A 71,746-nucleotide genomic window follows, 5' to 3' on the forward strand; every position below is an offset into this window, starting at 1 on the left:
GTGACATTTCCAAATGTATGTATGAAGTAAAACATATTTGAAAAACAGACTATTTCCTAGCATCATGATAATCCAACCCTGTGTCAATCACCGGGATGATTAGAGTTGGAAGGAGGTGCAGATACTCCTTATGTGCCATTGTATGTGAAGTAGTCTATGGGACTGTGAGCGGGGTAGAACACCGGGAAATCCTGTATGCCTCAAGTGAGTGACGAGATCTTTAAATCACGGATCATTCCGTGGGCGGAACGGGAGCCGGCCACGTCATCTTCTTTGACACCGACCAACCAACGACCAAGCCGTCCTCTTCAACAGCAGGCGTCTATCCCATGGGCTGCGGCGCGCGGTGTCCTGCAGACGAGCGGCACCCGCGTGTAAGCTGGCCCGTGAGGCTCCACGGCACGCGGTCGCTGCGTGGCCGCCCGGGGTGGTCCCAGCAGGCGACCAGCAATTGCTGGGCGTGGCCCCGTGCCCAGGCCAGCGGCATTGGCATTTCACGGGGTGGGGCTACGCGCAGGGTCCTTCCTTCCTCCCACCCCCATGTCGAGCACGACGCCGACACCAACGCCGACGGGCACGACGACGACGACCGACACGACGAGCTCGAGCGCGACGTCCAGCGCGCCGTCCAGCGGGTGCACGACGCGCGGCGGGCCCGGATGCCGCATCCCCACGCCTGGCTCGTTGTATTGTGTGTCCCCTCCCCGCCCTCTTGCGTGGTGAGCTGACGGCGACAGTGCTGGTGTTCATCAGCGTGCTGTTCGCGCTGGTGGCGCTCGCATGCGGCTGCATCGCGCGCGGCTTCTGGCGCCGCCGCCGTCTGCGCCGGCTCGGGCTGCTCCCGCCCCCGCGCAGATGGGGCACCGGCGTCCGTGTCGGCCTGCGCGCGGATGCGGCCGACGCGCCGAGGCCGGAGATGTACGACTTTTATGTGGATAGAGAGAGGTTGGCGGAGAAGGCTGGTGTGGAGGGCGTGTGGGGCGTCATTTCGGTGCGTCCGTGGTCTTATTTTCCATTTCCCCGGCTGACAATCGCCGCCTCTGTAGCCGTTCTCGCTCACCTTCGTCTCCCCACCCTCCGCCTCGATTCCTCCAACAATGCCATCGACGCCCCCTGCCGCACACTCCGGCGCAGTCTCCAGCCTCCCCATAGCGCTTCTCGCGCAGCGCCTGGCCCGCCTACGGCCACCCGCTCCAACAGCTAGCACGAGCAAGAGCACCCCGGCCGGCGAGCCGCCGCCGCCCGCCTCGCCAGCCCTCGCCCGGGTCGCCTGCGTCATCGCGATGCCCGTGCCGCCCGAAAACCGGAGTGTGGATAATGAGCAGGAGGATGACGACGACGACGAGGAACGTCCGATGCCGCTCGTGGAACTCGGCACAGCGGATGTCGAGCTCCTCGGGTGGGACGTGCGTGATCGCGATACTGAAATGACGGCGCAAGCGCGCGGGGCGAACGCTGTGGACGGAGTGTGATATTGTTCTCTTTATGAAATGAAGGATTGCATAGACGATTTCCTCAGCAGGACGACATTGCACAATATCCAATTTCAGCACCTTTTACTTACCCAAGCGGCCAAGCCCGACTTCCTCGAAAAAAAGCTCATGTTCACTCCAAACCTAACCTATGCATGGGAGTCAAGTAAATTAAAACCCACAGAAAGCATACTCAATATCTCCTGGGACCTGAACAGCATGATATATATTCATAGATAAGTATCTGAAACTATGATCACATTTTTTTTTCCTTTATGGCAGTACAGTCAGAGACAGGTACAGAGAACTTTGGTTATCTAGGGCCACAAGGGCCCATGGGAGGGAGAATCACATCAGCCTACCCGGGAAATGTACATATACACGAAGTGACTCGCACCAGTGTGCCCCCATTTTAACTTCTTGTAAAAAACAAGATTTCGCACCACTATTGTCAAATTGAGTAGTGCTGGCCAGAATTATATTATGCTTGATTAAAGAATATATTCAGAATATTATGAATATATTATGCACTTTGTGGATCACTTGAATATGATTATGTTTGAATATATTATATTATATTATATTATGACTATACTATATTATAGTCGCAGAATATTCAACTATAGTAAGGTAGATGATTACAGCTATTTTCTCAGTCTACGTACTCAGTCATAGTACTAATCTTAGTCTGAGTTAGCCCTACTTCTGATAAATGTCACATATTATCTATTATGTCAGCGTCGGGCTCGGGCCGTATCGGGGCGTCGGGGGGTCCGACGTCGAAAGGGTCTGAGGAGCACGAGAGATGGGTATTCGCCCGGAGAATAGACGATATTAGCCTAGCGACTACATCTTGTAAGTACGACTTTTATACGCTACGGTATTAGGGATGGATCGGATGGGCGCCAGGTCCCAGGGCGGATCGGATGGGCGCTGCGTAGGGTTGTAGGGGTGAACGGAAGGGGTTGGAAGAATGAGGGGGCGTCCAGGAGGACGACGGTATACGGGCCCGTGCGGCCTTACGGCCCGGACGGCCCGACCCGAACCGTGACATCACCCCCTCCGTTGTGGGCGGCGTCTTGACGCCCTATGGGTCCGCGTCCCCTGGTCTTGCTTTCGGATTTTCCATCGGCCGTTTACGAGTTCTTCGCGGGGCGCGAACGGGTTGAGAGTATAGAAGTCCTCGAGTGCCTCTTCTGCGCCTTCCAGTTTGTCCCGCAATTCCCACGTCCACTCTTCCCGAGGGTAGCCTTTCCATTGAATTAGGTACCTTAGGCGGTGTCGTCCTTGCTTGCGTACGAGCGAAATGGCCTCGACTTCGTAGTGAGGCTCGCCGTCCCGCATTTCTGCCGGGGGTGGTGGGGCGGCCCGTTGATGATCCGCTACGGGGGGGTTCCAGGGTCGTAATAGCGCCGTGTGGAATACGGGGCTTACGCGCCAAGTTGGGGGTAGCACCAGTTCATAGGATGTTTTACCCACTTTGCGCTTAACTTCGAACGGCCCGAACCTCTTGTCGTCTAGTTTTTTTGAGGGTCGATCGCTGGTCAAATTCGTCCCCTGGAGGTAAACTTTGTCCCCTTCGGCGTAATTCGGGTCCGGAGAGTGCTTTCGGTCGTAGTATTTCTTCATCGTTTCCTGGGCTTCTTTCATAGCTTCCGGCCGCATCGGCCCGGGCTTCCTTCATTCGTTCGGCAAACACCGTAGCGGCCTCGGTCGGGCAGCTCATATGGCTGCATCTATGCAAAAGATGTGGGTGGCATCCTAGGGGGGTAATGCAAAAGATGAGGGCAACTACTTGAAAATTAAATTAAATAACACTGTTTTCTTGTTTGTGGCTGCTATATCAAGGTATCAGTGATGGGATCAATGACATATAGGTATGTTGATCAATGTGGAACGATTTTTGATTGCCATCAGAGCTTTTGATGACTGCATCTTGCTACATCAACCTTACTTAATCGATTATTAATTTTTTGGTCCCTGGGCTTATAAGTCCCAAATATAATATTACGAATATTCGGCCCAAAGAAAAGGTGATTTATCTTCCTATATGCATTTTTATATTAGTCATATCTCTTGATTCCAGTGAGAAATTCATGAAATACATCTGTCACAACATCTTTTGCATTACCCCCTTGGGATGGTACCCACATCTTTTGCATAGATGCAGCTATATGTACTGGGTCGGGACCTCTTGCGGGGCCTCGGACCCCTTTCTCGGGTGGAATCCCAGCGTGAGGAAGAAGGGCGAGAATCCCGTTGAAGAGTTAACCTTGTCATTAAACGCGAATTCTGCTAGGGAAAGCCAGTCGGACCAGTCGCTCTGCTGGAAGTTGCAGAATGTTCGAAGGTATTGCTCGACCTCCATATTCGCACGCTCTGTTTGCACCTGTGTAGCCCAATACCCACTGTGTACTATCTAGTCCACCCCAGCGGGGTGTCGCAGATAAGCCATGCTGCTCTCAGCATTGCCATAGAACTGAATAAACCTTGGAAAGGGAACTGAATAAATCTGAGCAGTTCTTAGGTTTTCACCATTTCTCACACCAAGTCCACATGACTGGCTATTATCACCTCACTCATAGTATGAATAATGTTCAATAGTGATTATATATCCAAGTATAGGAGTCAGTTCTGTGTAATCATGGACTACTCAAAAAGGAAATTGTATACCAGGTCCTAATAGTAAGTGAAATTCAGACACCTGTACAGCCCAGATCAGCTCCATATATACTGTTAGGTTACAAGGATGACACAGTTCCCAAACAGGAAATTTTCACAGTCTAACAGTGGAATCATAAGAGAGTGTCACACTTGGTCACAAAATCAAAGTTGTGTATTGTAACTATATAAACACCTTTCATTAAGTAACCTATAGTGGTGGCTCAATAAATGTGTTAGCACTGACCCATCACAAGCTCGTATTTAACTGATGGGCTCCTATCTCAATAGTTGCTCGACCTAAATACATGAATCAAGTGCTAGCAGGAAGGGTATCAAAGGCAAGTATTGATTATGAAGTATTTTGATCATCATCATATGATATGATTACTATATTGATCATTCAGTAATAAAAAAGAGAATATCTAGTACTTTAACAATGTAAGGTGACAGACTTGTAAGTTTAGCTACTCTAACAAAAACCCCTGATGTATACCCTCATCACTCCCAGTGACTATGGCAGTGATAATACAATACATTCACTCATCAGTAGAATTTGATCTCCATCACCTCTGAAAGATGGGCACAGATTTCCAGCTAGCCTTGGTAGATACAGTTGAAATAGAGTTCATTTGAAAGGTATACTATCCTACTATCCTTGAGCCACATCAGTTATATTTTTTGTCACCATTGCCCTGATCTATTTACTGCCAAGCATGCCTGAATACTAAATTGAGCAGTATTTTGGTGATATCCTAAGACTACATGCATGGAATCTCATGATCTAAGTTGATATGATATCATAGGATAGCCTAGCACACCCTTACTCATTTTCCACCATGGGACAAATGCTGGGGCCAGTCAATTAATAGAGACCTTAGATGCTATATAACCCAGGATAGAGATATGCTAGAGGGGTACAGGCACCAGTTTCTAGAGGGTGGACCATACTCCTACTAGTGAATAGACTCAGATTTCCCAGACTTGCAAAGGTCATGCTATGATGAACTCATCATTATTGGGATAGATAACACTGATAATGGTACTGTGAGAGATCCAGAATAGCTATGAGGCTGATTCAAGTGCTGGACAGGTTCATTTGAAGGTCTATACCATCTTATATCCAAGTCTTGCATCATACTTGAAATTAATTTCTGACCAGTTGTAATAGCGAAGACACTCTCTTTTGCTCTATGGGTACCTACCCTCTCTTCAGCTACCTTCTGTAATACATGCCAGAACCATGATGGATTATAGTATGGGGTCCTACTAGACATCCAAATATCCTCATACATGCATCTCAATGTCCAGTACTCAGTCTATAGACCCTACCATTCATGTAAACCAGTTCTGTACTCAACTCATCTTGGAATATTCACCCCAATTCATCCTCCAAGAATATATAGAGATCAATCAGAGTATGTAGGTAGATGTATACACCTCATTTGCCAAGTTTCACATATTTGATCTATAATCAACTGGCAGATCATAGCTGTATTGCCAATATGATATGCAGTACTATTCATCATTATAATAGGGAATAACAAGATTTCATATGTATATAATGTGGTGTGGGAAATTTAATCTCATAGGGGGACCCCTCCGTATGCTTCCTACTCTTATTGTGTTGGGGATCCCGCACTTCTGAGTAAGTTATTGGGAGATCAGTGTGATAGGATATATATTATATATACAGGTAGACACGATACCTAAAATTATGGGGGCTCCCATATCTATGATATACATCTATTAGACCAGATTGCAACTTAGATTATGCTTATCCATGAAGTTCCCAGTAAGATATCAAGTGATCATTGAGTTTAATCAAATTTGAAATATAACAACTACCAAAGAGTGGTATAATGTCATAGTCTCAACATATATAAGCATGATCACATCAGAGCATATCAACACTACGTTATTACCTACCTACCAGTACAAAAATCAACTCACTTGATGCAGGATTGGTGGAGATATTGCAGTGTCAATGTAGGTGATGAATCATCATAGCATAATATAGCTATGCAAATAACATTTTATTGTCCTGAATATTGATCTTATCATTTAGGTACCCTTGGTAGTGCTTTAATCACCTATATAAGTTATCCACTTGGTTTGAATTATTCATTACTATTCATTATTATTCATATCAGAATACACTTATATGATAGCTATACATATACTAATAAGCTAAACTATATACAATGCTACTAGGAAATACCCAGTCTATTCAACATTATTCATACTATGAGTGAGGTGATAATAGCCAGTCATGTGGACTTGGTGTGAGAAATGGTGAAAACCTAAGAACTGCTCAGATTTATTCAGTTCCCTTTCCAAGGTTTATTCAGTTCTATGGCAATGCTGAGAGCAGCATGGCTTATCTGCGACACCCCGCTGGGGTGGACTAGATAGTACACAGTGGGTATTGGGCTACACAGGTGTCTGTTTGCCCGTCCGTCTGTGGGTGATACGCCGATGAAGATCGAATCTTGATTCCCAAAACACCGTAGCGGCCTCGGTCGGGACCTCTTGCGGGGCCTCGGACCCCTTTCTCGGGTGGAATCCCAGCGTGAGGAAGAAGGGCGAGAATCCCGTTGAAGAGTTAACCTTGTCATTAAACGCGAATTCTGCTAGGGAAAGCCAGTCGGACCAGTCGCTCTGCTGGAAGTTGCAGAATGTTCGGAGGTATTGCTCGACCTCCATATTCGCACGCTCTGTTTGCCCGTCCGTCTGTGGGTGATACGCCGATGAAGATCGAATCTTGATTCCCAGCAATTTGCTCAAGTCGCTCATGAAATGCCTGATGAACTGCTGACCCCGGTCGCTAGTTACTTCCTCTGGGAATCCGTAATCTTTCCAGACGTGATCGCGGTATAGTCGGCGACTCCTTCCCCGGAGATGTTTCCCGTGCATATAGAGTACGCGTATCCCTTTACCCAGTCGATCGACGATTACGAGAATGGCGTTGTACCCGGAGGATTCGGGTAGTTGAACGATCAGATCGATTGATATGCGCTGCCAGACTCGAGTCGGCACGCTATTCGGGACCAGGGTTCCTACGGGGCGTCTCGGGAATATCTTCGTTCGTTGGCACAACGGGCAGGCCCGTACGTATGCCTGGCAATCGGCTTGAATAGACGGCCACCAGTAGTTGCGGGTCGTCAGCTCGAGGGTTCGATGCCACCCCGGGTGTCCCACGATAGGGATGTCATGGTGTTGCCGTAGCACCCGATGCCTCAGTCCCATAGCCGGGGTACGTATACCAGTCCGTTCGAGTCTTGAAGCCGTCATGCTGTTCCCAGCCTTCCGGTTCTCCGTCTTCCCAGAGTTTGAGGACCTTTTCCTCGGTGGCCGATTCGGCCCGCCGGATCGAGTCCATCAGCCCGTCGCCCTCCGTATGCTCTAGTGTCAGCATAGCGCGGATCGCGTGTTCCTTGAATAGCCCCGCCGGGAGTAGGACGATGTCCTGGTTATCTTCCTTTCCGTTGTCGTACCCGTTTCGTCGGGATAGCGCGTCGGCCCGCCCGTTTGTTTTCCCCGGTTTATGTAACAAGGAGAAGTGATACTCGCTCAGTTCGAGAGACCATCGTGCCTGCCGCCGGTTCAGTTTCTTAGCCGTCATGAAGTACTCCAGATTCTTGTGGTCAGTCCAGATTTCGAATGGCTTATCTCCCCCGTTCTGAAGATAATGTCGCCACTCGGTAAGGGCCCGCATGATAGCGAGCATCTCTTTGTCGTGGATGTCGTAGTTGCGCTCGGTGTCGTTCATGGCCCGGGAGAGAAATGTGATCGGGACCCACTTCCCCTCCTGCTCTTGCGAAAGGACGGCCCCGGTGGCGAAATCGGAAGAGTCCGCTTCGACCCGCCACGCCCCGTGATCCGTAGGGAAGTGTAGTACTGGTTCATCAGTGACCCGGTCTATCAAGGTCTGAAAGGCCTCCTCTTCTTCCGGTCCCCATTTCCATGGGCTGTCTTTTCGGGTTAGCCGGGTCAGTGGCTTGGCGTACGCGCCGAAGTCTTTGATGAATCGTCGGTAGAAGTTGAGGAACCCCAGGAAGCTTTGAACCTCTCGCAGGTTACGAGGTTGGGGCCATTCGCGCACGCCAGCGACCTTGATCGGGTCCATGCGAAGTTGCCCATTCCCGACGATCACACCGAGGTATTCAACTTTGTTCCGCTCGAAGTCGCACTTGTCCGGTTTCAGGTACAATTGGTTGTCCTTCAGGATCTGTAGGACCTCTTTCACCGTTGTGCGATGTTCGGAGAGGTCGCTAGAGTATATGAGGATGTCGTCCAGGTACACGATCACGCGACCCTGGGAAATCAGGTTGGAAAACAATTCGTTCATCATGGATTGGAACGTGGCCGGGGAGTTGGTGAGGCCGAAAAACATCACGAGTGGTTCGAATAGGCCCCGATTGGTAATGAACGCGGCTTTCTTCTCGTCGCCTTCTTTTATGCGGATGTTGTTGTATCCCCAACGTACGTCGAGCTTGGTGAACCACCGGGCGTTACGTAACTTATGCATGATGTCCGATATGAGTGGTATCGGGTATCGGTTTTTGATGGTGATCTCGTTTAACTTCCGGTAGTCCTGTACGGGCCGTAATTTCCCGTCCTTCTTCTTGACGAAGAAGAACGGGGATGCGTACAGGGATTTCGAGGGCCGAATCCGCCCGGTTGCCAAATGTTCCTTGATGAATGCGTCAAGCTCCTTCTGTTCCTCTCCTGATAGGGGAATGCAGCGCCCTTTGACGGGTTCGGCGTCTGGGTGTAGTTCAATGGCATGGTCCCACTTCCTCCGTTCCGGGAGTTTGTCGAAGTCCTGTTTTTCGAAAACCTCTTTGAATTCCTCAAGGTAGTGCGCGGGTACGCTCTCCTCGGTGGTTCGGGGCTTCTCGGCAGCGTGGGCGGCGGCGGCCAGTTTGGTGGCCACGCTCTGCATGGCCCGGATGTGGGCGGGCGCGTTCGAACCTTCGTCGTAGATCCGCGTGACGAAGAGGCGATCCCCTTTGCCCAGGGGTTCGTTGTCCTCTTCGTCCCATTGTTCCAGCAATCGGGCCTGCTTGCACTCGGGCGGGCATCGGGTGAAGGCGATCGCCCCTTCACGCCAGTCGATCACGGGGTTGTGCTTCTTGAGCCAGTGATGCCCGATGATCACGTCACTGTTCCCGGTGTCCGTGATGGCGAATGTCAGAAGTTCGGAGTGATCCTGAATGGTGACTCGTAATCGGGTAACATGGGTGATTGCCCCGTCGGCGTTGATCGTCCCGTCAGCGTTGTACACTGGGACTGGATGCGGCAGGGCTTCGAGTTCCAGTTGCGAGTCCTCCGCGAACCGTTTGTGCATGAACTCGGAGGTGGCGCCACTGTCGAGGAGGGCGTCAACCGAGTACCCCGGAGGTCGTTGACCCCTTGAAGGGTGACGGCTACCCGCGTAGCCGTGGTGCCCTCACTTTTCCGAAAGGGGGAGCATCTTGCAGTTGTCGCAAGGCTTCGGCTACGTCGGGGCGTACCCCGTTCGTATGAACTCTTCTAGTTCGGGCCCGTTCTCGGCTCGTCGGGCCGGATGTATCCACTGTTGTAGTTTTCGCACGAGCCTTCTCGGGCTGGTCTCGATTTGCGCGACAAGCCTCTCGGCGCTGGCCGCGGGCCAACTTTTCCAAGCGGGCCTTGGAGTGTCTCGTATGGTTTTATGCGGGTTTTTTCTGCGGGGCGGAAACGGTGGGTTGCGGGGTTCGTTGTTCGGGGTTGGTTTCTATGTCTGGTCCCACGTATCTCTGGATTGGCAACACGGAATATCGATTATGCGGGTTGTAACTAGAGACACTTGTGGTATACGTCGGCGAGGGCGTAGGCTTCACTCGCGACGATCGCCAAAATCCGCTTTATCCGCCTTATCTTTGACGAACTCGGAGAAGATAGCCCGGATCTGGTTTGCCGATGCCGCCCGGTTCGGGCACATCCGACTGATGTGTCCTTCCTGGCCGCAGTTGTAGCAGCGAGTGCTGCGGGCCGTAGCGGGGGCCTGGGCCCGGTCGATCTCCATAGGCGCGGGCCCCGTCGAGGGTCCGGCGACCGTGGTTGCCCCGTTTCCTCGGGGTGCGGCCACGGTCGGTCCCGGCGGCGCTGATTGCTGCGTTTCGGGCCCACCCGTTGAACGGGTTGCGGTTGCTGAGCCCGCTCTTGGCGGGGGCGGGTGCCGTCGGGGGCGTTTTGGCCCGAGGGTGGTTAACCTTGTGGCTTTTGTCGAAAATGCGGTAGCGGCGGAGTGCGCCGTCTTGCTTGATGGCCTCTGCCTTCCAGGCCTCGTAGGTGTCGGGGAGCGTGTCCTTTCGGTAGACCCGTTCGTAACGCCCGGAGCATACAGTTCTTGGCGACGCGAATAAGGTTGACGTCGTCGTAGTGCGCGACTTTGTTGAGAGAGTCGAGGACCGTGAAATAACTAGTTGCGTCCATGTCTTTGGTCTGGACGAAGGTTTCCATCTTCTGCTGCGCGATTTCGGCGTGAGCTTCCCCGCGGAAGGCCGCGATGAAGGCTTTCTCGAAGCCTTCGTACGTAGTATAAGCTGCGGCGGTACGGAGCTTCATGGCTTGGGAGACGTTTTCCTTCCACGTGACCGCGTTCCCGCCTTTGATATAGGAGAGTGCGTGACGAAATCTTTCGCACCTCGTCGTTATAAACATTCGGGTTGGCTTGAAGGCCAACCAACAATCGGCCAGGAAGGCGTCTACTTCGCTGGCGTCGCCCGTGAACTCCTTAGGGGGAGAGACGGTTACTCGTGTGTTTCCCCCGTGGGGCCGATGAGCCAAGTCCTCTCTGGCTTGGCGGAGCAGATCGTAGCTCTGCATGACTCCCTGCTGTACAGCTGCGTATTCCCCGTTTACTCGGGACAGCTCGGCCTCGAGGACCACTTGTCGATTCGTCAGGGCGGTGTTTTCTGCCTTGAGTTGCTCCATCTCCTGACTCGTTCGGAACAGATGGGCGAACAGGAACTCCTGTTGTTCATTATGGCCCAGGGCCATGAATCGGGCACGTTCGTCCCCCTGGCTTGCGGGGGGTGCCCATCGTACTGTCGTGCTCGGTAGACATTTGTCGCGCTTCTTGCGTTCGTAGGGGAGGCTAATATTCTGTCAGCGTCGGGCTCGGGCCGTATCGGGGCGTCGGGGGGTCCGACGTCGAAAGGGTCTGAGGAGCACGAGAGATGGGTATTCGCCCGGAGAATAGACGATATTAGCCTAGCGACTACATCTTGTAAGTACAACTTTTATACGCTACGGTATTAGGGATGGATCGGATGGGCGCCAGGTCCCAGGGCGGATCGGATGGGCGCTGCGTAGGGTCGTAGGGGTGAACGGAAGGGGTTGGAAGAATAAGGGGGCGTCCAGGAGGACGACGGTATACGGGCCCGTGCGGCCTTACGGCCCGGACGGCCCGACCCGAACCGTGACATATTATATATGGTGATTCATACATTACCCTTAGTAGGAACAAATGTCAGGAGTGATCACTTTGGGTTGACCTATTAAACATAGTGTAGGACCTCTGATCAAGTGTCTACTGGCTAACCTAAGACTAGTGACAATGCCCCTGATTGTATTTTGAGAGTCCTATGTAACCCAGGGAGGCCCAAAAGGAAGTTGCACTGACAATCCAGCATGTATTTTATATTTTTGATTCCTTTTTCTAGCAGCCAATATGTCAAACATATCAAGAGATATGCATACTAGATTATAGTTGAATATATTCATAACATATTCATATTTCACAGCTGAATATGATTATATTATACTACAAATATATTATTGGGTTGGAGCTCTGAATATGATATGATTATAATATATTATGCCCATAAAATAATATAATTATATTTGGCCAGCACTAAAATTGAGTGTGAATGAGCTCATGAATACTATGGGACAGGTATGCTATCTAAATGATTCCTCTCATTTTCAGGCTAGGCAATGAAGAAATGAGGCTGAAATGCACCAGAGGAGATTTTGTAGCAGGCCGGAGCGTGTCTCCGCCGCCGCCCCAGTATAATCCTCTGATAGTTGTCTTACTTGTGATTCTCTGCGCATTTGCCGCTGATATGTGCATGATTTGTACTCCAATGACATCATTCCTTTTCCGTAGTATATAAGTCCTGTAGTAATTTAGTGTTGGGGGAGAATCCACTCTTTTACGCCTGTTCTATTTGCGCCCGCCTGTTCTATTTGCGCCCCTTGATCCGTGTGGCTGAACCCGGCCCGGCTTCCGTCACAGATTTCAATCATTGACTCCTTGCCAAATGGGAAGGCGTGACAATTCAGATTGCCCACACTACTAGTAACTAGCCCCGCTTCTGGAGGTATTGTCCCGCTCTTAGCTGAATGGAACCCACCCTGGACCTCCTGGACCAGTGGCAGCAGCACCACCAAAAGTGCTCACCGCTGTGGGCCAGCTGGACATTCCAGGCAGTCTCAACATAAACCAACATCTGGGTCCAGATGGGGTCCACCTGAGCATCATCCAGGTGGAAAATTCCAGTTGGAATTTAAATGGAATATTTGGCTATGACAAGTGGAGTTTGGTTATTTTTGTTGGTTGGTTTAGGTAGAGAGCTCATTTGCTGTCCACCCTCCGCACGCATTACCAGTCACAGCCCGCTGGCCTCCGGCCCGATCTGATCCGGTCGCTCTGGCAACCTTGTCCTCGGTATGTCTTTCACCTTGTTACTTACATCCCCATATTTCCTCTTGTTTGTTACTTTCCATATGCACTCCGTACATTATACCTACTTATGGTCTTTATTTTTTACATATGCTTAGTATTTAAACAGCTAAAGTAGCTACAGTACTTTAGCTACAGTACTTTAGCTTGATTTTAAACATTACTTGCACTCCTCCTCTGAACAACTTTGTTAACTCCTCTCCTCTTCTCCTGTCCTTTAACCGGACTTCTCTCTGCTTGTAGTCCTTGACCCCTCTGACTCTGCTCCAGTCCGGTTGGTCTTGTGTTCATTAATATCAGGCAGCTACTGGCTTGTTAGCTGTAGTAGAAACCCCCCTCTGTTCTGCACAGCACTTGACATCAGAGCAAGGCTATGCAACAGGATATAGACATTTGACAGTGATAAGCGGGGATGTCATCAGGGTGATAATCGGATCAAAAAAGATAGGCATGTGGTAGGAATCAACAGAGTGTGAGACAGAGACTATAATAAATCAGGTCTTATACTAAAAGGCCCCAATTTTGCTAGATCAATGACAAGTAAGAGCGTGATTGTCTGCTCATCTATTGACAGGGGAAACAGAGGTCACATTCTGAGCTTGAACTATATAGCAGAGACAGAGAAAAAATAGTTTATTTGGTGATAGGATATATGTTGTCTGCTGAGATTCAAGCAAAAAAGACCACATGGTATTTTGTGTAAATGTCTGATATATCACTAGATATACAGTCTTGGCACCAGCACCTAGGAGAATAGAAATGGTTGTAGAGTCTACTATGTCAGAAAACAAGGCAGCAAGGAGTGGAGTCTTATACTTTCCAGCAATAAGGTCTACATTGGCACCATAGTTTACCAGCAGCTGGACAATCTTAGCATATCCCTCATGTGCTGCAGCATAAATGACAGTACCATAGGTACCTGAAACCAAATTTACCTGGGCACCTGATTCAAGTAGGAAGTGAACAATTTCCAAATGCCCATGATATGCAGCTGCACAGAGAGGAGAACCATTAGCACCTGCAACCAGGTCAACCTGGGCACCAGAGCGGAGCAGCATCTGAACAACTTCTAGATTCCCACGACATGCAGTGATATGGAGAGCAGTTCCATGTTTGCCTGCAACCAAATCCACCTGGGCCCCTGAATCAAGCAGCAATTGAACAGCTTTCAGATTCCAATTATATATGGCCGCACAGAGAGGAGTTCTGAAGCGGCCTGAAACCAAATCTATTTGGGCACCTGAGCAAAGAAGCAGCTGCATAAATTCATAATTTCCATAACATGTAGCTGTATAGAGTGCAGTATACCATGGTGTCCAGCAATCAAATTTATCTGGGCACCTGAGTCCAGCAACAACTGAACAACTCTCATATCCTGCTTTGTTACAGCTACAGAGAGAGCAGTGCCCACTTGGGGTACTACCAAATCCACTTGCGTCCCTGAATCAAGCAATAGTTGAACAGCTTCCAAATTACCATGTGCTACAGCTGCCCCTAGTGCAGTGCCATAACAGCCAGCATGTAATAGCTGAATAACTTTTAAATGACTATAGGTTGCAGCTCCACAGAGTGCAGTGCCATTAGACTCACTACTAACCAAATTTATCTTGGTGTAAGGGCAACCCTGGAGACTCCGACGAAAGCCTAGCAGGGGAGGATCCAAAGCGTGAATAGAAGCTACGGAAATACACGGAGGGACCGACCTAGCAGGGGAGGATCCAAAGAGAAGAAACTCTAAGGGTCCGCCTGCTAGGGCGCCAACTATATACTGGTCGTCCGTAACTGCCGACGTAGAGCGCAGAAGGCCTGAGCGGCGTCGCAAGCTCTGTCCCAAGGTGATCGTTGGGAGGGTCTTGACGGATCGGTGATTGTGCGGGCGAAGGAGGCCGTGGACGATGGTCGGGGTGGGTCGGAGCGTCCGAGGGGGCGCCGGTCGGATGCGCCTCGGATGCGTTCGGAGGGTCCGAAGGAGGCCGAAGCGGGGGTTCCCCTGACACTTGGCACCTGATTTAAGCAGCAGCTGAACAATTTCCAAATTCCCATGTCGTGCTGCTGCATAGAGAGGAGTAGAATTCTGATGACAACCCAAATCTACTGGTGTTCCTGAGTCAAGCAGCAGGTGAACAATATCCCAATTTTGATGTTCTACAGCTGCATGTAGAGCAGTAACTGACCTATATCCAGCAGCCAAATTTGCCTGTGCACCCTTCTCTAAAAGAAGCTGAACAATAACCCGCTTTCCATACATGCAGGCAATATGCAATGCAGTGCCCCAGAGTCCATCGACAAAATGAATTGTATTTTTTCCATGCTTATTCCATAATACTTCAAGCAGCTCTAGCTGATCAAACAGGACAGCAATGAGATATGTTGGATTCTCAGTATTTCCATTCTCCAGAAGATAGGCTGTGAGGTCTGCTAAGTCTCCTGCAATTGTAATACAAAGAACTGTCAACTTTGTCCGGGTTCGAATAAGTCTGATCCATGGTTCTAACCAAGATATAGTGCAATAGTGTGTCTGGCCATGATAGAAAAATTCAGAGTTTATAATATGCTCAATACATTCAATTAATTCTGACTTTAGAACTGTTTCTGGTACTCCTTTTGCGTGAGATAGAATATATTGAGCATAATTAAGGAGATCATAACATTTTAAGCTCCACCCATTTGGTGGTACCAAGTTTAGATAGATGCACAAAGTATGTGTGATTTTGACTTCCAAGTCTGGAAAGTCAATATGCCTGATCTGTTCAAGAAAGTCTTGAGTTGTATAGTGGACAAGACGTATAACCCCAGATTCTTTGTCTTGTGTGAGAAGCCCACAGCATATCTTGATAATAAAACCAATTCTGATCAATTGCTTGGTACTTGGTACTGCTCTAATTTCTGGGGTAATAGCAAGAGCTGTCTGCAGTTCAATTGCTTTCAATGGACGTTTTGTATGGGAGATCCATCCAAGAGCCAGCATTGCAACATTTGCCTGGGTTGGAGGCTGTAATTTAATATGATCTAGAGTTTGCTGATATGCTATATCTAGCACATCTGGTAGGTTATTCAGAGAGTATTCAAGTGCCTCTACTGTCAGGGCTGTGCTGAGAAGCTGGAGTTGAAGTTGTACTAGGAGAAACCTAAAATCCATAATGTTGGTTAGTTTAAACAAATATGTTAATTAGAACTGACATTCCATTAGCTTTCTCAATGATTTTACTCAATATGTGCTCTTTCAGAGAGATATCTTCAGAGATGAATTCTCTCAATGCATAATAACCCTCAATGTGTTGCAGAATATATGACTTGATGTCTTCCTCATTTGCCTGCAGTTCTAGAACAGTGATGCATTTCTCTGATGGCAGTGCCAAATGAGGCCGGGTCATAATCATCACATTTATGTTCTCTCCTAGCTGTAGAATTTGTTGCAGCAGAGTATGATATTCTCCATACTGGTATTCATCTAAAGCATCTACCACAATGTATACAAGCCTGAATGTGGAGAGCAGAGATGAAATCAGCTGTTGAATCTCATTAAGACTAGCACTAGTTCCTTTATCTTTATGTCTGTTGTAGAGATTTTTGGCTGCTGTCATATCATTGCATATGATTAGCTGTCTCCAAATGGCTGCCAGAAGATTCTTCTCAGTTTGAACTACACATTCTTTGTAGTTCAAATAAATGGAGGCAACTCCAATGGTAGGGTCCCCAATTCGAGCCTGGATCAGATGATCTATCACTTTGGATCTAAAAATACTTAGCATGGGATAGCTATAATAAGTTAAAATTACACAAGAACTGTTTTGCCCATTCCAGCTGTAAATCATTAGCTGCTATGAAACAATGCATCAGATGACCTACGTATGCCAGTGCACCAGAGGATATTGCCCTGTCCTTCTTTCCATTTCAAAAAGTCTCGGTGTTCCACAAGCCAGTCCCCAGTGTTTGGCTTCCGGATCTCAGAGATTGCTTGGTGTCGGAGGAAAAAGTTAATGGGGGAGATCCAATCCATGAGTTTCTGATCAACTGCGGAAAATTAGCATAAAGAAAATAGTGCATAACAGAGCATACAGTCTGGTTCTGTACCTCCATAGATGCTATAAATATATGTGATCAGACCAAGATTAGTAGCCATGCACAACACTGGCACATACTAGTTCTGATCTCCTGACACAAATATCTGGGGGCCTTGGCCAAGTCCTCCCTGGCCACCAGAGCCTCCAGTTCCCCCAGATCCACCAATTCCACCTGAAATGTTTGTTCATTGCTTATTAGCAAGTGGGCAGTGACATAAATTCATACCTGAGACATTCAAGACAGACATTCCGAGTTGTGAGGTGCGGTGGAGGTGGTCAAGAGCAAGGTGTGCTGCTCATGGGAAGCGGCGCGGAACCAGGGAGAACTTGTGTGATATTGATCTGACATTTCTTGATGATGGAAAGCAAAGAACGGCAAAGAAGGGAGGCTGTGCGACATTTTACTTCTTTCTTCCGCACGTCCATCATCTTTTCCCTCGTGTTGACGACGACACGCGGCTCATGCACACTGCTGGTGTTCCGAAGCAATTGTCTCCGAAGACGCGCGCGGGTGGCCGACGAGCATCGACGGTCGTACGAACGCGTCTATGGTAGCCTGGATTAGCGTGTCGGTGATTCACTGGTGCAGATGGCGCATGGCCCGGAGGCGTCGGTGCGTGTTTTGCTTGCCAGTGCCTCCCGGGTGATGAGTTAGAGACGAGTTGCAGCCGCCCTAGGCCTTCTACACAACTCCCTCCGCAGAGAGCACGACACAAATTGCGGACCACAAACACGGACCGCGTTGTCTCGGAGCACAAGCGGGCAAGCCGAGCCGCCAATGGTTGCCAGTGTGGCCACCGGGTTGATGGGTGTGGATGGCTTCGTGGTCCGGGGATGTCGGTGCGTGTTTCTCTCTGTTGGCCGTTATCCCGACCGCTGATGACTGTGGGCTCCGTAGCTGCTCTCCTCCCGCGATCTTGACGCGCAGTCCAATGCACTGTCACATCGCTCCGCTCTTCGCACAGCGTCTGTCCTTCTCAACGGCGTCCGCGCCACCAGCATGAGCAAAAGCAGTGTGACGGGCGAACGTCCTCGGCCCGGCCTGCCCGAGGACTCGCGAGCGCTAACTTGAATGCCTTCCATGAATCTTGGCACGGCGGATGTCGAGCTGCACAGATGACAAATATAGACGTTGCGATCTTGCCCTCCAGTTGCTGCGACTCCAAATTAGATTTTTCTATGTGCCGCGGGACGCCATCCGTTCCTAGGCGCAACCCGTTGTATCAATACGGCGACCCGGCATCGATGCGGCGAGCGCCGATCTGCATTCCAGTTGCGCTCGACGCCCGCCTTTCAATGGGTGCTGTATGATGCATCACGCCGCACAGCCGGGGGCATCGCATGTCGATACACACCGTCCCGCTCTCTTCATCTTCGCCTTTCCTTCCGCGTTCGCTGGTCGTTCTTCCGTTAATTTCCCTCCCTCTCCTGACCTTGACACGTTCCTGGTGGACGCCCTTCCCTTCGTTCTCTCGCCGCCTTCCTTTCCTGCTACACACAACTCAAACAACCACTTGGCTATGTCTGCCCTCGCCCTCCCGCTCATCCTCTCTTTTCTCTCTCGTATGTTCTATCCTGCCGCGTTTCCTCGCTCTAACCCCCACCCGAAGTCGCTTCGGCTGCCCCCACGCCCGATAAAGTAACCGTCATGCTCCCGTTCGCCGACGCGGCGCCTGTCTCCGCAAAGGTCCTCGGCGTCGATGGCGCTGGACACACGACATACGAGGTCGTTGCGCCGGTCACGATGGGCGGCGGCACCGTCGCGGGCTTCACTGCCACTGGTGTGTCGTTTCCGCCTGTCAGATTATCAATGTTGATTATAATCCCCAGCAACACTCGTTGCCGGCCCATCTTACGTGGCCCTCTCCGAGGCGGCGATGTACCCCGCAGCCTCGGCAATGGTCCTCAACGGGATCGCCTGCAGCATGGACGGCGCGAGCGCTGCATGCGCGATGCAGACGCTGGTCGGAAGCCAGTTCAGCACCGCGACAATGGCGCTGCCGACCGCGTCGCTGCAGGCCGAGGTGCTGGACGTGCTGCCGGGCGGCGCTGTCAACAACGCCGCCGCTGATCCGAGTGCGAGTGGCAGCAGTGCCGGTGCCGGAGCGAGCGGCGCCGCGGGGAGCAGTGCGGCGAATAGCGCTGGGAGCAGCTCGACCGGCAGCAGCGCCGCGCCGGCCGGGACGACGCCGGCGGGTAGCAATACGAGCGGCGCACCGCCGGCGCAGTCCAGCAAGTCGGCGGCGGGCCGCGGTGTCGCGCTTGGGCCGGCGGGCATGGGCGTGAGTCTTGTGGTTGGCGTGGCTTCGCTGGTCGGCGCATTGCTGGTGGTGTAGGACTTGGTTGCTGGGCTATGTGGACTTGAAGTTTCTTGTGTCGTTTTAGAGCTGGTATAATTCGATATTACGATGAGTATTGATATACATAAGCAGTTTGAGTCGCCTGCTTCCCGCTTGATCGGCATATCCATGCTAAACTTGATGCAAGGCAATTGCAACAAAAACCGCCGAGGAAAAGAAAAGCAGACCCTGGCCGACGTGACAGCGCGCACTGGCACTCGCACACTACTATCTACATGCCAGTGCTCCGTCAGCCGAGGGCACGGAAATCAATCGCCGGCCCTCTCTGAGGGCCACGACAGTTGGGATCCGACTCATCGATCCAGTTTCATCACACCATTCGCAACTCCCAGCACAGTACAGCAACTTGCTCGGGTGACGCACCCATGGCCCGGCCTTGATGCCTCTGCCTGTGGGACCGGTATGTAGATACCACGCAAAACCGTTGAACGGTCAATATCTGCGGGCGTCGCGACCTCGTCCTGCGGTGGGGCTTTTGACTTCTGTTAGTTTGTTCTTTTCCCTCAACCTCAGCCTCAATTCGAGGGCCCGGAGCAGCTGCTCGTAGGGCACTGATTATGGTACTACATGTAACATGACAGCTAGTTGTAAAATCGTAGGCGGTTCAGGTGCCAGCAATGCAAAGGGGGTTCAAGATCCTTATCAAGCACATGGGGTAGGGGGGAGGGTCCCCGGGGGGTAAAAAAAACTTTTTGTATATAAAAGATTTGGGCCTTATATGGGTGTAAAGACACTGAAAATATAGTGTATACACTCTAGTTTCTATAGCTCACAACTCTCATACTTATATCTATATACTTTCATGCCCAAGAGCTTGGATAGCCCACTCTGTCATAGGCCCATCACCAGGTAATTGATGAGAGATGAACATGTTGAAGGGTTCATATGGCCTGCCATGTGTATTTGAAGGCTTCAGGTACATACCTTGTGAATGAATATACAGATTATGATGTATTCAGTCTGGTGCGACGAGAGAAGCGGTAGGTTAATACATGGATAAGTAAACAGAAATAGGAGTCATACCTGGTGCGACGAGAGAAGCGGTAGGGGCTCTCCCGTTGCCCAGGTTCCAGATGAGTGTCCGATCAGTTGTAGATTAGATATGAGGGCGCTCACGTGCGTCAGTCTCCAACACCCCCCTTGACGCGCGTCCAGTCGTAGAAGTTTCACCCATCGCGAATGCATCAGGCGGTGCAATGGTTTTGTGAAGAGATCGGCGATATTTTCGTTGCCAGCGATGTGCATCACGTCGATCCATCGGTGTAAAACGCAGTCGCGAATGAAATGCTCCCGTATAGCAATGTGCTTCATTTTCGAATGGGCGTGTGGATCGTGAGTACAGGCGACAGTTCCTTGGTTGTCGCAAAATAGTGACGTTGGTTGTTCCTGCGGGAATCCAAGTTCTTCCAGGATGTTGCGAAACCAGAGTATGTCCTTAGCACAGTGTGTGGTCGCCAAGTATTCGGCCTCGCATGACGACAATGCCACAACTGCTTGCTGTTTCGAGCTCCAGGAGACTGGTGAATCACCCATGAGTATCACGAAGCCTGAAATTGACTTGCGATCATCTCCCATTCCCCAATCCGAGTCACTAAGGGCAGTGATCGTGGGCGTTGGTTGTTTCAGGCCACCCAAACGAACTCCGTGTGATGTTGTCCCGCCGAAGATACCGGAGCAGGTGCTTTGCTGCGGTCACATGTGCAGGGCCGTAGCGTGCCATAAATCGAGCCAGTTCGCGCACCGTGTAGGAAATGTCTGGGCGAGTACATGTCGACAGGTACATGCATCTGCCAACTATTGCTGCATAAGGAAAATCTCTTGCTTTCGCGACTTCCTCATCAGTTGCGGCCACAAGTCGGGTACTTGGATCCATGGGAGTTTGGACGGAGTTGCTCTTCTCGAACCCGAAATCGCGTAGAATGGTTTCAGTGAACGACTTTTGGTGTAAATGGATTGTCTTGTTGGCTCGATCTCGCTCCACGATACATCTAAGTGCAAGTTTGGCTCGCCGTTGTCGGTTATCTCGAATTGAGCTGCAAGCGCTGCAACAACCGCATCGGACTCGGCTTGCGATGATGAAGCAATGAGCATATCATCGACACTTGTCGTTATGATTGTGAGTGCATCGTGTTGTCTTCGGATGTAGACGCTCCAGTCCGATTCCACCCGTTTGAAGCCAATAAGCTCAAGGCGCGAGTTTAGTTCGAGGTACCATTGTCGTCCCGCTTGTTTCAGCCCGTACAGTCCTTTAAGCAGTCTCCAGAATCCAGGACCTGCTATTTCCGGTTTCCGCATATAGATTTCTTCATCTAATGGGCCGTTCAAGAAGGCGGTCTTGACGTCGACTTGGCGCAAGACCATGTCGTTCATGGCGGCGAGCGTGAGCACGAAGCGGATGGATTCCCAGCGGGCGACAGGAGCGAAGGTGTAATTGTAGTCTTGACCCGGGATTTGAGTGAACCCCTTCGCGACCAACCTTGCTTTGAACCTTGAGATGCGTCCGTCTCTGTCGCGCTTTATGTGCAACACCCACTTGCAGGCGACCGCTTTGCGACCATGCGGAAGTCCATACTCCTTTCGCCTTTAGAGATTCCAATTCTTCGAAGATGGCAATGAGCCATTGCGGCCAGTACATTGAGGCTCGGGCCTCCGGTATGGAGTTTGGATCTTTGGCGTCCGGATCGTCAATGGGTTTCGTGAGCGTTGAGTATATTCTTTCGGATTTCTCGATTGCTTGCGCTAGATCGGGAAGGTCTGCCGGTTCGCACTCGATTTCGAGTTCATCACCCGACAGTAGGGCGGATAGAATGTAATCTTCTGATAATATGAAGTCCTCCCCCCCTTCGTCCAATGTCGCGTGCTCGATTATGAGCCGGGCGGGAACACGGCGGACTCTGGGCGTCTTCCGTTGTGCGAGGGGTGTGTCATCGATGGGCTGTTCATCAGGCAATCGCTCAGCATCTGGCATTGGAACATCCTCGCTGGAAGTATAATTAGGTATTCGTTAACGAATCCTTGGTGCGTTAACGCACATATTCGAGTATCTTGACTCGTTGTGTATGTCTTTTGTTACTTTGTCAAGGATCCGTTTTACGGGCCTGTACTTTTCGTCAGCTGCATAAACCCATGTGTTATCACATACTCGGGTGTCGCTTCTTTGTAAAGTTGTCTCATCCAATGTGGAGGGACGCCTGGTTAAACAGGTTAAAATGTGTTGCGTCACCGTTAACGGTGCGACGTACGTATGCTCTGAGGCAGATTCGCTTGATAGCGGTTGCTCGAAGGTAGGTCTTTCGACCACCTTGGGCGCACAGGGTTCTCAATCTCGGAAATGCTCTTCAATCTCTGAAGGCACATCCTCCCACAATTCTCCGTTGGCAGACATCGGGGTCGATGGATTGTTTTCGGGAAAGCCGTGGAACTCGACGTCTCGCCGCGGCCGAATCGTTTTGGTGTTGGGAAACCAAATCAAGTAACCCTTGGAGTCTCGCGCATACCCCACAAAATGCCCCTCCTCGCCCCTTGCCAGAAATTTCATTTGCTCGGTTGAATTTGTCTTTCGCGCAGTGACGAGTGCTCCGAAGGGTCGTAGGTGGGAGAGATTAGGCTTGTGCTTAAACCAGCTTTCGAAAGGAGTCGATCCGTCGTTGTTTGCTGCATGAGGCACGCGGTTCTTGATGTGCACGCAAGCTTGGACAGCCAATGGCCAGAACCAGTGGGTGAGTGAGGAATCGATGAGCATTGCACGCGTCATATTCTGGATAGTTTGGTTGAGACGCTCCGCTACACCGTTTTGCGGGGATGCGTCGGGGACGGATTTTTCGTAGGAGATGCCATTTTGGAGACAGTACTCCTTGAATTGGCCGTTGACAAGCTCTGAGGCGTTGTCTATTCGGAGGAAGACGATTTTGACTCCTAGTAGATTTTCGGCGGCAATTCGGTACTCGTTGAAACACTTGAGAGCCTCGTCCTTGGTCTTGAGAAAATAGACAGATGCGAAACGGCGGAAGTCGTCGGTGAATGTAATAAAATACTTGAATCCACCGTAGCCGGTGGGAAAAGGACCACAGATGTCAGAATGGATGCGGAATAATACGCGCTCAGCGCGGTTTGAGGCTTTGGAGGGAAATTTCAGTCGTTTGATGTTAGCTAGAGCACACACCCGGCAATTAGGAATGTTGGTAGAGTCGATAGGGAGACCGTGTGTCGTTTTCTGGAGCCCTTTTACGTCGAGGTGGCCCATTAGACGGTGGAAAAAACCGCCTGCTTGGCCCCTTCTTCGTTGTTGGTCCCAAGTACCGCCATGACGGATGGCGTTGTCGCGTTGATGAGATCTGGGCCCAAATCAGGTCCCCAGGGAGTTTTTGTCGAATTGTCGACATTTTCGACTAGATTTGCCTCCCGGGGGTTTCGTCAGGAACTTCCGCTCTAACATTCATCTTGTATAGTCCTCCAACAATCTCCCCGAGGCAAACGGGAACTCTTCTTCAGCGTTGAAGTACTGGATTCGTCCCCCCCCGTCTCCGTTTGGGACGCCCTTTCACATCCAACTGTGCCCCCGAAATGAGGTTGCAACGTGCAGTGGGGATGTGGAGGACATTGCTGATGGAGAATCTTTTGTCGCCAGTGTGAGTACCTTCCAGTACGATGCCCCCCTTTCCTAAGGCTTGTGTAGTCAGGTTGGTACCGAAACCAAAAACGTTCACCGGGTTGCGAAAGGTCTTGTATCCCCGAAACAACGACTTGTTGTTGAAGACATGTCGGGAGGCGCCCGTATCGTGGTATATATTGTCGGTGCGTGTCGACGACGCGTCTGTCGTCTCTACACTGACGGCGTTCACCCAGACGTCACCTTCAAGTTCTTCTTCATCGTCCTCAATCTCCAACGGTCCACTGAAGAAGGCATAGTCAGATAGTCTACGCCGACAGTCTCGTTCCCAAGGACCTCAAGGGCCTCCTCTTCACTGTCAACTGTTGTTTCCACCATTCCCGCAAATCGATCACCTCCACCTGTTTGCTGCCTCGCATGGTGGGAAATTCGGGCTTGACGTCTTCGCTCAGCGGTCCTTTGGTCCGGCGGCAGGTGAATGTCCTTGTTGCCACGATAATTTGGTGGATACTGACCCTCTTTTCCCCCTTTGTAAGCGACACAGTCGGCTTGCGGGTGGCCAATGGGATTACCACACTCGACATTCTCGCAGAAGAGCCGGTTGGACTGGGAGTAGGGGGCATTTGGACCAGCAGCTGGTCCTCGGCGACGGTCATAAGGGGCAGGTCGGCGGTCATTTCGTTGGTTTGTGCGGTCGAATCTTCGCTGCGTCTGGTTAACTGGTTGTGCTAATGATGCACTTGGTACAGCGCTGTTCTCGGGCTCCGTGCTAGACCCCGAAGTCGGAATAGGAACTTTCTTGTTCGTCTCCTCTTGCCGCAAGCGAGTGACGACTGCTGCTGAGCTCATGGGCTTCCCTACTTTCTCACTGGTTGTCATCTCTTGTAGGAGGGAGTCTCGGCAGTACTGCCACTTCTCGTCTTGCAGCATGTTCGTCACCAAACACTTCGCAAATTCATGGTCGGGCATCATATCGGGGTCGGCTCGTCGGAGTTGCAGGTACTTTTCTTGCATTGTAACTCGCCAGGCAATCGGATTCTTCGTCCCGCACATGTATGAAGAGATTTCGCCTTTCAATGTGATTGCCGTGAGCGTATTCGTGGGTTCGTATGCATCCTTTAGTGCTATCCAAGCCTCTCGTGCTGATTTGCAATCTTCTACAGCATAGAGTTTCGGGACAGGGGTTGCTTCGACGATAATGGACAGCGCTCTTTTGTCCTGAACTAACCAAGCTTCAGCGGCTTTCTTTGCGACATTCACTTCCACCTCGTTGCCGCGTGTTGTTATGGTGGTCTCGTCTCCATTTGCGTCAAGACCAGTAAAAGATTGACTTGGGATGAGCTTTGGTATCACTGGTGGGTTGTAATCTTCGCCGTCGATGTATTTCCAGTAACCGGCAGCATCTAGTTTGCACTTAGACTTTGTTCGAAACTCTGCATAGTTGTTGGAGCCATCGCTGCTCTCAGTTATAGGGGTGAGCTTGAGGGCTCGCCACTCTTTCTCGCTGTCTGCTGATGACATGAATAGGTGCTGGTATGGAAACGTGGTTGTATGTGAGCTAGAATCGGTAGAAGTTGGGGAGTTTTGTCGACGGCGGGTTGGTGTTAATCGTGTGTGTTAGCTAGGAGTTTACGAGGGCTGAATCAAGTTGTTGTTGCGCAGATTTCAGCCGGGGCCCATAACCTGTGAATGAATATACAGATTATGATGTATTCAGTCTGGTGCGACGAGAGAAGCGGTAGGGGCTCTCCCGTCGCCCAGGTTCCAGATGAGTGTCCGATCAGTTGTAGATTAGATATGAGGGCGCTCACGTGCGTCAGTCTCCAACATACCTAGCGGCGTCGCAGGCTCTGTCCCAAGGTGATCATTGGGAGGGTCTTGACAGATCGGTGATTGTGCGGGCCAAGGAGGCCGAGGACGAGGGTCGGGGTGGGTCAGAGCGTCCGAGGGGGCACCGGTCGGATGCGCCTCAGATGCGCTTGGACGGTCCAAAGGAGGCCGAGGTGGGGTTCCCCTGACAGTAATACATCACAGTATTTATAGGTATAACAAAGTAAGTAACGATAATACATCAAAGTATTTATAGTACGAGAAGTAACGGAAACGGAATAAGGGATAACAAAGTAAGTAACAAGATTAGAACAAAGTAAAGTAAAGTAGAAGAGGAGTTGCATACGAGGAATAAGGCATAGATGATTGCATAGATCATAAGTCGGGGTATTGGAAACGCTCAGTAAATCTTCATTGCGTAAAAACCAAATACCGGAGTCGATATTGGAGACGGATGCCGGAGTCGGCACGGATATAACAGTATCCTCCCCTTGCATTTCTTGCCCACAAGAAACAGGAGCAATGGTCATAGAGGTAGGAGTCGGAATCGAAAAGAGTCGGAGTTAGAGTTGGACTTGTAAAAATTTTGAGTCGAAAGCCGGAAAGGCCAAGATCACTGAGGAAGCCGGTAAGAACGTGATAATAGCAAGAAGCACAGAAAAGGAAAAGGGTGACTGTGACAAGAATCACGTCACCGGATTGACATCAATCTCTCTATCTTTACCACTTCCCTCCATGTCGCCTAAACGCCAAAACCCCAAGAACCCAAGGCTGACATCCTACTGGTGCCCAGCCACCACAGCATCGAGTGCTACACTGATCAACATGAGATTCATCCAAAAAAACAAGCATCTCTGGCATGTAGACGTCGCCGATAAGCGCCTGATATTCGTTTCTGATGTTTTCATTGCGTTTGGAAGCTTCGATAGATAGCTGTGGAATGGTATCACTATGTTGTCCTTGAATAGTATATGTCACGCACCTTTTTGAAGGAAAAACCGTGTCTCTTGAGCATGCGAGAGATGGTTGACTCATCTACATCGGCCCCAGTCCCCTTGAAGAGTGAATCTTGGAGCTCTGCAAGTGTTGAGTCGGGGATCTTGCAAATTAGGCCTTCTAGGTACTGCTGAAAAGTTTGAGTAGCGCTAGCTCATAGATAGTAGTTAAGTAACACACAAACTTGACCAACCCATTTGTTGCCCTTGGCTGCCCAACTGTCAGGGGAACCTCCCTTTCGGCCCCTCGGAGACGATTCCGATTCCGGTCCGACTCCGGCTCCGACTCCGGCGATCGCATCACCGCCTCCGTCAGGCGCATCGCCGCCCCCGCCTGGCGATCCCCCTGGGACCTGGCCTGCGACATGGCGCAGGCATACTGCACGGAGCAACGATCAACCTTGGCGCGTCAAGAGCGCAGTATATAGTTCCGCTACCTAGCAGGCGGACCCTTAGAGTTTCTTCTCTTTGGATCCTCCCCTGCTAGGTCAGCCCCACTTGTATTTGCTTACTTCTATTCACTCTTTGGATCCTCCCCTGCTAGGACCTTGATCTCAGGCCTCCGGGGTTGCCCTTACAGCAGAAGAAACTCTCTACGGGATCAACCGGACAAGATTGCTAGGTTCGGCGCTGACTCAGGCTCGGAATACGAGTCCGTTCCGCCCTCGTCACCCCCCCTACCACTTGTCCCCTCCTCCTCTGTCACTCCTGTCATCCCCGCACCTGTCATGCCTTCCGGAGCTACTCCTGACGCTGACACTCGGCTGGATGCACTCGAGGCGAAAATCGACCGCCTAACTGAGGCCCTTACTCTTCTCACCACCCAGGCTTCCACTGCCGCTGCCGCCGCTAATACTGCTGGCGGACCCCAAACAACACCACCCCGGAGACGTCGATTCCGACTCCGACTCCGGTTCAGGGCGATTCCGAGGCCCTCTTTGGCGACATCAACCTCGCCTCAAAATTGGTCTTGCGACCAAACCCTCCGTTCACCTTCAACGGCGATCGGAAACGCGGGCCGCGCGTTTCTCTATGCGGTCCGCACCTACGCCCGCCTTGCCCCTGAGGCCTTCGTGATCAACGGAGAGGCGAGCGAGGAAAAGGCCGTCCGTTATGCCATGTCGTTTATGGCAGAAGGACCCGCTCAGCAATGGGCGGAGCGCCACGGAAGCAAAGCCCCGTTTCCGTTTCCGTCCTGGGGCTCGTTCGTTTCCGAGTTCCGACTCCGGTTCGTCGAGGAGAATGAGCAAGATCATGCTCTCTCCAAACTGGAGACTTCCGCCTATCACATGGGCACAAAGGATGTCTACCAGTACACCGACGACTTCGAGGACCTGATGGACCTCGCCGGATTCGAAGACGCGTTGGTCAAGGTGACCAAGTTCCGCCACGGACTTGACCCCCTGATCAACAACGGAATCACGTCCTCGAACGACCCCCCGGACCTCCGGGACTACCTTAGCTGGCGCACCCGGGCCTTCCGTCAATACGAGGCCCTGGTCCGGGCCAAGCTGATCAAGTCAGCCGCCCCCAAGACGCCTGGCGGTTTGATTCGGACTCCGTTTCCGGTCAACCGCATCCCGGCTCCGGCCCCTTTCCGCCCGGTGGCTCCGGTCGTGCCACCCGTGGCCCGCGCCCCCGCTCCGGCGCCTCCAGCTCCCGTCCCCATGGAGTTGGATCGCACTAGGGCTCGGGGTGCCCCTCGTCGCGCCTGCTTCAGGTGCGGCGACCCAAACCATCTCGCCCGGGATTGCCCCCTCCCCGCGGACGTCCGCTCAATGGACATCCTCGACGAGGTGATCCAACAACTCGGTGACGAGATGTTAGCGGAGTTGATCGCCCGCTACTCGGACACAGCTGCGCTGCCGGAAACAGTCGCGGAGTCGATGGCCGGAGAGGATTTTGTCCCCCGCGACGAGTGACTGGTGTGCCCTCGTTCGCGTCCGTAAATCGTTTCGCTTGTTTGTATGACGAATCAATTCCTTTGCCCTACAACGAGCCTGAAACGAAAGACATACCCTCCCCCGCCCCCGTTTCGACTCCGTCTCCGACTTCGCCCGCGACTCCGGTCATCGTCCTTCGCCGCCTCACTGCCTGGGAAAAGAAACTGCCCAAGCAGTTACCCTCCCCATCAATTTCCGATAAGGCTGCATCAATTTCCGATAAAGCCCATCAATTTCCGATAAGGCCTGTCACCCACCTCCGTCGCCTCACTGCCTGGGAAAAGAAATTACCCAAGCAGTACACTGTCGCTGCTTCCCCTGGAGTGAACTCCCTCCACCTCCCATTGGAGCTAGAGTCCACTACCAGCGCGCTTAAGCTCTCGCTCTCTGGCCTGGTTGACTGTGGTGCCACCTCCGACTTTATCGACACGAACTATGTCGCTCGGAATGGCATTCCGGTCCGCACCCTGGCGCAACCGATTCCGGTCTTTAACGTTGATGGCACTCCGAACGACGCCGGCTCCATCAACCAGATCGCGGACTTGGTCTTACGCTACAAAGGCCATTCCGAGCGTGTTCAACTCGCCGTCACTCATCTTGGTAAACAAGACCTCATCCTGGGGTACTCCTGGCTGCGGAAGCATAACCCAGAGATCGATTGGGAAACCAAGGAGGTCAAGATGACGCGGTGCCCTCGCGGCTGCTCCACTTGCCGCGAGGAAGAACGCATTGAACGGACTGAGCTACGGCGACTCCGGCTGCTCCAGAAGCGACTCCGCTCCGGCCCGTTCCCCTCGGTCTGCACCATGGACCTCTCTGGGCCTGACGACGGAGACGATTCCGTCTCCGGTGACGACTCCGCCCTGCCTGATCTGATGCCGGACTCCGACGATGATGAAGACGATGGTCAGCTTGAAGATGGTGACCGCATCTTCTACACCTCGTTCCGCCCCTCGGAGGAGATACGCGCTGGCAGTACTGTCTCACAGCGCCTGGCCGAAGCCTTCGCCAGGAACTCCGCCCCTGCGCCCTCCGAGATCCCGGACTGGGCTAAGGAGTTTCAGGGACGTCTTCAACAAGGAGTCCTTCGACACGCTACCGGAGCGGAGAGCCTGGGACCACGCCATTGAACTCGTCCCCGACGCTAAGCCCACCAACTGCAAGGTGTACCCCATCTCGCCCCTCGAGCAACGCGAGCTCGACGCGTTCATCGAGGAAGGGCTTTCGACGGGCCGGATTCGCCCCTCCAAGTCTCCGATGGCGTCTCCGGTCTTCTTCGTCAAGAAGAAGGACGGCGGACTCCGCTTCGTCCAGGACTACCGTGCTCTCAATGCGATGACTGTCAAAAACCGGTACCCCCTTCCGCTGATCAACGACCTCATCAACCGGCTCAAAGGCGCTCGTTACTTCACCAAACTCGGCGTCCGTTGGGGCTTCAACAACGTCCGGATCAAGGAAGGTGACGAGTGGAAAGCGGCTTTCCGGACTAACCGAGGCCTGTTCGAGCCCTTGGTGATGTATTTCGGCCTGACAAACTCTCCCGTGACGTTCCAAAGCGATGATGAATGACATTTTCCAGGACCTCATCCTCTCCGGAGACGTCATGATCTACCTTGACGACATCCTGATCACCCATTCCGACCTCCGGAAACACCGGCAGATCGTTCAGGAGGTCTTGCGGCGACTCCGAGAGCACAAGTTGTACCTCCGGCGGAGAAGTGCGACTTTGAAAAATCGTCAATCGAGTACCTCGGAGTCATCATCTCCCACAACCACGTCGAAATGGACCCCGTCAAAGTCGCAGGCGTCTCCGCTTGGCCGACTCCGGAGAACAAGAAGGACATTCAGCAGTTCCTTGGGTTCGCTAATTTCTACCGCAGGTTCATTCGGGACTTCTTGACCCTCGCGCGCCCTCTCTTCGTGCTCACCAAGAAGGACCAGCAGTGGACTTGGGGCGACGCGGGAGGCCTCCGCGTTCCAAGCGATCAAGGACGCAGTCACCTCGGAACCGGTCCTGGCGATTCCGGACGACGCACGGCCTTTCCGACTTGAGGCGGACAGCTCTGATTATGCGACGGGGCGGTTCTTTCACAATCCGCCCCGGACGGGAAGTGGCACCCTGTAGCATTCTATTCCAAAAGCTTAAATGATGTCCAGCGCAACTACGAAATCCACGACAAGGAGATGCTCGCGATCATCCGCACTCGAGGAGTATAGACACTTCCTCGAGGGCGCCGCGCATCCCGTCGAGATTTGGACTGACCATAAGAATCTGGAGTACTTCAGGAAGACGCAGCACCTCAACCGGAGACAGGCCCGCTGGTCCCTCTACCTCTCCCGGTTCGACTTCACGCTGCACCACAAGCCCGGCCGCGACATGGGCCGACCTGACGCCCTCTCTCGGAGACCAGACCACGGAATCGATTCCGACAACTCCGACGTCGTCCTTCTGCGGCCCGAACTCTTCCATGTCCGCACTCTCGAAGGCGTTTCCGTTTCCGGCCCTGGTTCTGAACTCCTTCGCGACATCCGCGATGCCCTCTCCGGTGAGCCTGACCTGGAGGAGCCCGTCGCACTAGCGGCCCGGCAACTCCTAAAGGTCCAAGGTCAAGCTCGAGGCCCCCACTCCTCGCGCTCCGACGAGTGGGCTGTCTCCGGTGGTCTTCTTCACTTTCGTGGGAAGATTGTCGTACCTAAGGATAAGGACCTCCGGAGACGCATCATCGAGCTCTGCCACGACACTCGAGTTGCCGGACACGCGGGTCGCTTCAAGACCTTGGAGTTGGTCTCCCGGAACTACTGGTGGCCTCAGATGTCTCGCCATATTGGCCGGTACGTCGCGACCTGTGACTTGTGCTGTCGCACCAAAGCACTCCGGAGACTGCCCCACGGAGAGCTGCACCCGACGGAAACGCCCCCAGAGCGTTGGCATACCGTCTCCGTCGACTTCATCGTCGAGCTTCCGGAGGCCCATGGGTACGACGCGATCATGGTCGTCGTCGACACCCTTGGGAAGCGTGCCCACTTCTCGGAGTGTCACACCACGGTCGACGCAGTAGGGGCGGCTCGCCTCTACTACCGGAATGTCTGGCGCCATGACGGGACTCCGGAGAAGTACGTCTCCGACCGCGGCTTGCAGTTCATCGCGGACTTCACCCGAGAACTCTGGCGTCTAATCGGCATCAAGCCTGCCACGTCCACCGCGTACCACCCGCAGACAGACGGTCAAACAGAGCGCGTCAACCAGGAGCTGGAGCAGTACCTGCGGATCTTTACCAACTATCAGCAGGACGACTGGGATGAGCTGATTCCGGCCGCGGAGTTCGCCTACAACAACCACATTCACTCCTCCACGCAACAAGTCCCCTTCATGACGGACACGGGACGACTCCCGCGCATGGGCTTCGAACCCGGAGTCCGTTCCGCTATGGAGTCCGTGAACGAGTTCCGCGACCGGATTGCCACTGGTGTTGCCGAAGCCAAGGCCGCGCTCACTAAGGCCAAAGAGGAGTACAAGCGCTACTACGACCGGAGACGCACTCCGTCTCCGGAGTTTAAGGTTGGCGACCGTGTTTGGCTGGATGCCTCTGACATCAGGACGACTCGCCCCTCGGAGAAGTTCTCCCACCGCCGCCTCGGACCATTCAAGATAGTCGCGGAGATCAGCAAAGGCGCCTACAAGCTCGACCTCCCTCCGCGCTACTCGAAGCTCCACCCGGTCTTCCCCGTCGTCAAACTCGAGCTCGCCCAAGACGACCCCTTCGACGGACGCCCCGGCTACGACCAGCCCCCTCCGGACCTCGAGGACGGAGTCCCGGAGTGGGAAGTAGAGGAAATCCTGGACGCAAGGGTGAGGTATAAACGGCTGAATTACTTCGTCAGATGGAAAGGCTACGACGCGTCGCATGACCAGTGGGTCCGCTTCGACCGCGTCTTCGCCCCGGAGAAAATCGCGGAGTTCTATCGTAAGTACCCTGGCAAACCACGGCACATCGCCTCTGCAACCTTCGACTCGATTCCATTCCGGTCTATGCGTCGGGACGCCGCATTCAAAGGGGGGGGTGATGTCAGGGGAACCTCCCTTTCGGCCCCTCGGAGACGATTCCGATTCCGGTCCGACTCCGGCTCCGACTCCGGCTCCGACTCCGGCGATCGCATCACCGCCTCCGTCAGGCGCATCGCCGCCCCCGCCTGGCGATCCCCCTGGGACCTGGCCTGCGACATGGCGCAGGCATACTGCACGGAGCAACGATCAACCTTGGCGCGTCAAGAGCGCAGTATATAGTTCCGCTACCTAGCAGGCGGACCCTTAGAGTTTCTTCTCTTTGGATCCTCCCCTGCTAGGTCAGCCCCACTTGTATTTGCTTACTTCTATTCACTCTTTGGATCCTCCCCTGCTAGGACCTTGATCTCAGGCCTCCGGGGTTGCCCTTACACCAACTTGGCCCTTCTTCAACAGGACTACACTCCCATGTAAATGGTGGTTGCTGAGAGTTCGCTCGATAGTGCGCTTGCCCATCCTAGTCATGGTAGCAAGAGTTGAGTTCTTCTGCTCCGTGTTCTGCTTGATGGTAACAACAAGGTCCTTTTGCGATGGTGGTATGTACCGGTACATGGTGGTTGTGACATGAGCAAGCGGCTGTGAGCTTTTGACGTCATAACATCAAGGCCCCCCCCACCTCCCATCAGTATCTCTGGAATTTGGAGCCGCCTATGATTTTGCAGTTAGCTGGAACAACAATAATTTCAATCTCTTTATACTTTGTTTCTAAGTCTTTATGCCTGGGCCGGAATCACACTCTCAAAACTTGGAAAAAATTCGAGTTTATTCACTGGCAATTCACTGCTCAAAAATGAGCTGTCAAGTTGGGTAGTAGTAGCATCTTAGCTTCCAGCCATCGTGATGCAAAAACTCTGCCTGGAGACAAGCCGCACTGGAAGAAGCCCCCAAGGCTACCTCGAAGTGTGCTGGGTGCTCCACACAATAGCTCCACAACAGCTTTTGTTATTGTTAGCTGTTCTGTTCATTATTAAAAGATAGTCTGCGTGAAAAGATATAACATTTCTATTCACTAACCTGTAATCATCTTCATTACTATCACTTGTTACTTACTTACTTACTTCGCTCTGAGTGCTATAGAACATGAGTAGATACAGGTATAGGTAGCATTATCTAGTTGTTTTCTTTATTTGTTTTCCCTCATGTATCTATGCTGATAAATACCCATGAACCTCAATAAGCATTTTCTTTTTGCACAAGGCTTTTAGATCTTATAAGCCTTGCAGTATACTTATAGACATGGAGATGGTGTATAAGCACATATTATTATCTATAATGCAGTTGGCAGTTTACATGCATTGTTGAGGCTTTATATTCACATATTACTGTAGTATTTGATCAATTAGGCATGTCACGGTTACAGGGCCTTTTTTTTCCGAAATATTTCGGCGGGTCACAGGTCACAGCGAAATTTCTTTGTCCTAAACTGTCCAAATATGGTAGTTTTCCAAAATTTTCGCTGGCGCGCTGAACTTCCATATAAGGAAGGCTGTCACAGTGAATTCGGCCTTCGGCCGAATTTTCAGGTTCCCCTAAAACTGTCACAGCAAAATGGCCGGCCGAATTGATTGAAATACTACAGTATAGATTACATGCAATGATAATTGGTTCCCTTTTTCCTGACGCCGACTGCGCCGAAGGACGCGATACTCAATCAGATGATGTGTGACCGTTTCACGTGGGCGTCACCTGCGTGACGTCACGCGTTTTTCGTCTTTTTTTCTCCCACCACAGTCGTACCACACTTTCCGTTCGCTGCGTTCCCGGATGGCTGACGGCGACCCCGCCATTGTCCCGCATGTGTCTTTGGCTTCGCTTTTACCTCTCCCTCCGACGGCAACAAGGTTGGTCTGCGGGGTGCCTACATGGACCGAGATGAGTACATGGAAGGTGCAGATTTTGCCTGAAGCGGGGGCGGAGGTGGAAAGTAACTCGTCAAGGGCGTCGACTGGGTGTGGTGCAATGGTGCACAGCGGGCCGGCAATTACGCGGTACCTGCCAGCAAAACGGGACACGACGACTGTTGATAGCCTCACCCAGACAGAAAGAGAAGAAGAACAAAAACTAGAAAAGGAGATGCAGTGGACGGCGCTGGGGGAGCTAGCGCGCTCGGTGGTGACGCTGGATGCCGCGTATTTCTCGCCCGCCATATCCGCGATGATATCGATCATGATATCTCGCCACTGTAAAGTGCGTGAGACTAGCATTGACGCCGGGTGTGGGTGTGTTTTGCGGGGACTGGCGTGTGCCGTCTGGTGCGTTCTGCTTGCTTTCTTTGTTGACGATGTCGCTGATGATGATGAGCCAACAGTGGAAATGCCCTCGGTGTCGAAGGCATCTTTTGCGCGAAGCACACGGGTCCAAGAACGTTGTACGTCTTCCTCAATACAGCAGTCTCGCCCCTTCCACTCAAACTACTGCCGGATGCCGACCCACTCGGGCCAGAAATGAGCGATACCGACTCCAACAGTTCCGAGTCGGCGGACTCCACCGGCAGCACGATCGAAGTGGATACTGATTCCGACGACTCGGACGGCTCGGTCGATTCTGAGCATCATGACGAAGACGCAGAAGATGAGATCGGGGATCAGCGTCGAGAGCCTGAGGACGGCGAAATGGATGCGCAAACCGTGCATGAAGACGAAGAGCCGACGCTCGATGAGGTAACAACAATGATCCGGGCGGTGGCGGCCAGGATGTCAATGCCGAATGTACTCCTGGCTCAGGCGGCGCGATTTGAGGCTTTCGGCCAGAGAGTACAGGAGGTGATCGAGGGGCTCGGGCAGGAGCGAGAGGTGGCGGCTGGCAATGCACAATCGCGCGGGGAAGCGGCAGCGGCGCAACGCGGCGAGCCTGCCAGTGAGGTAGAACAGCTGCAGCCCCGTCAAGCAGAAGAGGCGGCAATGTCAGTGGAAGCCGGCGATGCCGGTGCAACCGCACCGCAGGCCGAGGCCAGAGCGGAATCCCCACCGTCACGAGCGGCGCACCCCCTCGCCGCGCTACTTGTCGACGCCGCCGGCCGACTCGAGGTTTTCCGTGATTCTGTCACAGGTTGGTCAATTTATATCCAGATGCCCTGTGTGCTGCTGCTGAATACATGTCGGGTAGACCGCGAAGCTGCTACTACTGCTGCTCTAGCCGAGTTAGCCGAGTTATTTCAGACCCGTACGTCCTCTCCTTTCCTCTACTGACTTAAGAGTTGAATTGGGCGGGTAGATAACCATACAAACAACGCCGTCCGGCCGCTCGTGGCGCAGTGGCTTTCACAGATCTTGACGGTGGCGCGGACACAGGCAGGTGAGTTACGGACACAGGCTGCTGAGATTCAGCGCGAGATGGCCATGATGCAGCGTCAGCTGGAGGCAACTCGGCGGCGGTTGATCGACAGAGAGCAGGCCGAAGGCACGCCGGCCCGGCGCCCGGGTGGAGCTGTGACACAAGCACCGCAGCTGCAGCACCCGATCTCCCGCAATGTGGTCGCTGAAATGGACCTGGATGCCGAAGGAAATGCAAATGCCAATGTGCTTGTGGTACCTGTACTGCCAAGGAGACGCCGGCGGCCCGGACGGATCGTTTTTGAGCGGTGATTAAGAGTAAGAGCGAAACGACAGTTATCAGTGCCAATTGACGGGGGAAAAATGAAGTATGTAGAAGTCGAAATTGTTCTCGCTCATGTTGTATATAGCTTGCTTAAGCCTTACCGACGACCGATTCAAGAACGAATTCACGGTCAATGCAATGGGCCCGGTATTTAAAATTTTGTGTCAATATCATGCACATCATGGCATGCGGGCCCAAATTTAGGCCGTGTAATAAACGGCGTAGGGCCGGCCGTATACGGCGCCGTCACCGTACCATTATAACAGCTTGAGCGACAAGCTCTGTTTGGCACGAGAACCTGCGCGGGAGTTGGGCCGGGCCGCCTCTAGAGACACCGTTGACGCCGGCCCGGGGCCGCCGCCCGCGCGACCCGCGAATCTGCGGATGCAAAATCAGCACACGAAAAAGAGCGACGGGCCGCGCGCTTACTTGTTGACGAAAATCGTCCAACAAGAACCGCTATACATGCTCCGCCGGCCGAAGGCATTCTTCGCTGGCGGTGGATGAGGCCCGCCGCTAGGACGGCGTACTGTGCTAGAGAAGGCGGGGACGGCCAGGCTGGGACGCGGACGCCGTGGGCGTGACTGCGCCGCAGTGAAGGTTAAACTTCAAAAATGAATCAATCAGTAAGACACCGGCTGAAACGTGGCCCGGGTGCGTAATTGCTTTAGAGTTTTTGAATGTGCACAGTATTACCACGCCTTCAGTGAATGCACCGGCAACCCAGCCAGCTGCAGTAACTTCAACATTTTTACCTATGTATATAAAAATGCAAAGTAAGTTACTAGTAGTGTACTTACTCTACTTTTTTATGTCATGCCAATCCACCACCGTCTCAGCTAAGAGCTTTCCCAGCGCTGTTTGCTCTGACCCCAGGTGGAGTTCCGCGGAAAGGCACTTTAGGGTGGGCTGAGCATCATGGTTAAACAATGAAAGTTGTAGATATCACAAATTGACTAGTAGGTTCAGTTTTCACTTAAGCCTAATTGTTAATGGTTAGTCCTAGAGATGGCAAGGTTCGGTTCGGTTCAGGTTCGGCCCATTTTTTGGCGAACGCTGAACCTGAACTTCGGTTCAGGTTCGGCTTTTGGCTGAACTCCGAACTGAACCTCGCGTTCAGGTTCAGTGCGGTTCGGTTCGCGTTCAGAACGCGTTCGAACCTTGAACCTGGGGGCAACCAAAAAATTGATTATTTCTATAAGTTTCATATATCATTATCATTTTGCAGTAACAGTGGATGGTACATACCGTCTACCTCCCTTTCGTTGCAAAACAAGGACTTAATGGCTTGCCAGCGGCCCCGACTGCTACTTAGTAAGGCCCCGGCCTGGTCCGGGGAGTCTTGGCACAGGCATCATCCGCCCTCGCGACACGCGGCACCGGCATTATGGGCGGTGACAGTGCAATGACCGTGCGACTGTCAAGACATCATGTCATATCACGTCCGGCTGCATCCAAATTGGGTCGATATTGGATTGGCGACGCCGGCCCGGCGCCTGCAGCGTTCGGCGTTCGAACACGTTCGGACCCGGTTCAGGTAAAGCCAACACCGGCCGAACACCGAACTGAACTTCAGGTTCAGGTTCAGCCTTGCGCTGAACTTTAAAATCACGAGTGTCTTTTCAAGTGGAAATCCGCGGAAATCCGACGTTAGGGCCGGTTCAAACCCCAAGTTTAAACTGGCCTTTTTTTAGTTTGAAAATATTGAAAATAGTGTTAGGCTCATAACTTGGCCAATTCTCACCCATTTGGGATGATTTATATACCATTGGAAAACTATTGAAATCTCTACAATCTGGTACCAAGGTCTATCTTCACTGAAATCAATTTCTCATCTGTTTGTGATACTTCAAGTATGGCATTTATTGTCACTTCATCCATTCATTCACTTTACTTGTTTGTGGGTTGAGACAGGAATCCACTTTAGTTGTTCCTTGCAAGTCTGACTCAACTACTTTGGCTGTACAACAGTGTTAGGTGTTTGTAATACTTTGACCTTGGATAGATACAGGTCGATTGGATGTTGGCTTGGGACTCAATTACGCAGATAGTCAGTGCATCAACTTGTGTGGGACTGGCTGCGGGCAGACCTTAGGCTGGGCGCTGGGCTGGGATAGGCTGTGCGTCGGACCAGGGGGTGAACGACTTGGCTGGAGGGGATTTCTGGCTGAGCTGACGGAACACCGGAGGCTGGATTAGGTCTCAGGGCGGGGCATGCGGACTTTGCATGCAGTTATGTGTTGTCGGTCGGATGTTGGATGGATGGAACTCGTTGGAGGGGACTGGTTTTGGGGAGTATATACGAGTTTGGTGGGAGTGGGACTCGCGCCGGTCCCACTCCCAGTGCTGTTTGACAGCGGTTAAGCCGATTTGGTGGGACTTGTCCCATCAGAGTGGGACTTGATGCACATCATCTTTCTGATGTACCATGCGTGGATCATTGGGTTGCGGTGCCGGCCGCGACGGCCAGGGTTTTCCACCCCGGACCCCGACCAGGGGGACCCCACGCTGCCGCGGGCTGCCGCTCGCCGCGGAGGCTCGCTGCACGACGCCGGCTAAGTCTCTCTCCTGATCTGACATCCGCCGGCCTTGGAGACGATCACAGCAATGAGCCATGAATCCCACTTTGATGGCTGGAGTCCCACAGATTGGAAGGGAGTGGGACTGGCACGAGTCCCACTCCCACCATTCTCGTGTACCCTCAGTTTTGGGTGCGCCTCGCACGAGGGGGTGTGTTAACGATTGGTGGCTTGGCGTGCAACAAGGCACATGGCTGATGGTGATGCAACAGATTGGCACCGGGATGCCCGACCGGTCGCCAGGGTTGCCTTGCCATGCACCAGCGCCCCACACCCCGTCAACCGCCTCACAATCAACGGTGGCTGTTCTTCCTCAGGTAAAATTTGTACCTGCCACGCCCTACGCTCGTCCCTTACCCCCGCCCTTGGCACCCCGCAAACCAGGGGTGTCGTTCCCCTCATTTCTACCCTTGTCAACGGCGCTGCTGGGCGGCGCAGCATGAGCGTCTCTCTGTCAGGCATTGGCGCATAGAATCGTCGCGTCGAGGAAGAGGAATGTGGTGGGAGGAAATGAAGAAGCACCCCGAGGATTCAGAAGAAAACTGGAGCATTTTTAAATTTTTTTCATGAGGGTAATAATTGGCCAAAAAAGGGAGACCTTTATTTGTTGGACAGCTCGGCGTGCGACAAGGCACGTGGCTGATGCTGATGCGACAGATAGGCGCCGGGATGCCCGACCGGTCGCCAGGGTAGATGATGGGGGGTAACAGGTAACGACTCTTTACGGTTTGCCTCTGTACTTCGTCTATAGTGCAAGGAGGACAAACTACGACTATTACGGGTCGGCTCTCGCGTAAGCCAGCAAGGAAGCGGGGTATCTTTAACAGGTCTTACGTGGCAGGATCGAGGAGTTAAGTAGCACCGCACGAGGGGGTTGTTGAACTACCGTTGTTGAGCAAGCGGGTGCCAGTGGGGGTTACTAAATAGTAAAGGGGCTTGGGGCGGATCAGGGTGGGGATCAGGGTGGGGCAGAAGGAGGAGGAAGCCATAGAAAAAAGTCGCCGAGGATGTTGTTGCCGGCGGGATGCGTTAACGTTGGGGCGGATTATGGAACTTGGGTATTTGCTCTCGACGACAGAAATCAAGGAACCGAGACACAGCAGAGTTGAAAGTGCCAAGAGTCGATGATTTCCAACTGTTCCGGAGACTTGCCGGGGCGAAATCGGAAGTCGTGGAAGAGGCGTGGTGCTACAATAGAGTTGAGAAAATGAGAGAAGTGGAAGACACGCTATAGAGTGCCCAGCGGGGAAGTTGTGCGGTTATCTTGAACCAACGCTCGGATGGTAGTTCGGGTGTAGGCGACATAAGGGGTGGCACTAGAGGCTCGGTGTTATAACTGCCAAATAATCGCTGTGCAACAGTCCATCAAGGAGTCAGAGCTGGGGGCACAGACCGCAGCTTTCGAAGTCGCAGTCAGGAATTAGATGGAAGATGATCAATATTGATATTGTAATTTGTTCCTGCGAGTTGACCCGCACAGCCCAAGGTATCCATCTGCTATTCAACGCTCGCCCAGCACTCATTATCTGAAAACGAGTAAGTAAGACCATTACGTGTTATAAATCACAAAACCTCACCCGGAATCTCGCGCCGGGCCTTTTTGGCGATATGAACTTCCGCGAGTTCCCAATAGCTGGGCCCGTCCACGATTGCGTCGAACCACTCTTCATAGACGCACATAACGATCCGCGCGTCTGTGAATACAAAGTGGGACGTGGATGTGTGCCTGTTGATGCTCCATACGATGCAAAAGACCTTTAGACGCGGCAAAGAGCGCATTAGGTCGTTTACTGCCCGCTCACCGTCATTCATTGTGGGCATGCTGATAGCGACGTGCGTGAGACAGGGAAGAGCAGTAAGGAGAGGAGTCGCATCGTGCAGCTCGTCAAATACTTCGAGATGAGTCAGTGCGCCAAACAGGAGCTGTAAGGTCGAGAAGCCTGTTGGACCCCCAGTGGTGACGTGGCCAGCAAAGCGCGTGAGGCGGACTCCAGCGGCGGAAAGGTCGGCGAGAAGCGCGGCGGACCACGTACAAGAACCGACGGCCAATCTGTCGAGTCTTGTACAAGCACTGAGCGCCGTTCGAATGGTATCTTGGGCCGCCGTTGTTCCTCGAGTGAAGGGAACAACGACATGTCGCACAGCACCGCGCGCCATTTCCGGATCGCGCGCTACCATGCGCAAGAAGGCGTCGAGATGAGACTCCTCTTCCAGTATCGTAGACGAATATAACATGGGCTCAATCCTATAATACAGGAAGCATTTAGCGGTGTCTGTCAATAAGCAACGTAGAGTTACCAAATCAGCACACGGCGGGCAACGAGGAGCAGCGGGACAGTCATCGATGGATGAAGAGCCGCAGCCATCGCAAATATTGCTCGCTCGAGTTCGGGCGGGAGTCTTGGCTGGAGGTCCGTCATGGCGAAAACCAAGTGACGTGGCGTGGGAGAACCACGTCACCTTCACATGACACGCGTGACGGTGTGACATGCCTCTGACGTGGTCATTAAAGCAGCCCCGTAGGCAGCTTAGGCCGGTGCTGGGAGTCCTTGCCCGCACGCAGACCGGGAGCCGGGCTGCACCACAGCGAAGGTTAAGCGTTAAGCTCGTATTCAGATTTTCGGCGACCCGTGACTGTCACACTGCACGTGCGCGTCACGTCACGCCGCTTCTTCTTTTCCGCCCACCACGTTCTTCTTCGTCGATGCGACGATTCTACGCGCCGATGCCTGACAGAGAGACGCTCACGATGCGCGGCTCTTCGGCCGCTGTACTGCCGACGGCGCTATCGACAAGAGCAGAAACTAAGGAAGGAACGCCCCTGGTTTGCGGGGCGCTGCGGGTGGGGATAAGAGACGAGCGGAGGGCGTGGCGGGTGCAGATTTTGCCTGAAGAAGAAGAAGTGCCGCCATCGATGGCGAGGCGGTCGACGGGGGTGTGGGGCGCTGGTGCATAGCGGGGCGATGGTTGTGCCGCATGCACCGAGGACGGGGAGGGGTGAAAATGCGACTGAAAATGTGGACGAGACCGATGAGGCAAACTGGAAGGCAGAGAGCGGGGTGCTGGGCCGTGCGGTGGTCACGATCGGTGACGCGTATCACATTCCTGCGACGCGTACCGGTGGAGGCTGTGGGTGTGTCTCGCGCGGGCTGGGGTGTGCAGTCTGGTGCGTTATCATAACTTCTTTCTGCTTCAAGAACTATGCTGAAGCGTTTTAGTGGCAACCCACTAGGCGTTGAACGAATCTTGTGTGCGACGCATGGTGGCCCGCAAATATCATGTGTCTTCCTCGGCGGCTCAGTGTCCCCAGCGCCAGTACCCTCCACTTCTGTGTCCCCGCTCTCCCCACTTTCCCCGGCCTCCGTCCCCGCACCCGGAATCAGCGCCCCGTCCCCACTGCAGCCGTCAGATGTGGTGGGGGAGGACTCCGAGTCAGACATGCCCGACCTCGACGAGGTGAGCAACAGCTCCGAAGAGGCCGAGGCAGGCCCAAACGCGGGCCCCGACTCTGCTGACTCTGATGCAGCGGATGACGAGATTCGTGAGCTGGTGCGGCAGGCCATGGAAGCTGCTAGCGACAACGAGGACGCGATGATCCGGCGCGTGGAGGCGGAAGTTGGTCGGGCATTGGACGCGCCGGTGCCCACGCCGATAACGGAGATTCCTGCGTTGATGGCGGCCATGGGGAGGGTGCAAGGGGAGATTGAGCGGCTTGCACAGCAGGCAAGGCAGGCCCAAACGGAGGGGGAAAGTGGGCAGGATGACGAAGATGAAGTGGAGGAAAATGAAGATACCGATGATGAAGAGGAAGAACAAACCGATCAAGAAAACCAGGTGGACGTTCGAGCCGAGGAGGAAACACAGCCGCTCCTCGCGGCGGCGTCGGCGCTGCTGGAGAGCGCAGAGACGCGGGCCGATCTGGCGGCGGTGGCGGCAACGACGGCCCGGAATTTGCAGGAGGGGCGCGTGGCGCAGACGGAGCGCCTGAGAAACGCAGAACGGAGCCGGGTCAACGACAATCATGCCCCAAGCCAGACACGCTCGGTTGACTGGAGTCAGATCGGCGCGGGCTCCGACTGGGCGACCTATACGCAGCCCACATTGAACACACAAAGCCTTGTGGCGGCGCTCCAGTCGGACTCCACCGCGACCACGACAGGGACCACATCCCCGGCTCAGACTCCGACTCCGGCGCAGGAACCGCGCGACCGGGCCGCCGTCCGCCGGCTCATGGCGGACGTCGCGGTCCGGGCCGCCGTTGTGCAGCCCACCTTCAGCTCCACAACCAACCCAACTGTCAACGCCAACGCCAACCCCGACGGCCCCGCTCCGCTGCCCCAGCTCGACGCGATGGCCCGCGAGCTGGTCGCGGGGCGTGCGATCGGGGACGCGGCGGCGCCACAACGCCTCACGACTTTGCAGGTCCTACGGGGCAGGATACTGGAGATAGATGAGATACTGAGCCGCTCGAGGGGGTTGTTGGGCGAGCGGGGGGCGGGGGTTGAGGGGAGTGGGGCGGATCCGGGTGGGGCAGAGCAGGGAGAGGAGAGGCGGAGGGTCGTGTTTGAGCGATGAGGCTATAGAGAAAAAATGTCGTCGTTGGGAGGGCAGGTGCCAGCGCTGGCAGGAGGGGTTGGGGCGGATCAGGGGAAGAACGTGACGAGGTTGGGACCAAAAAGTATCATACGGCCGCGGATGTATAATAATTTTCCTATTAGGCCCGACTCGGACAGTGTGCTGGCTCCCAGCACAATACACCACCATGTGCGCCTGATACCGACATTGCCATGGCATCATGCCTCGGCCTGCGGAGCAGCTATGTAGCGTGAGTACTTCGACCTAGCTGGACTGTTTCAGCGGGGTCATTCTGCACGGCCTGTCTCTGCGCGGGGCTTTCTTTTGTTCCTACTGCTCGAGCTTGTTGCGTATGAATGTTGTTTTCTGCCAGTGCCAACTATGTGTACATCATAATATACCCACAGTTACCTTGCATTGGTCAGATGGCCTGGCCGTTATGATAGCCCTCTCTGCCTCTAGCTCACAGGCTTGTCGGTGTGTGGGTAACTCCCACACCCGTGTTTCCCAGCACAGCACATCCCCATGCTTGTCTAGTGCCCACCGTGCCCGTATGCTCTCAGTCGGTGGAGCAGGTATGCAGCTAGAGCAGATTCCACCAGGAGGTGGAATCCTCTTGCGCGGCCTGTCCCTGTGCGGGGCTTCTTTTTCTGTTCCTCCTATTATGTTTGAGAGATGATATATTATAATCAGATCATATTCAGAGCCTCAACACAATAAATAATATATTTGTAGTATAGCCTGTATAATCATATTCAGATGCAAAATATGATCATGTTATGAATATATTCAACTATAATCTAGTCACTTATCTCTATATAAATTTGACCTAGTTGCCACAGGACCATTTGCCAGACTGAGTTTAAGGGAGATCAGTGAGTGTAACTTGCTTTCAGGCCTCTTTTTTGTCACTCAATTCCCTTGGGACCTAGGGAACCTCAAAATACTATCAGGGGCACTGCTCCAAGGATTAAATTGCTAGTGCCTAGTAGAAACTCGTCAGGAAAAGTTATCCCACAGTAGAAGATGTGTATACAATATTACAGGCTCCTAAACCAGCCCTCGTTGCAGAGCTACTCAGGCCAATTCCCAGAGAGTAATCATGAGCTATATATGTACTGAATTTACTCGAAATCAAAAACTGTGACATGATGTGACGAAAAGAGTTGGTGTAGTGCTCTGCAAGAGGGCTGGCCCTGCTAACTCGGACCAACCCCCAAATATCTCCACTTACACTGGCATCAATTCATTAACAGCATCCCTCCGCCAGTATAGCTGGCCCAAAGCTGGCCACTTCCACTGAATCCACTCAATATGTCTGTCCCACCCACCGCTGAGTCCCACTTGTGTTGACATAAACAAGCCCAGAAAACACGTGCCTAGAACAAGTAAAAAACAGTCCCTTGTCATAGTTGGTGTTGGGGTTGAATTGGTCATGTATGTGAGGGCAACCCTGGAGACTCCGACAAAAGCCTAGCAGGGGAGGATCCAAAGAGAAGAAACTCTAAGGGTCTGCCTGCTAGGGTACCAACTATGTACTGGTCATCCATAATGACTCTCAGGATGTCACGGATAAGACCCGGCCCATCCTCTCCGGTGCTGGTGTCGGGCCACCGCAGGCCCATAACACGCAGCACGTGATGACGGGGAACATGCGCCCCAGTAGGAGGAACGCACACATGGGAAGCACATGACCGAGAATGACGCGTTGAGCCGTTGCCGAGCCCAACTCGACTCCAGGGAACTGGGGAGGAGTGCTAGGAGGTTAGGAGTAGCGCCTGGCCCGCAAGGGATGTACGATCGTCCCCTCTGCGGCCGGGAACGGGAGCGAGGAGGAGCAGGAGAGGCGTCATCAGCAGAGGGTCGAGCTAGGGTGCAGTTTTTAAATATTTGAGTATTTAAAAACGGTTTATAATTTTCAGTGTCCCAAACTGGTGTTTATAAACTGGTTTATAAACCAGGCAACTAAACATGTGATATTTTTGATGGCAGGATATAAATTTTTCCAGCCTTACATTCTAGCTGAAAGGGTTGCCTTCATACCTCTTTTCTCTCAGTAACCTGTGGTACAGGTGATAATTTACTCTATATAATGTACAGGACTTATAATTAATAATGTTGATCAGCTAGCAGTAGTTGGATCACTTAAGTCACGTGACTAGCCTGGTTTATAAACCAGAGACCCAGTGAAATCTTTCTAAACCGGTATTTATAAACACTGGTTTATAAACCGGTTTGTAAACCGGATCAAAAAACTGCACCCTAGGTCGAGCATTGGCGCAAGCAGAAGAAGATTCACGAGAAGCCAAGCGACAGAAAAAAGCTGAGTCTGCACGTGTTCGCGCTGAGAAGCAGAAGGAGCAGGAAGATCGCCGCGCCCAGAATCCTGATGCAGCATTCACCGGCTCACTTGGCTCAAAGAACAAGGATGATTTGTGGGATTTGGTGAATGCTCTAAAGCTCAGAGTTAATGCCAAAGCAACCAAACAGGTGCTCTTGGATTCAATCAATGCTCATTTTGCGACAGAAGCTGGGATAGCAGACAAAGAAAATGCGCGGTACTCAGGTCTGTTTGGCGGTCGTGGGAGGCGCGCAGCCACCGTTCTCGCGCCAAGTACCAATGCCGTTGCTGGTCCCTCACAAGTTGCTGCCACCTCCGAGAATCAGGTGAGTCTTTCCATTCAAGTTCTTGACATATTATTCATACCTGCTATAGTTTGTGGATGTCGGTCAGTGTGACCAGCCACAGGCTTACCAACAATATCAACATATACCCGAGTTTATGCCTCAGAACCCATTACCATCTCGCAACAACTACAATCTTGGCTACCCATCCCAGTTTGATCGGGACCGACCAGATTAGGCCCGCACTCCTAATGCGGAAATGCTGCACTCCCTCTAGAATACTGCACTTTCCCGCAAATACTGCACTCTTTGTAAAATACTGCACTCTCACAAGACGCAAGTCCTCAGAAATCCAGGCATTCAAGTCTCGGCGCCACACCGACTGAGTATATTCAACTATCTACTATACAATCGCTGAGTTTCCCGTTACCCCAGGAGAAACAACGCGCAACGCCGCAATGCACGAAACGCGCACGGTGGACACTGCCTGCGCTTCGACCCGCGGGCAGGTGCTGTCGCTTTGGCGGACACGACACCATCGGCTCAACGTCTGCGCCGCGCTGCGTTGTGTTGGCCGATTGGGCGCCAGTTGTTGCCGCAACCAACTCCATCCTCCTTTCCGCCTTTCCCGCCCCGACTGTCCCTCGTTGCCGCCAGACGGCTTGCGTCATTGTGCCTGGCGCTTCTGCTCTCCTCGGCGGCGGGCCTGCCTGGGCAATATTCCCCTCTCACCATCAGCATTGGCCGCGGGGAGCTGCAACGCTCGTCCGCATGGATGCCGATTCATTCAACGAATCCTCCAGGTATGTGTTGCCTCTCGCGCGAACACGTATTGCCTTCATCCCCCGCTGCCGATGTGGCCGAAGTTGAGTCGAGTTTACAGTCGGAGGGGCCTAGGGTGCTGTGAGTTATAGGGGCCGACTAAAGAGATGAGTGGCTGGTACAAGCAGGGATGGGGGCTGGTGGTTTTGAGGGAGCAGCGCCGCGACAGGTATGTGCAGATGGTTCAAACTGGTTCTGCGAGATGATTCAGACAATATCAGTGAAGAGGGCCACTGAGGACGCACCTGATCACCAGCCCCTCGTTTCGACAATCTCCCCACCCAAATGCTTTCGCTCCCAGACCGCAGGCGTAGCGGCGATGCGGTCACAAATGGCGGGAACTGAGAGGTCCCGGTGCTCGAAGTGGTGTGGAGAGTGCGGGGAAGGGAATTCAGAGGGAGGAGGGCAAGGTCGAGGTAGGATGCGCTGCTTGTGGTGGTGGTTGGCGGAAGAGGAGCGTCATCACGCTCCCGTGCCGACCGTCACGTCAACAACGCGCGGGATTACACGTGATGCGCAATTGCTAGATTTGGGAGTGCCGGATTTTGTTTCGAGAGTGCCCATTTTTGCTGAAAGTGCAGTATTTCGGCCACATGTGCAGTATTTCCCGATTAGGCGTGCGTGCCTAATCTGGTATAGCCTCCAGTTTGATGCAGCAAATAGCGGCGCATCCTTTGATACCCCTACTTACGCACAGTATTATAGTACAAATTACTTTCCTAATAACTATGACACATTCTAATGTAGATAAAGCTACTTTTACTTCGTAAATGCAACCATTGCTCAATGCCGAATTCAGATCAGCATCCCGTTAAGGCCATCAACGGCCAAACGTGACAGATTGTGACATATTGCTCGATTTGCTAAATGCTCCTTCACTACAGACCGGCAACAAAAGCTGAGGGTGCAAGGATATTATTTCAGTACTCCCTAATATAGTGCAGCCTTTTTCGGGGTTTACCGAGGCTCTGGAGGGACGGAAACCACTGATTAGATTCAATATTACCCAAGTTGATGGCTCGGTAGTGAAGATTTGTGGCTATCTCTTCGCCAAATATTCCCATCTTTTGTAAGACTATAGATAAGGGTGTTCGGAATAGATTCCGGATGATACCGAGGGCAAATACTGAGATGGGATGGAGGGAAATGATGATTACCCAGTCATTGGGAAATTACCCAATCACTGGGAAGCACAGTAGTGAACTGAACCCTATAACTGTGAATTTGATCATGATCTTTATTGGTCCGGTGCCCGTGATTTCTTGATGACGTGTCACGTCGCGTAACTACTTAATCCTTCTTCCCAACCACCACTGCGGCTGGCCGGTGACAGTTCCCACAGGCTGAGCTAGGCGCTGATGCTCCTGGGCGTCTAAGTGAGGCTTGACTCAATAGTGGTGCGTGTCTCAGCCATAGATCCAATCCCGCACTGTGGCATACCAGTGATACCACTTCACAGGCTGTCTCGACAGCGCGATCATCGCCCCGAACAAAAGCCGCTTGGTGCTTGTCCTGTCGTCGATGCCCACAATCCGCTTCCCGTCCCCCGCCAGTCGAGCGCCCTCAATTCCCGGGCCATTGCACTACCACCTGGTGTACGGGCTGGACGGGCCGCTGGCCGTTGTGCTCATCAACGGCCTCGTGTGCCTGCTGTGGGGCGTCTCCCTCGCGGTGCTCTCCTCAGGTGTTGTGCCCATCGCCGCGGGGCTGTCGCGCCTCGGGCAGGTACACGACGGCGTAACAAATGTCCTCGTGGCGTTCATCGCAACGCTTTCGACAGCGCAGCTGCGAGCGACGCTGCGAACGACGGTGGCGCTCTACATGGCCATATTGCTTCACCGCGGGTTTACATTGAGCGAGTGGGCGCGTGTGCAGAGTGTGTGGGAGCTCGGGATGAAGCCACCGGTTGCCGGCTGGGCGGGGATGGCGCTGTGGGGGCTGGTGCTGGCGGGGATGGCGGAACATACGGCGTCGCTTGTGGCGGTCATGCAGCCAGGTGCGCCATATGGCTCTATTTCATTTCCGTGATTGCTTACGATTGGGGCTAGCAACTATCATCACTACCACTGCTACCAACGAGGTAGTGCCGTGCGCTGTGCCACGCGACGGCCTCTCATTCGACCTTGCCCCGCTGCCCGCCGAGACACAATCCGCGATTAGGAACGCCTCTATGGCCAGTGGCGCGCAGTTGGGAAGCTTTTACGGTGCGTTACCATTGGCGAGCTGTTACTCCGCTCATTGCTTGCAGAGCGGGTCGCCGCGAATACCACCAGCGTTGGTGCCGGCCACATTTTCGTGAAGGATGTATTTGGCTATAGTGCCATTGGTGCACAGCGAAACGCCATACAAGTTGTCCCCGGCGTCGAGTTCATTGCGCAGTGCGGGAGTACCACGTCGGCGCCAACCGTGCAGGCGCTCTGGGCCGGCGGGGGCTACCTCTTTCCGAATATGACCCGCACCTCATCGAACGTGACGTTCGTGTCTACGTTTTCCGGGAACGCCACAACTACGATCGTGCACAGCACGCCGATCGGAGTCATACCGCCCCTGCGTGTGGCGGCTGGCGGATTGTTTGCCATCGTCGGCGTCACGGGTGATGGGGCCGTGGTTGTGGTGGAAAGCAACGGCGTCATCTCCGGGTGTGTCTGGACCACGATTCCTCGCTTGGTACACATTCAGATCAGCCATTCTGTTGCCCGGTCCCTTGTGAATGAGACAGGCGGCGCCGAAGGGCAGAATACTATGGAATACCCACCAGCAATAGGGCTTGTCGTGGCGGGGACTGTGGCCGGTATGGCACAGGCAGTGAGCCTCGGCGCCACACTCAGTGCACCGCCAGTCTCCAGCATTCAATACGTCTCGGCTGAGGACAAGACCCCAGATACGGGAGTAATGCTCGCCACTCTGCTCGGCGATGGGGCCAAAGCAGGACTAACGTTGCACGCAAACTACGTCGCCGCGGACAGCCGGGCCGAAGCCGGCACGTGCACGGCTAATGCTCGGGCCGTCATTGCGCGCCTGAGGTTTACAAATGTGCACTACCTCGGGACAGTGGCCGTGGCCATGAACGTGATCTTTGGCGCGGCTGCGCTGTGGGTTGCGGGGACGACGCTGTGGTGGCGCCGGATGCGGGTTGCCGAATTGAACGGGCTGGACGTGCTTGATGCGTTCCATATGGGCCGCACGGGTAACGCTCAGGGCGTCGGGCTCGGCGTCGACCCGGAGTCAGAGGGGCGGCAAGTAATCGTGCTGAGGGACGGTCATGTGAGCGTCGATACGGAGGAGGACAATTGAGCGGAGTTATATCATGCTTCCAGCGCTAATCATGAATTGAGTTTCCCAGATGCCATTATGGGCGTCAATAGGCGCTTATCGACAGATATCACCCCGCAGCGTGAGACGGCTCCCACGCGACTGGGTGATATGTAGCCTAGCCGCCCCGCTACTCTCATGGACACCATTCCCCTCGTCCGTCACCGCGCGTCCAAGTCCTCGTCAAGTGCACTCATCCAGCCCCTGGAATATCGACTGGTGGCCGGCTGGGACTGGGCTTCCGTCTTCCTCCTCGCAAATGGCGTCGTTTCGCTGCTCATTGGCGGCACTCTTTGCAGTGCTCATGTCCGGCATCATCCCGCTCTCCACCCACTTGGCAGACCTCTGGCACGCGCACGGCGAGCTCACCAACATTGCCATCACCGCTGCCGCCGCACTCGTGACCGCACATCTCAAGTACACCCTCAGCAGCGCCGGCACACACCAGACCGCCGCAATGCTCCAGCGCGGGTTCACGCTCAATTCCTGGGCCGGCATGCAGACCTTTGCCCGCCGCGAGGTCGACGTCCCGGTAATCACCGGCGGTGCCGGGATCCGGGCCGCTGTCCTCGCCGGATTGCAGGTCCCTGTGTTTTGGAGCATCGCGCAGCATTCGACGCTGTTGGTGGCGATCTTACAGCCAGGTACGTGGGGCAAGATACCAAAGAAGTCTTCCTTATGGGAAGCAGAACCTTTCACTGTGGCAAAGCCGCTTGCCGCAATTGACGATGTTATACCATGTGGTGTGCAGCGCTCCCAGCTATCGTTCAACCTCTCCGGGATACCCGCAGATGTGCAGAATAAGCTGTATGCCGCATCGGCCGCGGCCGGGATGCAGCTCGATGGGTTCTACGGTGCGTGCCAAGGCAACTGGCAGTCCGGCCTTCTTCGGCTGAGCACGAAACAGACCAAGTTGCGGCGAACACCACGACGGTCGGGGTGGGGCACGTCTTTGTTAAGGATAATGATGGGTATGGCACGCTAGGTGGGCTGGTGAACGGTCTGCAGGAGGTGCCAGGCGTGTGGTTTACGACAAGGTGCGGCGCAGAGGCAGTTGCGAGCAGCCTATGGGAGAATGCGGGACTTGAGCTGCCACGGTTTACGAGACAGACGCTGAACACCTCATTAACGAGCAACGTTACGCAGCAAATTGTCAGCAGCGTCCCGCTCAACATACCGTTCGGGCTTCCGGATGCGAATGTGGCGCTATTCGGCGTCGTACGAGCAACGGGCAGTGGAGCGCTGATGACGGTCAACGGCACAGGAAACATCACAGGCTGCACCTGGACATCGAATCCGGGCCTGATCAAGCTCCGGATCACTAACGGCACTGCCGCGGCGTATGACGTAGATCTCCCCGACGGAACAATTTACCCATCGGCCATCGGTCTCGCAGTAGCTGCCACCATCGAGGGGATGGCGCAAGCGGCGGCACTCGGCACAACACTCTTCCCCCGCAGCCTTGGCGTCGGCCCGACTCTCCTCGCGCCCGCGCCTAATGTCCCCCAAATGCTCGCCACGCTTCTCGGCGACGGCGCAAAAGTCGGCCTGACGGGCTACATCAACTACGTCCAGGCACAAGCACGCCGGGGGTCGCCCCCAACCGGGGTCGCCACGTGCCGCGCAAACAGCCGGGCCACAACGGTCCGCTGGCGCTTCCGCAACCTGAGTGCGGTGTGTCTTGGCGCAGTGGCGCTTAACCTCGGGTGCGGTGCCCTCGCCATGTGGACTGTCCTTGTAGGCGTGTGGACGCGGCGGGCAAGGGTGCGGGACGTGGATGCGCTGCAGGTCGTGGACGCATTCCGGATGGGGCTCGCTGCAGAGCATGGTGTACGTAGTGCGAGCGGGAGTGCCATGTCTGGGCGTAGGAATTGGGTGCGCGAGGTGCGCCAGCGTCAGGTCATTATGCTCCGAAATGGCCAGGTTGTTGTCAAGTATTGATTTAAATTTTGTCGTTATTTTGTCATGCATAAAACTTATCCTTTGTTTTTTTATCATACACACAGGAAATTTTTAATTTTCTTTCCCCTTTTAGATGTGTATTGAATATACATATTTAGATACATGTTTCTAGAGAGAAGAAACATGATGTATTAATTGTTTCATAAATGACTATTCTTTATCAAACTGTCTGTAAGAACAAAAAGAATGTATTTGGAAGAGATAGAAAAGTTAATAAGAAAGCTGATCTTTCCGTATGGCTTGCAAATTTCCTCTCCATGGAAAGAAGTATTAAAATGTTTATATTAAATTTATCTTTCAATAGGAAAAGAAAGTTTAGAATTTTCCCTGTAATAACTTTTCGAAGTTTTCTTCAGCATATACAAAATAAGTTGGAGTAGGAGTATCATGATAAGTAGCATTCAATCCCATTGAATAGGACCCACTGGCAGTGCCAGACAATAGGACTCAATCCCATGCAGCATAAGTATCACTCAGGCTGGCATGGGCACTCAGGAATAACTTGGTTGATTAAATATTGAATATATTCAGAATATTATATATATATTATGTCTCTGGCTGGTCACTTGAATATGATTATTTTTGAATATTATATCATAACTCTACTATATTATGGCTATACTATGACATTGAGCTTTTGTGTCAACGTCGGGCTCGGGCCGTATCGGGGCGTCGGGGGGCCCGACTTCAAAGGGGTCTGGGGAGCACGAGGGATGGGTATTCGCCCGGAGAATAGACGATATTAGCCTAGCGACTACATCTTGTAAGTACGGTTTTTATACGCTACGATATTAGGGATGGATCGGATGGGCGCCAGGTCCCAGGGCGGATCGGATGGGCGCTGCGTAGGGCCGCAGGGGTGAAGGGAAGGGGTTGGAAGAATGGGGGATTGTCGAAGAGGGCGGCGGTATGCGGGCCCGTTCGGGCCCGGACGGCCCGACCCGAACCGTGACATCACCCCCTCCGTTGTGGGCGGCGCCTCGACGCCCTATGGGTCCGTGTCCCCTGGTCTTGCTTTCGGATCTTCCATCGGCCATTTACGAGTTCTTTGCGGGGTGCGAACGGGTTGAGAATATAGAAATCCTCGAGTGCCTCTTCTGCGCCTTCCAGTTTGTCCCGCAGTTCCCACGTCCACTCTTCTCGAGGGTAACCTTTCCACTGAATTAGGTACCTCAGGCGATGTCGACCTTGCTTGCGTACGAGGGAAATGGCCTCGACTTCGTAGTGAGGCTCGCCGTCCCGCATCTCTGCCGGGGGTGGCGGAGCGGCCCGTTGGTGATCCGCTACTGGGGCGTTCCAGGGTCGCAATAGCGCCGTGTGGAATACGGGGCTCACGCGCCAAGTTGGGGGTAGGACCAGCTCGTAGGATGTTTTACCAACTTTGCGCTTGACTTCGAACGGCCCGAATCTTTTGTCGTCCAGTTTTTTTGAGGGCCGATCGCTGGTCAAATTCGTCCCCTGGAGGTAAACTTTGTCCCCTTCGGCGTAATTCGGGTCCGGAGAGCGCTTCCGATCGTAGTACTTCTTCATCGTTTCCTGGGCTTCTTTCATGGCTTCGGCCGCGTCGGCCCGAGCTTCCTTCATCCGTTCGGCAAAAACTGTAGCGGCTTCGGTCGGGACCTCTTGCGGGGCTTCGGACCCCTTCCTCGGGTGAAATCCCAACGTGAGGAAGAAGGGCGAGAATCCCGTTGAGGAGTTAACTTTATCGTTGAACGCAAATTCCGCTAGGGAAAGCCAGTCAGACCAGTCACTCTGCTGGAAGTTGCAGAATGTTCGAAGGTATTGCTCAACCTCCATATTCGCACGCTCCGTTTGCCCGTCCGTCTGCGGGTGGTACGCCGATGAGGATCGAACCTTGATTCCCAGCAATTTGCTCAAGTCGCTCATGAAATGCCCGATGAATTGCTGGCCCCGGTCGCTAGTTACTTCCTCTGGAAATCCGTAATCCTTCCAGACGTGATCGTGATATAGCCGAGCGACTCCTTCCCCGGAGATGTTTCCCGTGCACGGGAGTACACGTATCCCTTTACCCAGTCTGTCGACGATCACGAGGATTGCGTTGTATCCGGAAGACTCGGGTAGTTGCACGATCAGATCGATTGATATGCGCTGCCATACCCGAGTCGGCACGCTATTCGGGACCAAGGTCCCTGCGGGGCGTCTCGGGAATATCTTCGTTCGTTGGCACAACGGGCAGGCCCGTACGTACGCCTGGCAATCGGTCTGAATAGACGGCCACCAGTAGTTGCGGGTCGTCAGTTCGAGGGTTCGATGCCACCCTGGGTGTCCCATGATAGGGATGTCATGGTGTTGGCGTAGCACCCGATGCCTCAGTCCCATAGCTGGGGGTACGTATACAAGTCCGTTCCGAGTCTTGAAGCCGTCATGCTGTTCCCAGCCTTCCGGTTCTCCTTCTTCCCAGAGTTTGAGGACCTTCTCCTCCGTGGCCGATTCGGCCCGTCGGATCGAGTCCATCAGCCCGTCGCCCTCCGTATGCTCCAGTGTGAGCATAGCGCGGATCACGTGTTCCTTGCATAGCCCCGCCGGTAGTAGGACGATATCCTGGTTATCCTCTTTCCCGTTGTCGTACCCATTTCGTCGGGATAACGCGTCGGCCCGCCCGTTCGTTTTCCCCGGCTTATGCAGCAAGGAGAAGTGATACTCGCTCAGTTCGAGTGACCATCGTGCCTGCCGCCGGTTCAGTTTTTTAGCAGTCATGAAGTACTCCAGGTTCTTGTGGTCGGTCCAGATTTCGAACGGCTTATCTCCCCCGTTCTGGAGATAATGTCGCCACTCGGTGAGGGCCCGCATGATAGCGAGCATTTCTTTGTCGTGAATGTCGTAGTTGCGCTCGGTGTCGTTCATGGCCCGGGAGAGGAATGCGATCGGTACCCACTTCCCCTCTTGCTCTTGCGAGAGAACGGCCCCGGTGGCGAAGTCGGAAGAGTCCGCTTCGACCCGCCATGCCCCGTGATCCGTAGGGAAGTGTAGAACGGGTTCGTCAGTGACCCGGTCTATCAAGGTCTGAAAGGCCTCCTCCTCTTCCGGTCCCCATTTCCATGGGCTGTCCTTTCGGGTCAGTCGAGTCAGTGGCTTGGCGTACGCGCCGAAGTCCTTGATGAATCGTCGGTAGAAGTTGAGGAACCCCAGGAAGCTTTGAACCTCTCGCAGGTTACGAGGTCGGGGCCATTCGCGCACGCCAGCGACCTTGATCGGGTCCATGCGAAGTTGCCCATTCCCGACGATCACACCGAGGTATTCAACTTTGTTCCGCTCGAAGTCGCACTTGTCCGGTTTCAGGTACAATTGGTTGTCCTTCAGGATCTGTAGGACCTCTTTCACCGTTGCGCGATGTTCGGAGAGGTCGCTAGAGTATATGAGGATGTCGTCCAGGTACACGATCACGCGACCCTGGGAAATCAGGTTGGAAAACAATTCGTTCATCATGGATTGGAACGTGGCCGGGGAGTTGGTGAGGCCGAAAAACATCACGAGTGGTTCGAATAGGCCCCGATTGGTAATGAACGCGGCTTTCTTCTCGTCGCCTTCTTTTATGCGGATGTTGTTGTATCCCCAACGTACGTCGAGCTTGGTGAACCACCGGGCGTTACGTAACTTATGCATGATGTCCGATATGAGTGGTATCGGGTATCGGTTTTTGATAGTGATCTCGTTCAGCTTCCGGTAGTCCTGTACGGGCCGTAATTTCCCGTCCTTCTTCTTGACGAAGAAGAACGGGGATGCGTATGGGGATTTCGAGGGCCGAATCCGCCCGGTTGCCAAGTGTTCCTTGATGAATGCGTCAAGCTCTTTCTGTTCTTCTCCTGATAGGGGAATGCAGCGTCCGTTGACGGGTTCGGCGTCTGGGTGTAGTTCAATGGCATGGTCCCATTTCCTCCGTTCCGGGAGTTTGTCGAAGTCTTGTTTTTCGAAGACCTCCTTGAATTCCTCGAGATAGTGCGCGGGTACGCTCTCCTCGGTGGTTCGGGGCTTCTCGGCAGCGTAGGCGGCGGCGGCCAGTTTGATGGCCACGCTCTGCATGGCCTGGATGTGGGCGGGCGCGTTCGAACCTTCGTCGTATATCCGCGTGACGAAGAGGCGATCCCCTTTGCCCAGGGGTTCGTTGTCCTCTTCGTCCCATTGTTCCAGCAATCGGGCCCGCTTGCACTCGGGCGGGCATCGGGTGAAGGCGATTGCCCCTTCACACCAGTCGATCACGGGATTGTGCTTCTTGAGCCAGTGATGCCCGATGATCACGTCACTGTTCCCGGTGTCCGTGATGGCGAACGTCAGAAGTTCGGAGTGATCCTGAATGGTGACTCGTAAGCGGGTAACGTGGGTGATTGCCCCGTCGGCGTTGATCGTCCCGGCGGCGTTGTACACTGGGACTGGGTGCGGTAGGGCTTCGAGTTCCAGTTGCGAGTCCTCCGCGAACCGCTTGTGCATGAACTCGGAGGTGGCTCCACTATCGAGGAGGGCGTCAACCGAGTACCCGCGGAGGTCGTTGACCCCTTGAAGGGTGACGGCTACCCGCGTAGCCGTGGTGCCTTCACTTTTCCGAAAGGGGGGAGCATCTTGTAGTTGTCGCAAAGCTTCGGCTACGTCGGGGGCGTACCCCGTTCGTATGAACTCTTCCAGTTCGGGCCCGTTCTCGGCTCGTCGGGCCGGGTGTATCCACTGTTGTAGTTTCGAACGAGCCTTCTCGGGCTGATCTCGAATTTGCGCGACAAGCCTCTCGGTGCTGGCCGCGGCCAACTCTTCCAAGCGGGCCTCGGGGTGTCTCGTATGGTTTTATGCGGGTTTTTTCTGCGGGTGGAAACGGTGGGTTGCGGGGTTTGTTGTTCGGGGTTGGTTTCTACGTCTGGTCCCACGTATCTCTGGATTGGCAACACGGAATATCGATTATGCGGGTTGTAACTAGAGACACTTGTGGTATACGTCGGCGAGGGCGTAGGCTTCACTCGCGACGATCGCCAAAATCCGCTTTATCCGCCTTATCTTTGACGAACTCGGAGAAGATAGCCCGGATCTGGTTTGCCGATGCCGCCCGGTTCGGGCACATCCGACTGATGTGTCCTTCCTGGCCGCAGTTGTAGCAGCGAGTGCTGCGGGCCGTAGCGGGGGCCTGGGCCCGGTCGATCTCCATAGGCGCGGGCCCCGTCGAGGGTCCGGCGACCGTGGTTGCCCCGTTTCCTCGGGGTGCGGCCACGGTCGGTCCGGCGGCGCTGATTGCTGCGTTTCGGGCCCACCCGTTGAACGGGTTGCGGTTGCTGAGCCCGCTCTTGGCGGGGGCGGGCGCCGTCAGGGGCGTTTTGGCCCGAGGGTGGTTAACCTTGTGGCTTTTGTCGAAAATGCAGTAGCGGCGGAGTGCGCCGTCTTGCTTGATGGCCTCTGCCTTCCAGGCCTCGTAGGTATCGGGGAGCGTGTCCTTTCGGTAGACCGCGTTTGTAACGCCCCGGAGCATACAGTTCTTGGCGACGCGAATAAGGTTAACGTCGTCGTAGTGCGCGACTTTGTTGAGAGAGTCGAGGACCGTGAAGTAGCTAGTCGCGTCCATGTCTTTGGTCTGGACGAAGGTTTCCATCTTCTGCTGCGCGATTTCGGTGTGAGCTTCTCCGCGGAAGGCCGCGATGAAGGCTTTCTCGAAGCCTTCGTACGTAGTATAGGCTGCGGCGGTACGGAGCTTTATGGCTTGGGAGACGTTTTCTTTCCACGTGACCGCGTTCCCGCCTTTGATATAGGAGAGTGCGTACGAAATCTTTCGCACCTCGTCGTTGTAAACATTCGGGTTGGCTTCGAAGGCCAACCAACAATCGGCCAGGAAGGCGTCTACTTCGCTGGCGTCGCCCGTGAACTCCTTAGGGGAGAGACAGTTACTCGTGTATTTCCCCCGTGGGGCTGATGAGCCAGGTCCTCTCTGGCTTGGCGGAGCAGATCGTAGCTCTGCATGACTCCCTGCTGTACAGCTGCGTATTCCCCGTTTACTCGGGACAGCTCGGCCTCGAGGACCACTTGTCGATTCGTCAGGGCGGTGTTTTCTGCCTTGAGTTGCTCCATCTCCTGACTCGTTCGGAACAGATGGGCGAACAGGAACTCCTGTTGTTCGTTATGGCCCAGGGCCATGAATCGGGCACGTTCGTCCCCCTGGTTTGCGGGGGTGCCCATCGTACTGTCGTGCTCGGTAGACATTTGTCGCGCTTCTTGCGTTCGTGGGGGAGGCTAATATTCTGTCAACGTCGGGCTCGGGCCGTATCGGGGCGTCGGGGGGCCCGACTTCAAAGGGGTCTGGGGAGCACGAGGGATGGGTATTCGCCCGGAGAATAGACGATATTAGCCTAGCGACTACATCTTGTAAGTACGGTTTTTATACGCTACGATATTAGGGATGGATCAGATGGGCGCTGCGTAGGGCCGCAGGGGTGAAGGGAAGGGGTTGGAAGAATGGGGGATTGTCGAAGAGGGCGGCGGTATGCGGGCCCATGCGGGCCCGTTCGGGCCCGTGCGGCCTTATGGCCCGGACGGCCCGACCCGAACCGTGACATTTTGTTCAAAAACAGCAGCCCAGCTATGGACTTTTTTATAAGAAATCTGGTGCCAAAAATGGGCAGCTAATTTCTAATAAATCGCACCTGTTAATCCCACATATCCCTTGTAGTTAGAATGTACGCTACAGCGCGGTGTGCATTCTAACTATAAATGTTTCTGTAAATGGCCCAATGCTGCAATAAATAGAGTTTAAAGTTGCAATAAATGTAATAATTCTGGGGCCTAAGACTTGAATGCTAAGTCGGCAACCTATGCTGCAATATCTACTATACACCTGTTTAGCCCACAGAATACTGTGAGTTATCAGTGGTAACCCGCCGGGGTGCCATTGACAAGGCTCAGTATTTTCAGAACATCCCCTGAGGTGAATAATTGCTGGGGAGAGGGGTGAATAAAGTTGAGCTCTAAGGCAAAATTCGTACTAAGTCCAGTATGTAAGGGGTGAATAAAGGTGAATAATACAATATAGGTCATCCAGAGGAATAGATAACACTGATAATGCTACTGTGAGAGATCCATCATAGCTATGAGGTTGATTCAAGTACTGGACAGGTTCATTTGAAGGTGTATACCATCCTACAATCAAGTCTTGGATCATACTTGAAATTATTTTCTGACCAGTTGTAATAGCGAAGACACTCTCTTCTGCTCTATAGGTACCTACCCTCTCTTTAGCTACCTTCTGCAACACATGCCATAACCCCAACCAATTTCAGTACAGGGTCCTAGTATATATCCCAATACCCCAATACATGCATCTCAATGTCCAATACTCAGTCTATAGACCCCACTATTCATGTAAACTAGTTTTGCATCTAACCTGCAGTTGATTGTCTGCCTCATTTCACCATTCAGGTATGTACAATCATCAATCAGAGTAGGTAGGTATGTGTATATACCTCATTGACTGAACTTGACTTATTTTGATCCACAATCAACTAGCAGATCATAACTGTATTGTTAATATCTTGTGACAGAGCAGTAATATGTAGAATGGAGAATAACAGGAGATTTCAAGAATAAAACATCATGGGAGGCATACCATCTCTCAGGGCAACCCCTCCTCTACTTCCTACCTTTATCTCATTGGAGATTCCTTACCTCTGAGTGAGTTATTGGGAGATTGAACTAATAGGATATGAGCCATATAGACAGGTATATAGGGCGCCTAAAAATATGAGTGGCTTGTAGGGCTATCAGGAATGTCCATCTAACCATAGCAAAACTGACCCCATGGTCATCCATGCATTTCCTACCCAGATATCAGGTCATCATTATACCTGGTCAAATTTGAGGTAGAAAAACAACAGAAAAGTGATATAACAGGATATTCTAAAGGCATGGGACTATGGTCATATCAGATTATATTAAGACAATATTACCACCTACCTACTAGTGAAATAATAATGTGAATCCATAGAGAACTGCCAGAGATATAGCCAGATCAAAATGTCTGATAGATAATCATGAGGCAGTATGGGTATGCTGATGACATAGTATTGATGGGGATATTGACCCTCCCATTCAAGTATCCTTAGTAATACTTCAATTAGCTCTGTAGCTACTCTAGTTATTGAGATATCATCTCATCAGTTGTAGATCAGCTAGTGATTGGCGTATGCTGGCACAACTATTCAGCTGCTACTATACATCACTTAATGAAAGTTGTTTGTATAGATAGAGAACTATCATTTTGTGACAATTCTCTGACGATTGGACTATTAAATGGTGAAATTTTCCTTTTTTGGAAATCTGGTATACTTGTCACTCTATACAACTGTGAAAAGGCATTGCACAGCCACTGAAACATCAGTTCCAATGCCTATTGATAAAATTTCCTTCTGGGACCATGTGTCACACATGTCACATAACAGGACTTCTGGGGACTTGGTCATTGTATTATTCACCTTTATTCACCCCTTACATACTGGACTTAGTACGAATTTTGCCTTAGAGCTCAACTTTATTCACCCCTCTCCCCAGCAATTATTCACCTCAGGGGATGTTCTGAAAATACTGAGCCTTGTCAATGGCACCCCGGCGGGTTACCACTGATAACTCACAGTGTTTTGTGGGCTAAACAGGTGCTACTATAAATATTAAGCTAACAGATTATTGAGGCTTGCCAAAAAAGGTAATTTCAGTTGAAAGGACTATAAGGTGTGTAGACTGTAATATCTACTATCTCTGTGATATATTATGATTCATCATTGAAAGTTAGCAAAAGAAGAAATACTTAGTATTAAGGATCTAGTACTTAAGTAACTATAATATATGACACTGTTATATGACATCTTACTATATTTGTTATATTATGTCATACTATTCATATTGATGGTACTCATTTCAGCTCTATATGTGCTGTTATATCATATGTGCTGTGACAGGTGTAACATATCTCTTAAAAAGGAAATTTTCGCCATTTGACAGTACAATCATCAGATAATGTCACAAAGCATCACAAAATTAAAGTTATATATTTTGACTATATGAACAACTTTCATTGAGTGACCAATAGTGGCAGCTCAGTAATTATGTTAACATTGGCCAATTATTAGCTGATCTATGCTTTATACAGTGATACTTTACTATGTAGACAACCCACATAGGTTATTGAAGCACCACTAAGGGTACCTGAATATTAAGACCAGTACTCTTTAAAATATAATGTTATTAGTATACCTATACCATCTCATGATGATTCATCATATCTATTGATGTTGAAATTTGTCCACCAAATCTGTATGAATTCAAATGATTGTTGTACTGATAGGTAGCTATTTACTTAAGCTTTAGATGTTCTGATGTGATCATAGTCCTATATCTTAATACTCCAATATTATGCCACTTTTCCCCTGGTTTCCATGTTTTAAATTGGATCAGGCACAATGATCACTTGATATCTTGCTGAGAAATGCATGGATAATCATGATCCAAGTTGCATTCAGGTCTCATAGATGTCTATAGTAGCTGTGTGTACCCCCCATAATTTTATATATCACATGCGCCTGTATACATGGCATAAATTCTATCACTCTAATCTCTTAATAACCTACTTGAAGGTGAGGGGCCCCCTAATGAGATTAAGGTGGGAAACATGTAGAGGGATCCCCTTATGAAATGGTATGCCTTACATCACATACTATGTCCAGAAAATCCTGTTATGCTCTATTAGACTGATGAATACTACTATATATTATATTGGCAATGAAGCTATGATCTATCATTTGATTGGAGATCAAATATGTAGAACTCAACAAATATGGTGTATACACATACCCACATACTCTGATTGATCTCTCTATATTTCCAGAGGATGAATTGGGGTCAATATTCCGAGATGAGTTGAGTGCAGAACAGGTTTACATGAATGGTGGGGTCTATAGACTGAGCACCAGACATTAAGATGCATAGATAAGGATATTTGGATGTCTAGTAGGACTCCATACTATAATGCATTGTGGTTGTGGCATGTGTTGCTACAGGTAGCTGAACAGAGGGTAGGTATGCCTAGAGCAAAAGAGAGTGCCTTCGCTATTACAACAGGTCAGAAATTAATTTCAAGAATGATGCAAGCCTTGAGCCTAGAATTGTATAGGGCTCCAAATGAACCTGTCCAGCACTTGAATCAACCTTATATCTGTTCTGGATCCCTCACAGTACTATTATCAGTGTTATCTACCACAAAGATGATGGGTTCACCATGGTATCACCCATGCGGTTCAAGGAAATCTAAGGATATATACTGGTAGGGGTATGCTCCACCTCCCAGAAACCGGTGGCCCTGACTCTCTAGCATATCTCTATCCTGTGCTATATAGCACCTAAGGTCTTTGGGAATTGAATCACCCTAGCACCTGCTGTGTGGTTATAAATGAGTGGAGGCATGGTGGACCATCCTATGGTCTCAGATCAACTTAGATCATGAGATTCTATGCATGTGGCCCTAAGATATCAGCAAAATACTGTTCAACTTGGTATTTTAACATGCTTGGCAGTGAATAGCTCAGGGTAATGGTAATGAATGATACAGAGACAAGGGCTGAAGGATAGATGGATGGTACACCTTTCAAATGAACTCTCTCCCAGCTTTATCCACCAAGGCTAGCTGGAGATCTGTGCTTATCTTCCAAGGGTGATAGGGATCAATACCACTGATGAGTGGATGTATTGCATTATCAGTGCCACATTCACTGGAAATTAAGAAGGGACACATCAGAGCCTTAGGTCAGAGTAGGCAAACTTACAAGTCAGCTACCTTATATTTTAAAAGTACCAGATATTCTCTTTTTCAGGACCGAAGGGACAATGTAGTAATTATACAATATGATAATCATCAATATATCTGATCAATCAATAGTACTTTTGAGACCCTTCCTGCTAGTACTTGATTCATGCTTTTAGCTCAAGTAGCTATAAAGATAGAGGCCCATCAGTTATACATGAGCTAGTGATGGGTTAGTGCTCACACATTTATTGAGCTGCCACCATGGGTTACTTAAAGAAAAGGTGGTTATATAGTCAAAATATACAACTTTGATTTTGTGACGATATGTGACATTCTCTGATGATTTCCCCGTCAAATGGTGAAAATTTCCTTTTTAAGAGATATGTGACACTTGTGACCTCATATGACACTGTGTAACAAAACTAGTACCATCAATACATATAGTATCATATAATATCACAAATATAGTAAGATGTTATATAACAGTGTCATATCTTATAGTTACTTAGGTACTAGATCCTGCTGTATAGTAATACCAACTCTTTCCTTTTTTGGTAACTTTCAATGATGTAATCATAATATATTACTGGAGATAGCAGATATTACAGTCTACAAACGTTATAGTGCCTTTGAACTAAAATTGCCTTTTTTGGCAAGCCTCAACAATTTGTTAGTTCAATATTTATAGTAGATATTGCAGCATAGGTTGCCGACTTAGCATTCAAGTCTTGTGCCCCAGAATTATTACATTTATTGCAACTTTAGACTCTATTTATTGCAGCATTGGGCCATTTACAGAAACACACGCCGCGCTGTAGCGTACATTCTAACTACAAGGGATATGTGGGATTAACAGGTGATAAATCGGTATCACAAATCCGCAAGTATGGGATGTCAGAGTTACCAAATAAGGTAATTCTGGTAATTCTGACATCATGTACTCCCCATTAGAGTCTTTGATCCATTAGAAATCTAGGACACTGATTTGAACCCTAGGGATCACAACCAAACCATATATGGTCCGGCCGTACATTGACAGTGGTTTACGGCGGTCTCCCGCACCATAAACGTACTGTACTGTAGCTCAAAGGTTTATACTGGCCACTGAGCAGTGATTGCTGAAGGGCCCCTCTGTTTGGTTAGGCTGGGGCGGAGGCCCTCGGGGGAGGGCCCTCCATTGGAGGAGCCGAGGAGGGCCTTTCCTCAAAAGAGAAAATTTTACAATATCAGGTTAAGTTAAATTACCTTGTTGCTGAGATACTGTAAAGAGTCTCATATGCTCCACAGTTCATTAAGCAACCCTGCAAAAGAAAATTTTGAAAAATATGTATTATCAGTTATTTTTGATGAGTTGATGTGATCAAAGGGCCTACGGAGGGCCTCTAGCTTTTCTGGCCAATGGCGGAGGGCCTCACCAGAGGGCTGGACCCTCCGCCTCCGAGGGCCTCTCCCCCTGGGCAATCACTGCCACTGAGTGATGACTGCTCTGCGGGACTTGTTGACGCCTTTCATAGAGTCCGACAATACTTCTAACAACTGTAAGATGCTTTCTTCCGCAGAAAGCACCATTTGACATACCTTGTGGCTGGATCTGATGCTTCCTCAGATGCGTGGTATGCACCATAGCCACCCGGGTAGTATGGGCAATATACTGTAACATTAATAAACAATAAGTTTGAAATAAAAACATAGGTAATGTTAAGACAACTTTAAAATTTTATTATACAAGTAATTGGCCCTGGCAGGCAACTTAGCACCCTGACAAGGCACCTTCCATCTGGGACAACTTAGGCTAAGGACAACTTGGCAGAAACAAAGTACACTTGAATTCTGGAATCAGACAACTTCAAATGAGAGCAACTTGATCAAAATGCAACTTTGGAAATGCAAGATGTACTTCAGTTGGATAGAATACAACTTCTTGCTGTGTAACAACAACAACTTAGTCCTTGTGCATCTATGCCCATTTGACAGGCAGCATGAATGCTAGTAGTGCCACATGGGATACCAATGCTTGTTAAAGATACCCCGCTTTCCTTGCTGGCTTATGCTAATGAGCAGTCAATATGACCACTATATGAATACTAACATATGGACCCCATAAATTCATTTTCATGCACAATAGCCATGCAACATATAGAGAATCTCAGAATAAATGTTGTAAACCTTTGAATCAAATCTATCTGCACCCGGCCACAAGGTCTAGGCCTGCTCCAGGCCAGGGACTGGTCTAGACTCTGAACCGGACCAAGGGTAACATGTCCATATTTGGCAAGTCTGACCCAGGACCTATATTAGAACCTTCCAGAAGTCTGAACTAGAACATTCTAGAATCGGATCAGTGGATCAGTGCACATCATCACAGATGATGTAATTAATTTGAGAGTAGTATATAAGAAGGCCTGTAAAACCCTAGATTAATAGATTAGCCCCCCTGGGTGTGACTACTACTATCGTCACATCAGTCGGGTTTTGTCACACTTCACATATCATCAGGTTAAGATAAACATCAGGTTAGGTTAAGTCAAGTTGAGCCTGGGGTACAGTGGGCTGAGCCTGTGGGACAGCAGACTGAGCCTGAGAATGTTGCTAAAACAAAGTTAATCTTATTTATATATGAGTTAAAAGGGTACCTGATTTTGTTGAGCCTCATATTGTTCATCTGCTTTTGTATGCTTAGAAACTGTTGATCTGTGGAACCACTGTCCTCTGCGCAAAGAGCCATCAGCTGACATCCAGACTTTTGATCTGCAATCTTTAGAAATGCAGATGCAAACTCTGTAATCTTGCTTGTTTTCTTTGGGATCTGGTTCTAACTCCATATAGGTTGGGGCATTACTAGAGCTTGCCATGGTGGTTGAGAGGAAGATGGGGGGGGGGGAAGATTGATAAGTGATAATAGTTTCCACTTTCACCTATGTCAACAGCTCTCGGTCCGAGCCTAGCGCAGCCGCAGACTTGGCAGTGTGACCGTTACATGACCGTGACACGATCACATCAAATAACAAAAAGTGTCCAAACTTGCAAAGCGAGTATAAAGCAGGATTGGGTTTTTATGTGATATGGTTATTAGCAATTAAAATATTCTCTAAGGTGCTTTGTATCAACAAAGCATATGTGGAGTGGAAAGGGACAGTGTCGACACATCACACAAGGGACACAGCTTTTCCCGCCATGGCACCAACTGGCGATTGTGCTTATGGTTGTGATTTGTTCATTCGGGGTATGAAGTGCGCTGCATTGCTTACACTACATTCCACTCTCTAACTTTTAAAGATATTCCGTCCTCCCCGCTATTTCATTGGACGGTATTCTCCACCTTGACATCATCACCCGTTCCTGGCCAGCCGTCGAATTTGAGCAATTTATTCGCACTCTCCTCGACAACATGAATCCCTATCCCCAGCCCAACTCTGTATTGGTCATGGATAACGCAAGTACACACCACTTTGAAGGACTACATGATATTATTGAGGAGCGGTATGTCCTTAGTCATTTCACTGGTCCCCTCTCATGCCAGAACAGTGGAATGTGTCTGATTTATCTTCCCGCCTATTCACCTGACTTCAATCCAATCGAAGAGGGCTTCTCAGCGATGAAGGGATGATTGCAAAGCAATAGAGACTTTGCCTTGTTGGAACTTGATGGAAGTGAGGGTTCGGATTCATTTGGGCTGCTGTGGGACACCGTCCACTTTGCTAAAAATATTGCAGGCTGGTTCACGGACTGTGGGTATCATGCATAAAGCTCACTGCATAGTAGAAATACAATGTATAGTATGCTACAAATACAATATATGCAATAAAGATACAATCGTGAAGGTAACCGTCTAACAAACAGTCAGCTCACACTGGGTCGGCAATATTCTCCTTCTCAGTCAACTGCCGCTTCTTAGCGCTTCGTATCATCTTCTTTGCACCCTTCAGCAAGTCCGTTGCAGCCCCTCGACCAACACCCATGCCAATCAACTCAGCCTTCTTGAGTCGAGCCAGCTGGTGGCAGTAATCAATCTTCTCCGCATGCAGCACAGGCATGTACTGCTTGAAATCCGCCTCTGCCATCTTCCGATCGAGCTCCGAGATCAGCTGCGAGACTGAGATTATGTCGCCGTCATTGTCATCGTCACTGTCCTCCGGCCAGACACGTTTTCCGAGGTGGCTTGTGTAGGCGGGGCCGAGTGGACCATCTGCGAGATGGATGTGGATGTCGGGCTTGACTTTGACATTGGTCCCAGCTCCTGGTCGTGACGTTCGCTGGAGACAGGGTCCCTTCCCACCGCTAACAATCTGGTCAAATCTAACTCCATTGGGTAAGACACTGCAGTCTCATGGTACTTTCTCTGGGCTATTTTCCTGCGCAGCATGATTAGACGAGAGTCAGCGAGCAAAGGGGACACACCATTAGACGACCCCACAGTGTGATGAGCGAGAGGTCAGCAGACATGTGCGGTCCAAACTTCTCGCCGCTTGGCATTCGCTTTCAATAGCAGAATGAGCTGGGGCAATCTTCATCAGTGCACTCAAGATACTTCTTGACGATGCCAATCTCCTCCCTGCATGCAACCTTGTTGTCTTTGAGGTCCTTGGTTGGTTTTCTGCTGGGCTGGTTTCATCAGCAAAGATTCTTCACCGAAATGTACCCAACACACCTTCGGCGGAGCAGGTCGACGGTCAACTATACAGAGGGATGATTTGGTTTTGATACGCGGTTATCCAGAATCTCGAAGATGGTAGATATTGCTTGGCGGGCATCGACCCCAGTCTCAAGATGAGAGCCTAGCTCGCTGGCATTTTGTTGACTCGTCTTCCATCCGAGTGGGACACTGTTGTCGACCTGCATGTTGGCCCGGATGCGAGCCAGCCAGTCATCAGGCTCAATAGAACGGTTGCATACAACGTCCACATTGACCGGGGCAGCGCCGTTCACTCCTGGAGTGGGTATCTTCGTGATAAATTCATTGACACCCTGGCAGTCGTCACCCAGCTGCTCAATAAAGCAGACAGTAGACACACCTTGTACATTCCCTCCCCTGTTATCCTGCCGATCGAGCTTGTTGTGAGATGGTCCTGCCTCCGCGGGTTGCTCAAATGCGCCATGATTGAGCATGTGGTGCATCTGTACCATAGCATAGTCCTGCTGCGATGGCGGTGGCATGTCTGGTCGCATACCAAAGAGGAACTCGACCTTATGTTGGCGGTGCTGCTGCTGTTGGGTTTGAGGGCGACTATTATGATGGTGTAGGACTTGTCAAGTGTTGGGGTATTGGGGTGGCTTCTGGAGAATCCGCTGCTAGATGTATCGCTGGGTCTCCATGGCCCGTTGTTGCTGTAGATGCAGTGGTTGTTCGCTGTCAACGTTCATGGTTGAGAAAGAAAGGAATATGTCCTCCACAGCTGCACATCGCTCATGACCGTGGTGTGGATGACGCATTTCATGACGCACCATCAGTTTCCTGACACAAAACTCCACCTGTCGCCAGCCCAGCGTGGCCCTGAATTTTGCAGTTAGCTGTCAACTCCAGCCTTATTCTAGCTTCTTATTACATGTTACGGCTAATAACCCCAGTGTTTCTGATACACCCACTTAAGTGCATAGCTACCTGTTTGTAAATTCATACCTGTACCAGGACCTACCTGTAGGTATGGACTAAATCCAAGACTCAAAAATTCATTCCCCAAATAAAATTGAACAATAAGTAAATAAAGACATATGTATCTTCACATATGGGCTCCAAATCATGTCAATATATCATCACAGCACTACCCAATTTCTAAACTCATATTTTGGATATTTAAGCACTTAGAGGGGGTTCTGCTCTACTGTTTCCAGCATTTATATGCATCAGAGGGTAGACATCTGGCTTTGCATCTATGGTGACTGTGGTGGATATGCCATCCAATGGTAGGCTGGAGTGAAACTGGATCAGGGATGTTGCTGTTACCCCTGTATCATTGCTTGTATGACTTAAGGAGCGGATAATGATCAGGTTGAAAGCAATACCAGCACTTTGGAACGCCTGCCAAAATATGAGCAGTAAAAAATCATAACTTATGCACATACAAAGGAGCTGGCTGGGTAGAACATACTGCTCCCCTTTATGTAGGCAGCATAGGACAGGATTGAGGAAACTGTGATGAGGAGACCGGATTCAACCATGTTGTGTATTACTTGAGTGAGTGGAGTGATCTTTTGGATTTGGGGGGTCATTGTACTGTTAGTAGACCCTGTGTGGCGCAATTTCCAGTTCTGTTGTTCAACAATCCATAGACGAAGCACAATAAAAGCTGTAATGCCAGTGTATAAGAGGTCAGAATGATGGATGACTGTGAGGAGCAGGACAGACCAGTAGTGTAGAAGGTGATGCAAATGGTTAATACCCCAAATGTTGTCCCAAATGGGTGAATCTTTGCTGCGATCAGTCGTCCATTCTGCTCCAACAGCAGGTTCATCCAGATCATAACAACACAGTTGCCAATCCATCCTATCACGGACGGAACAATGACAAACTGCCCATATGTCTGGCTCTGCCAGACAATCCAGCAGCGCCAGATCTGCCATGCTATTAGGTCAATAACCACAAAAAGACAAGATGCACCAGAATAGCATCACCGATCAAGGTTTGTAATCCAACACAAATTGACTGGAGGTTCACCTGTGTAGCCCATTACCCACTGTGTACTATCTAGTCCACCCCAGCGGGGTGTCGCAGATAAGCTATGCTGCTCTCAGCATTGCCATAGAACTGAATAAACCTTGGAAAGGGAACTGAATAAATCTGAGCAGTTCTTAGGTTTTCACCATTTCTCGCACCAACTCCACATGACTGGCTATTATCACCTCACTCATAGTATGAATAATGTTCAATAGTGATTATATACCCAAGTATAGGAGTCAGTTCTAATCATGGACTACTCAAAAAGGAAATTGTATACCAGGTCCTAATAGTAAGTGAAATTCAGACACCTGTGCAGCCCAGATCAGCTCCATATATACTGTTAGGTTACAAGGATGACACAGTTCCCAAAAAGGAAATTTTCACAGTCTAACAGTGGAATCATAAGAGAGTGTCACACTTTGTCACAAAATCAAAGTTGTGTATTGTAACTATATAAACACCTTTCATTAAGTAACCTATAGTGGTGGCTCAATAAATGTGTTAGCACTGACCCATCACGAGCTCGTATTTAACTGATGGGCTCCTATCTCAATAGTTAAAAAAGAGAATATCTAGTACTTTAACAATGTAAGGTGACAGACTTGTAAGTTTAGCTACTCTAACAAAACCCCTGGTGTATACCCTCCTCACTCCCAGTGACTATGGCACTGATAATACAATACATTCACTCATCAGTAGAATTTGATCTCCATCACCTCTGAAAGATGGGCACAGATCTCCAGCTAGCCTTGGTGGATACAGTTGGAATAGAGTTCATTTGAAAGGTATACTATCCCACTATCCTTGAGCCACATCAGTTATATTTTTTGTCACCATTGCCCTGATCTATTTACTGCCAAGCATGCCTGAATACTAAATTGAGCAGTATTTTGGTGATATCCTAAGACTACATGCATGGAATCTCATGATCTAAGTTGATATGATATCATAGGATAGCCTAGCACACCCTTACTAATTTTCCACCATGGGACAAATGCTGGGGCCAGTCAATTAATAGAGACCTTAGGTGCTATATAACCCAGGATAGAGATATGCTAGAGGGGTACAGGCACCAGTTTCTAGAGGGTGGACCATACTCCTACTAGTGAATAGACTCAGATTTCCCAGACTTGCAAAGGTCATGCTATGATGAACTCATCATTATTGGGATAGATAACACTGATAATGGTACTGTGAGAGATCCAGAATAGCTATGAGGCTGATACAAGTGCTGGACAGGTTCATTTGAAGGTCTATACCATCTTATATCCAAGTCTTGCATCATACTTGAAATTAATTTCTAACCAGTTGTAATAGCGAAGACACTCTCCTTTTGCTCTATGGGTACCTTACCCTCTCTTCAGGTACCTTCTGTAATACATGCCAGAACCATGATGGATTATAGTATGGGGTCCTACTAGACATCCAAATATCCTCATACATGCATCTCAATATCCAGTACTCAGTCTATAGACCCTACCATTCATGTAAACTAGTTCTGCACTCAACTCATCTTGGAATATTCACCCCAATTCATCCTCCAAGAATATATAGAGATCAATCAGAGTATGTAGGTAGATGTATACACCTCATTTGCCAAGTTTCACATATTTGATCTATAATCAACTGGCAGATCATAGCTGTATTGCCAATATGATATGCAGTACTATTCATCATTATAATAGGGAATAACAAGATTTCGTATGTATATAATGTGGTGTGGGAAATTTGGGGACCCCTCCGTATGCTTCCTACTCTTATTGTGTTGGGGATCCCGCACTTCTGAGTAAGTTATTGGGAGCTCAGTGTGATAGGATATATGTTATATATACAGGTAGACACGATACCTAAAATTATGGGGGCTCCCATATCTATGATATACATCTATTAGACCAGATTGCAACTTAGATTATGCTTATCCATGAAGTTCTCAGTAAGATATCAAGTGATCATTGAGTTTAATCAAATTTGAAATATAACAACTACCAAAGAGTGGTATAATGTCATAGTCTCAACATATATAAGCATGATCACATCAGAGCATATCAACACTACGTTATTACCTACCTACCAGTACAAAAATCAACTCACTTGATGCAGGATTGGTGGAGATATTGCAGTGTCAATGTAGG

General features: G+C 51.4%; 5 protein-coding genes across 5 annotated transcripts; 4 read left to right on the top strand and 1 right to left on the bottom strand.

The window, feature by feature from the left end:
- Window positions 1–540: 540 nt before the first annotated feature.
- Window positions 541–1,472, top strand: MIND_00927200 (uncharacterized protein; the record flags this gene model as incomplete). The annotated part of the gene is made up of 3 exons (XM_037365900.1): window positions 541–691; window positions 738–991; window positions 1,047–1,472. The coding sequence occupies 3 exons, from the start codon at window positions 541–543 to the stop codon at window positions 1,470–1,472; spliced, it is 831 nt and encodes a 276-aa protein (XP_037217312.1).
- A 16,751-nt stretch (window positions 1,473–18,223) lies between these two features.
- MIND_00927400 (uncharacterized protein) lies at window positions 18,224–19,249 on the top strand (the record flags this gene model as incomplete). Its single annotated transcript, XM_037365901.1, has 3 exons — window positions 18,224–18,476; window positions 18,524–18,694; window positions 18,744–19,249. 3 exons carry the CDS (start codon window positions 18,224–18,226, stop codon window positions 19,247–19,249), a joined length of 930 nt encoding a protein of 309 aa, XP_037217313.1.
- Window positions 19,250–40,386: 21,137 nt separating this feature from the next.
- Window positions 40,387–41,309, bottom strand: MIND_00927500 (uncharacterized protein; the record flags this gene model as incomplete). Its single annotated transcript, XM_037365902.1, has 3 exons — window positions 40,387–40,415; window positions 40,467–41,134; window positions 41,188–41,309. 3 exons carry the CDS (start codon window positions 41,307–41,309, stop codon window positions 40,387–40,389), a joined length of 819 nt encoding a protein of 272 aa, XP_037217314.1.
- A 543-nt stretch (window positions 41,310–41,852) lies between these two features.
- Window positions 41,853–43,464, top strand: MIND_00927600 (uncharacterized protein; the record flags this gene model as incomplete). The annotated part of the gene is made up of 2 exons (XM_037365903.1): window positions 41,853–42,055; window positions 42,108–43,464. The coding sequence occupies 2 exons, from the start codon at window positions 41,853–41,855 to the stop codon at window positions 43,462–43,464; spliced, it is 1,560 nt and encodes a 519-aa protein (XP_037217315.1).
- Window positions 43,465–50,254: 6,790 nt separating this feature from the next.
- MIND_00927700 (uncharacterized protein) lies at window positions 50,255–52,164 on the top strand (the record flags this gene model as incomplete). Its single annotated transcript, XM_037365904.1, has 3 exons — window positions 50,255–50,867; window positions 50,913–51,077; window positions 51,131–52,164. 3 exons carry the CDS (start codon window positions 50,255–50,257, stop codon window positions 52,162–52,164), a joined length of 1,812 nt encoding a protein of 603 aa, XP_037217316.1.
- Window positions 52,165–71,746: the final 19,582 nt, after the last annotated feature.

This window comes from Mycena indigotica, assembly GCF_014461135.1.
Source record: "Mycena indigotica strain 171206Taipei chromosome Unknown Mind.scaff0008, whole genome shotgun sequence".
Lineage (NCBI taxonomy): Eukaryota > Fungi > Basidiomycota > Agaricomycetes > Agaricales > Mycenaceae > Mycena > Mycena indigotica.